Source organism: Camellia sinensis, chromosome 5 (assembly GCF_055761805.1).
Source record: "Camellia sinensis isolate YWXY chromosome 5, ASM5576180v1, whole genome shotgun sequence".
In the NCBI taxonomy this organism is placed as follows: Eukaryota; Viridiplantae; Streptophyta; class Magnoliopsida; order Ericales; family Theaceae; genus Camellia; species Camellia sinensis.
The window spans coordinates 55,297,236-55,369,324 of record NC_138965.1 but is presented as its reverse complement, the minus strand read 5'-3'; the positions used below and the strand labels follow the sequence as shown (position 1 = coordinate 55,369,324).

The following is a 72,089-nucleotide window of genomic DNA, read 5'->3' as shown; positions in this document are numbered from 1 at the left end:
TCAAAATAAGGCCACTTTCAGTTCTGATCATGGTCCAAAAATAGAAAAATGATAGGCTAGTGAAGCATGCAAGAATATTGACATATAAAGAGATATTGAAACAAGTGTGAGATAGGGTTCTCAAAGAGGGTTGAACCCTTCAACAAACATGTAGAATGGCTCAAAATAGACCTAGTTTCAGTTAAGGTTGGAGCCCAAAACAATAAGCAACATGGCTAAGAAATTGGCACAAAAAAGAGCTACAAAAGGGGGAAAGTCTACTTACCCTTGAAGACCAACACTTTTGTTGTTTCTTGGACCAGATTTGATGACTCTAAGCTGTTGGAATCCCTTCCTTTGCTGCTGGAATGGAGTGGTGATGGTAGAGCTAGGTAGTGATGAAGGAATGATGCAAGGGACTTGGATGCTTGAGCTTGAAAGAGAGAGATGGAGGAAAATATATGGTGGGATGTATATATCAATCCCAGATGGTTTTTCTTCTCACCTAGTATAAGGAAGAGGAGAGCTTCCTTTATAGGCAAAACAAAGTGTAAAGCTTCTTGAGGAAGCTAAACAAGGGTGCATATCCTCCATACACGTGTATGGAGGATCCATTCTGTGCCCTCCAGCTGGCACAACTAGCATACATTCAATCTGCAGAATGCTCCGGAAGGTCGTCGGCCAGCAAAATTTGCCGGTCAGCACAATAAAGTGCCGGTCGGCACAATAAATTGCCGGCCGGATAAATAGATTGCCGATAGATGCTTCCAAGGTCAAAAAATGGCCGGTTGGTGTCCAAATTGAAGCCCCGGAAGTTATCTTTCCAATGGCGCAAACCTTGCATTAACATTCGTTCTGTGCAAAAAGTTATGCCCTTTTTCGTGAAGCCGCGCAGATTCGATCCAACCGGGATGATGCCCGACTTCAACTGATCATATCTCCCCCACCCGGACTTGGCTCAAGGAGATTCTTGAGTGCAAAATGAAGCCCCGGAAGTAAGCTTTCCGACGGTGGTGGCCTCATAGCTAAACTCCAAGCGTACAGACAGATAAGCCCGATTCAGCGAGGGCTGCTCGACTCGCTTCTACCCGGATTCATGCCGAACTTCTCCCAAATTAGTTTTCTCCTCTCCTTTCCTCTCTTCTTCAACTCCAAACTCCTAAACAAAGTGTTTTGAAGGATTTGCCTCTCTCCTTGCCGAAGAAACTGAACATTTCCCCTGCACACCTGTCTCCACCAAGTAAACAATCAGTAACGCCCAAGTCTTAAGGGCGATCAAAAATGGGGTGTCTACAACTATTCAATTCAACATTCACAGATTGTTCAGATAGTACACAACACAAATAACCCCAACATCCCTTCCTGATCAATTTATATGCTTTCACTGCAGATATCAAATAAGGTGGAGGCACTACCCTGTTACCCACAAACACAATTTCTTCCTGCCCCGATGGTTTAAATATGACCCGTTTCGTTACACAATCAATGGTAGCATAGTATTTAGTTAGCCAATCCATGCCCAGAATTACGTCAAAATGTCTAAAGTCCAAGGGTAATAAATCTACATACAAGGTAGCGTTCCTAATACGCATATCACAAAATCGACATACAGACGTACACAGCTCAGATTTCCCAGATGGAGCAGATACACATAACAAATATGGCAATGATTCTAGTGGTCGACCCAATCTAGATGCAAATGCATATATTACGAAAGAGTGTGTTGATCCGGAGTCAATTAACACAAAAGCATCTTGATTGCATGTAGAGATAGTACCTGAGACAACAGCTTGTGTTCCATGTGCCACCCAGAACAAGCACAAAGACTCTTCCTTGTCTCATGGTGTCTCCGGTAGTAGTAGGCCTTGTAGTATTTCTCGGTTTTGGGATCGATGCAGTTGAGCTAGCAGCTAACTTCCCACAGTTCTGATTACAATCTCTAGCCGTATGTCCTAGCTTACTGCACTTAAAACAGGCCCCCGATATACAGTAACAAACCCCGCGATGTCATTTACCACACTGGTTGCACATTGGGGATGTGTCTCTGGAAGAATTTGAGGTACTTGAGGAGCCCGTGTTCTGCTTTTTCGAAAACTTTTTCTTTGAAAAGAAACCCTGTCTTTTACTACCTTTTCGGTCAGTTGTTGATTTGGCTTGTCTGGCTATGTTAGCTTATGATATTATGGCCCGGTCTAACACTTCGATGTAGGTTTCCAACTTAATTACATTCACTTTCTCTAAGATATCATCCTGAACTCCTCCTTCAAAATGTCTTGCTATTTTGCTTGAGTTCTATGAACTCCGATACTTTCCTATCACGAACACATTGCGGAAAGTACTTGTTGTAGAAAATTTCCAAAAATCGCGTTCAGCCTATATTTCTATTATCCTCACGAATTAACATCCACCACCTCCTTGCTTCGTCTTCTAGTGTGAAGGTGGCTAGCATCACTTTCTGTGTTTATAGACAAGGAAACACTTCAAACAATTTTTCTATGCCAAGGACCCATGCTTCAGCCTTTAACAGATCCAACCCCCCATGAAACTATGGCGATTTCATCTTCTTGAACTCTTTGGTGAGAGCTATTGTCCGGTCATCATTTTGCAAATCTGGTACAAGTGGTGCCAGAGGTGGAGTGTGTGGCTGTTGCCATTGTTGTTGCCACTGTTGTTGTTGTCTCAATGTTTCTGCCATTTCTTGAATCAATCTTTCCATCATATCCATTATGGTAGTAGAGGACTTCTCTATTTCATCACCTCTTGTTCTCACCATTATCTGATTAGACTTGCATTATTCTTTATACAAAAGATTCACAAGTATGCATATACCAAAGAGCACACATATTCAAATCATCCACAATGCAAGTAAATCACAAGCATATAGCACATAAGCATTCACTTTGAAGCATTTAAGCATGTTCTTGATGCTTCCAGATTCATACTTATCACATGAATGCATCCTAGATCTTTTCTGGATGCTTATTGCTCATTTGGACAAGTGTGTGAGTTATTAACTCGTGCTCTGATACCACTCTGTCATGACCTGAACCCGCCCCTATGGGTTATGGTCATAACCGGCCAATAATCAAGAGATTATCTATGATTTCAAACAATGCTTAAACATATATCAACAGAGTTAAGGGGCCAAAACGGAAGCAAACTTAGAAACTTTGTCCATAGAGCTGCTTACATGGTATAGCAAAATCATTCCCAAAGTATTTCATAATAACTCACACATACCAATAGAGTTAATCTATATCCAGGAACTTTCAGTTATGTAGTCAGCCAAATAAAACTTATACACAAAGATGATCCAACGTTTTCGCCAAAATAGCAAAAAAAAAAAATAACAAAAGAACAAAGGGGCAAAACGAGTCTCGTGCATGAGACATTTGGGCTGACTCCTCTAAAACTTGACTTCCTCTCATAGTCTTCACAGGGGCTGGGTTTGGACGCCTCTTTGCTCACCTACACACACATGAATGAGAATGAGCAAAAGCCCAGTGAATAATATGAAATAATTAAGTTACATGAACGAAAATTTGTCATCGAACATATCAAATGGCCCTACGCCCATCCACATTTCTATCTAATGCATCAAACGGCCTTAGGGCCAAATGTATCAGACAACCTTTGGCCCAATCATTCATGTCGTATGACCTTTGGCCCAATCATTCATATCAAACAGTCTTTGGCCCAATCATTCCTATCAATAGGCCTTTGGCCCAATCATTTATATCCAATGGCCTTCGGCCCAATCATTTCTGTCAAATGGCCATCGGCCCAATCATTTCTGTCAAATGGCCTTCGGCCCAATCATTTCTGTCAAATGGCCTTCGGCCCAATCATTTCTATCAAACGGCCTTCGGCCTAATCATTCATGTACTGCGAAATCGCACTTGGGATCATAATCAGATCATAATCATAATTGTAACCCAACGACCTTATTCAATCATATGGCATAACCAATACTTGTCCACAATTCAAATTAACAAACTCATGATACTCATATAGAAATAAGCATTTGGACAAGTAGCATACTTCAAACCATCTTTACTAAGATATTACTCACAGTGATCTGCCGGATGATTTGTCCTTGCACTTGACCCTACACATTTCATAAACATAATGGGTCACAAGCGATTCAATCTGTTCTTAAGTCATACATTCTTCTTAGGGCTGCTTCTTATTTTCTTAGTCCATTTACAATGCTCAATGTATGTCTAAGAGTGCTTCGAAATGAAAGAGAACGGAAATCAAAACATAAAATCATCTTTTCAAAATTTCTAAAACAGGGCTCTCCGCTCAAGCGGACCACTTTGGTCTGCAAAAGTATTGGTTGCCTCATTTTTGTGCTTGAACGTGACTTCGGACGCTCGAGCTGAGAGCCAAACCATGTGACTTGGTGCTCGAGCGTAACTCTCCCCACTAGAGCGAAAATCAATGTCTGCAAAAGTTTTGGGAGCAAGAATTTTATGCTTGAGTGGCGATTTCCCCGTTCGAGCGGACCTGACGAATTCTGGAATTTCCAGAATTGTTCTTGAAGCTCAAACTTGGTGCTCAAAGGCCCAAAACTCATGTTTTTGGTTCAAAAACATGGGAACACATTATATAACATGAGGACATAAGAAATATGAGACCAATTGTTGAAAATCATGGTCCATTTCCAAAAATCATTTTGAATTCTCTTCATAAGTTTCAAAACTCATGCATTCAACCTCACACAAGCTTCATGTCATCATCAATTATGCATGCATGTTAATTTTTGTTTCCAATTCTATTTCAATTGGTACAAATGATACTTATAATCATGAAACTCATGAAAATTATCTATGCATGTGAAATTTGGTACTCAATTCATCATGTTCAACATGTCTCATGCTTGATTATGCAAATTCATGGCAATTCATGACAATTCTATACATGCATGTGCATATAGACTTCAATTTCATCATCATCAACTCAATTCTTTCCCTCAATTACATATATTGCTTGAATTCACTTATTTATGAACATAGTTTCATGAAGTTGAACTCAATTACTCACCTAAAGGCTCCAACCCTCACAAATGTAGTTAAATCTTGAGTTAATCTTTAAAATCTTCAAGCTTCTCATTCAATTCTTCAATTGCCTTCACTCTCTCTCTCTAGAGTAATCTTAGCCAAAGGAGAGAAATGAGCTCAAAAATAATGCTCATAAGTGTAAATAGGCCATTATACATATTTGCCTAATCAATTTTTTATTAAAGCTAATTATTTTAATATGAATCAATTTCTAATCAAATTTCACCGTAGGCTCTAAAAATTACGCTAATCACAGAGACAGTCAATTTCAGTTTCTGACGACTCTACGGCCTTCAATTTAAATTCTAAAGCAGAAAATCCAACAGATTTTCCTACGATGAACATATAGAATTTCAAAAATACATATGATCATGTAATTATCATTCAAAATCATAACAAGCATATGATGACAATCATAATTAAGATCAATTATCATAACATGGGGTAGGGTTATCACAGTTGTCGATCTATAACCATAATCTCACAAGAGCGTCATACTCGACCCAATACCACCTTACCCTCAATAGGTTTCTCGACAAATAGAGGAGACTCCAACTCATCAAACTTCAAACACAAAGTAGATACGAAAGAAGACAATATGAAGCAGTGAGATGCATCAATATCTATCAACACATTGGCTATGGAATTGAATAATAGGAAGATACCTCTCATAACAGGAGGTACCAAGAACTGATCTGGCATTGTAACAACATGCACATGCCTAGGAGGTCTCTAATCTACTTGCTCACCCCTCAGAACATAGGCCTGGTGCACGGACTTAGCTAAAGTGGCTTCTTGATCGGCCCTTGAGGCTTGGACTGACTGAGCCGGCATATGACTTGGTGTCTGTCTCGAGCCAAACGCACTAGATGTGCCACATGACTGAGGGAAAAACCTCCTCAAATGCCCGGCCTGCCCACACTAATAAGAGGTAGGTGGTTGCCCTCTCCCTTGGCTTTGACTCTGAGAACGAATTAAAGACTGTGCTGGTCATTTCCTTCCTCCTTTCTATAGGCAAGTCAGGGACTTGTGGCCCAACTGACCACACTTGAAGCATGTGAATCCACCCTAGTTACCTCTTCTTGAAATAGAACTCGACATAAGAAAGATGGATCTAGACTGTTGAACCAGGGACTACTGCGGGGTAGAACCCCTCTGCCTCTTGCTATCCTTCGCATTGCTCTGAAACTCTTGCCTCCTTCCTCTAGAGCCTCTCATACGCTCCTCCTCTGTTTGTATAACCACTTCCAAATGGGCTGCCGATTCAACAAGACACCCGTAATCTCGAATCATAAAACAGGCAACCTTGAAAAGGAGTCCAGCCATCAATATCTTCTCAAACTTGGTGCAATGACATTCTTCTATCGCCACAAGTTCAGGCGCGAACCTCGAAAGGCTAGTAAATGCTGCCTCGAAATTGGTGTGCTCAATTACTTGAGCTTCATGAATTTCTTCATCAACTTCTCCATCACTATGGATGGTAGGAACTTGTCTTGGAAGGTGGTAACAAATGCCTTCAAAGTTACTCTGAAGGCATTTGGTTCGGCCTGCGTGCCATATCCATCATACATATTAAATTGTGGTGTAATTTTTGCATCCTGCATTAGGATCATGTTCTTTCGTTAGCGGATCATTCCCCACTTATGTCATTCCACCCAATTACTTGTTCTTGTGTCCGTCTATGTCACTCATAGTTTTGTGTGACCTTTGCTATGGTAGACGGACTTGTTACCTCCATCAATCTATTTGACATTTGTGTGGTTTTGAACCGCTCATGATCGGATCATGATCCAATTGCATTGCATTTTCATTTGCATTGTTTATACATAGTTTTGTATATATTACATATCATTTTGCATTCATTTTGCATGTTATGCATGTTGCTAACGATATCGTACCTGTTAAGTTGCTTTCTTTGCAGGCACGATATTGTATGTACGGTTTATTTGAGGCTGGTGCAACTAGACAAACCAAACAGGTATTGCATCCTCTGCGTGAGACATATTGAGAATTGCATAATTCTCTTACATCCTTTCTTCATTGTAGTGTAGTTCGGTGTATGCTAGCCTAAAATTGTTGGATTATTATGCTTCGTTACAGCTTTCTTTGCATGATCATAAGCTATGTTCGGCTTTGTGCATTGTCTTGCATTTTGCCCCTGCCTTCGGGCGCATATCTTGTTTGTCTTGCATGTTTGTCTAAGTCTTCAGCCTTGTCAAAAATGGGTCGTCTCTAGGCTTTAACATTCACTCCCGTCATTGTTATGACTTTCGAGTTTTGTCAAAGAGGGGCAACTGTAGACACCCCATTTTTGACCGTCCTCAAGACTTGGACGTCACCGATTCGTCTTGAGTTCCCGGAGGTCTTGGCTACGCGCCCCTCAGGATCTCTCGACTCGACTATTTTGTGCCTGGTTTTGCACCAAACACTTGTGCTTTGCCTTGGAGGGGCAGGGAATGGCTTGTGAGCCATCCCCACACTCCACCGGCCATGGCTTGAGGCCACCGGCCATGGCTTGAGGCCACCGGCTGTGTTTTGTTGCCACCGGCCAAATGTTTGGCTGGCCGGCACTATAGATGGCCGGCCGGCTATCTTTTTTTGGTCAATTGCATTTTTGGCCGGCCGACTACTGTGCATCTACTTTTGCAGATATTTTTGTGCAGCTGGCATACACTTTCACCCCCTCCATACACATGTATGGAGGGATTGCCCTCTTGTTAGCTTCCTTTGGAAGCTTTACAAGGCCATTTGTCTACAAAAGAGAACCTCCTCTCTCTTGTTCAGGGGTTAGACAATTTAGACAAGATTTTTTAGAGGGTTTTGAGTTTTAGGGTTAGGGTTCATATATCCTCCATCTCTATATCTCTCTCTCTCTTGTGTATTGTGTGTGTTTTGTCTTAGTTTTGCACACAAACACCCACCATCACACCTTTTCTTGGAGCTGAGGCCCTTGAGGGTTGTTTTTGGAGTTGTGGAGCTGGTTTGAGCTTTAAGAACCAGCTGGTTCACCATTGGTGAAGAGGGTCTACAAGGGTAAGAAACTTGTCCCTTTATTCCCCATTTTTGCATTGTATTTTTGCCTACCTTGCATCTATTTTTGAGCTTTGTGTACAACATATAAAAGTTCTGATTTTTAGTGCTCTAAATAGTTTGTTAAGGGTGTTTTAAGCTTTGGGGTTGTTTGACCCCTCTTAAGGCTTGTTTGGACCTTGTTTTGTGCCATTTTGGTTGAGCTCCGGGACCATTGTGTTTGGACCTCCTCACCACTGAAATCTTGAGGGATTTCAGAGGTGAGGATGGTGCCTTGAGGTCCTACGAAGGAGAGGGCCACCCCCTCTCCTTGTTGTCCTTGAAAAGGGCCATTTTTGCCTCTTTAATGAGCATCTAGTCTAAGTGTGTGTTGGCCATGCCTTAGCTGATTTTTATGCTTATTATGTCATAATATGCCTCTGTTTTTAGTTGGTTTTGGTACACCATGCTTGCTTAGCACACATGCCTTGTAATGCCATATTGTAGCCTTAACATGCATCTAGGTTTTAACCCTTGTTCAAGCATGCTTTTGGCCTAGCTTTGTGAAGCTTTTGTACTTGTTTTGCCATGTTTAAGGTCTGTTTTTGGTTGTTTTGGTCAACTATAACATGTATTGCATAGCTCCTTTGCATTGTTAGCTTGTAGGCTTTAAGTATGTGAAGTGTTGAGCATGCATTGTTTGATTTATTTCAGTGGTTTGGCACCACTTATAGCATCATTTCAGTACTCTTAGCATGCTTGTATGCTTGCATTTAATGCTCTTTTGATGCTTTAAGAGGTTGTGTTGTATGCTCCATGTTTGGTCATTGTGTATGCTTCCATGTGTAAGTCATTTAGATGCCATCTAAGTGGTCTTTTGGCTTTGTTTTAGCATGCTAAAACTCTGGTTTTGGTCACTTAATTCATGCCATGTGTGGTTGCATTAAGTGTAGTTCAATCCCCCTTGGGCTTGCCTTGAATCTTGGACCATTGTCGCATGCCATGCTTACCTTGTTTGCTTGTTTTGGAACCATCATTAACATGATTTTCAGAGCTTACATTGCATGCCATATGCCCATGTTGTTCCTCTTTTAAGTGTGCTTAAAATTTGTCTCTATGTGCCTAAGTGTTGGACCTTACATGCATGCCTATTTGTATGTGTTTTGGCTCCCATTCTTGAGCATGTTAGCCACTGTTTTGGGCCTAGTTGAGAGCTGTCTAATTCAGTTTAAGTTCATCTTTTGCATGCTATTCAAATGTTGTTGCATTAATCCACGTTTGCATGTCTTGGTTGCATGTATTGCATGCTTGAAATCACTTGCATTTGGTATGCATTCCCTTGGTCAAGTTGCTAGCATGTTCGCATGTCTTGCACACTTGCATGATTAGATCACATCTCGCATGCTTCATTAGCTTGCATAATTGTGACAGGCTTATTTGCATTGTTTGCTTAGGTTGCGTACCTAGTGTACATTGCATGTTTGCATGCTCCCCTCCATACCATATAGCATACTAGTTTGCATGCCTAGGTTGCATTCCATCTAGCATGCATGCCTTGTCACTTGATCTAGTGATAGGGATTGGGTCTTTGTTTGTGTGTGTGCATTGCATTTGAAATCAAAATGCATACTTGGTCCCTTGGGCCATCATGCATGGAAATGCGTGATTGGTGGCTTGAGAATCGAGGCCCATTCTCCTTTGAGTCATAAATATGATAAGGAGTGTGGTTGGTGCATACATTGCTTGAAACGCATTACCATGCCTTGCCTGCCCTCTGCTGCTGTCAAACAGGTTTCTGTAGGAAGTTTTGGCCAGCCGGCCATATATACTGCCGATCGACCAAATATATTTGGCCGAGAGCTCAACGGATGGTCGATGACCACTTCAAAATGGCCGGTGATGATCCCACTCAGCCGGTGGTGTTCCACAACACTCAGAGAAGCAACCTTGGGAGTTGTGTAATTTTCAGAGAACCAGAACAGTCAAAGCAGAGGCAACTTGTGCATGGCAGTGACTTTCTGAGTGGAACCGAGCGCGCATTGCATTGGGCCCTCTTCCCGGGGCTGTTTACTGCTTTTATTAGATTAGTCAATTTGTAATATTTAATTAGCTTGTAGGTTAATTAACTTGTATTATTCTTTCGGTCCCTCCGAGCGAGGGCAAATCTGTAATAAGTGTGGGTGCGTGTGTGCATGTTTTCCAACCCCCATTTCTTTCCCCCTTTTACTTACCTGCTTTTGATGGTTAGTATTAGGACATGTTTATTTTAGCATACCTTATGTTATGCATGCGTGCATCATTCATTAGTCTTGCATGCACCAGGCTCGGTACATTATACTAACTGCATAAGTATTTCAAATCTAACTTGAATACATGCTATTTGTGCATTTTCACATATCATTTATAGACTAGCCGAGCCTACTCTAGTAACATTCCGTATGCGTTGCGTTAGGCATTTAAACATGGACTTAAATCATGCATGATTGCTAACATGTTCTTGTTTTGGCACGGAGTACTAGGTGAGCTCTTTACGCTTTAGCATCTCACGTGAGTGTGAACGTTAACATGATAGCATGATTACCATGAGGCTAGATGCTTATGTGATATAAACTGCTTGAATGCCTGTGGGTGAAGGTTGGATTGTTTGAGTTGGAACAACTCGTTGAAATCCGTGCTTTAGCCTACTTGCGAGTAGCAAATTTCAAACTGTTTTTTTAAAACAAACGGATATGCAATGCTTCATTCCAATTCAGGCGATTTGGTCTATACTTGTTTGCTGTGCGCATAACGTAGTAATTCTAGGCTAATAATCGGAATAAGAACACATAACGTTTTCAAAATCGGATATCATGGTTAGTAGAGGCCGATCTTCGGATTGGGCGAGAGGGGGTGCTCATAGCAGACCTTCCCCAATCGTACCCAAGCTCCCGAGCCGAGGCAACTTTGGTGATGACGGACACGTGGCCTTTGGCACCGAGTCAGGGTTTCCTAAATTCCCCCATAAAAAATATTTAGGTGGCGACTCTGTATCTGGAAAAACAGTCCATGTTTGGCACTTCTTTTCAAAAATCTGTTTCTCAAAACGATTTGCCGGATTTGGATTCTTTGGTTCAGATTAAGAACCGTGACAATTTGAGAGTCCTGAATTGTAGTGAGCCCAAAACGAACAGAACCGGGGGGGGGGGAGGATTCCCTCCCGGGGCGTTCGGGGACGTCTACATAATGTCACCGCTGAGTTGGTATAACCATCCTCTATGTCTGGAATGGAATGTGCCCCTTGAGCCTTCTTGAACAGCTTTTCTAGCTTGCTCACTTTCAGCGCCGTTGGATCCACCTCGAACTCAAACGGTGAATCCACTAGATTGGTGGGCGCTTTGGATAGCTGGGGTAGGATTGGGGGCGGAGCTGGCCCCATTGGAATGTCTGTATTTTCCAGGACATTTGCAATCTCCCCGAGTATTGGAACTCTAGGTGAGGGAGGAGGTGGGTGTGAAGCAGATGCTCTGGCTTGCTGTGGTTGTTGCTGAAGTCTAGCAATCATTTATACCTGTTGGGCCATAACCTCGGCCTGACGTGCGGCAAACTCTGCTTGACGGACAGCATCCTGCTGCATGGCTTGCATACTCTCCTGGAGCTGACGCATCATATCCTCCACAGATGCCATATTGTGCTGATCTAACTGAACAACCGATATATCTCCCTGAGGTAAAAGTAGATATCTCAACCCCACTGCGCATAGGTGGGATGGATAATGATCACTGATCTGAGGACTGTTGAACTGGCGATCTACGCCCGACTGGCCTTTCTTTGCCTTACCACTGGTGAAAGAAAACACTGGCTGCTCTGAACTGAATCTCTGACCTAACAAAGTCTATTAGCACAAGTCCGGTGTACTTAGGGGATATTGGAACCTTCTGAAGCTACGATCCCCAAGACTACCTAGCAAAAGAGAAAACATGCAACATCTCAGCCCAATTTCACCAATACAGACATGAACATAGCTGAATAACTGTATTCTACCACTGATCCTTGTTCCCCACATTACTACCCCAAAACTGAATCTTATACCCGCAGATATAATTGATTCTCAAAATACTAATACTGATGCCCGAAGGCCTGATACCCAGACTTGCAAACTGATACGTGCATTCCTATAGAGGCACACTCTAAAAGCACGTAGCAAGCAAATGAGAGCCAAAAACACCCCTATGTTGGGGTAGGGCTTCCCTGTCCTATTTTGTCAGGAGCTAGAGTTTCACTACGCATACAGCGGTTTCAAACAACCTATAATAGGGTAAGCAACCTGTCCTAGTTTGGAATAGTCACTATGGATTCCAAATATGCACTAGGTCGAATGGTCAAAAGGGCGCCCCGGTAAAAATCGGGGTTTGTGTTCCCATCGTGGCAGAGCCCATAGTCGGTTAGCCTTATGGCACGCTTTTCCAAGCAAGCCTCTGGTAAACCGTTCAGGAATAGCAGACGAAAAACACGGTGTCCTAGGCGCACCAATGCAAATGCAATGCAAAGAAACACATAAGTGTAGTCAGAACAAGATATCATGAGTTCGAGTCAAGTTCTCTAATTCCCCAACAAAGTCGCCAGAAACTGTAGACGCGCCCTTGGACTTTGCATACTACAGTTCGGACTCAAATGTCACGGTTCTTAATCTGATCTCACAATGTGCGATGTGAGATTGATAAATCACCAAAGAGTCCAAATCTAGCAAATCGTTTTGGAAAACTGATTTTTGTAAAGAAGTGCCAAGCGTGGACTGCTTTGCCAGATATAGAGTCGCCACCTAAATGTTTTATTTTGGGAGAATTTAGGAAACCCTGACTCGTGCCGAAGGCCACGTGTCCGTCATCACCAAAGTTGCCTTGGTTCAGGAACTTGGGTACGATTTGGGAACTTTGGCTCGGTTTGCGGACCGAATCTTGTTTTCTCTTCTCGGAGGGAGGGAGAGGTCTCGTAGACCATCTCTTTGTGGTCGTAGACTACTTTTCGTGGTCGCAGGCCACTTTTCCCATTTGGAGACTAGTTTTCGGTTTTTGGAGCCTTCGGACACGCGCCTTGTCTTAGGACCGCTTAACGTTCTCCGTTTGGCGTGATTTTTGAACCACACCTTGTTGCCTCTGCCTAGACGGACACTGTGGTCCGGGAGACCACTTTTGTGGTTGCATACCACTTTTGATGCTCATCAGCCAGTTTTTGGGATTTTTAGCCGCGTGTTTTGCCTCCCGATTTCTCGTCTTGCATCCGCTTTGGTTTGTTTTTGGTACAAACCTTGTTTTCCTTGTTTGGAAGGTGGCACAACGGTGAGAGATCAGTATTTCTTCTGGCCGACCGCTTTTCCTTTTGCCAGCCAGTTTTCTTATCAGGTAACTGGCTTTCTTGGTCTTTGGGCCATCTTTTCTAGTCGACCACCACTCCACTTGCTTGTTTTTGTGCCCTGGACTCTCTCCCACCATGGCCGACCAGTTTTTGTCCCTGTGGACCACTTAAAGTGGTCGGCTGACCACTTTAAGTAGTAGGCCGACCACTTCAGGTGGTCGGCCGCCTTTTGACACATTTTTTGAGATATTTTGTGCTAGGTGGCACAGCTGGAGAGCATTTGAGCCATCCTCCATACACGTGTATGGAGGGATTGGCTTGTTGCTTAGCTTCTCCTACAAGCTTTTGTTTTCCTCTTCTATAAGAGGGAGGCCCCTCCTCCCTTCTCCAGGTTTAGAAAATCTGTGGGGAGGAGGATAGATATAGCATTGTCTCTATAACACTCTTGTTCTTCATTTTTGTGTTCAAAAGTGTAGATTTGTCTTACTTTAACACACAAACACACACTCAAACACCTTTCTTGGGTTGCTGAGGTGCTAGGAGGTTGTTTTTGGTGTTCTTGGACTGGTTTAAGTTCAAAAAGGTTGCTGGCGTTGCAGTTATAAAGAGGGTCTTCAAGGGTGAGCTTTTGAACTTTAGATCCCCTTTTCTTGCTTAAGCTTTTAGCCAATCTTTAATTCTGTTTTCAGCTTAGCTTATAACTGATAAAAGTTTGGTTTTTTCATGCTTAAAATAGTTGTTTCAGATCACTTTTGTGTTTGGGGTTGTTTACCCCCTCTTAGGCGTTCTTTGGCCTCATTTTGTTGCCTCTTTTGTGAGCTTCAAGACCACCTTGTATTTATGGATTTCAGTGGTGGGGATGGTGTTTTAAGGTCCCAACGAGGAGAGGGCCATCCCCTCTCCTTGCATCTTCTTTACATGCCTTAATATGCCTCATATTTGAGCATCTTTACCAAGCTTGTGTTAGCTTGTTCTTAGCTTGTATTGGTGGTTATTTCGCTGAGGCATACCACTATTTTTACTTGCCTTGGTCACTCCATGCATGGTTAATACACTTGTAGTGTAAATCACACAAACTACTCTTGTATGCCTCATGTTTGAGCATGTCTTTCTAGCTTGTTTTGGAGCCATCTCAGTAGGTTTTTGGTGTTGTTTTAACATGCCTTAGATCTGTTTTGGGTTGGTTTGGTTGGCTCTTGCATACCTAATACACTTGTAGTGTAAATCACACACACTAGCTTTGTATGCTCCATGAAGTAGCATGTCATTCTAGCTTATGTTGTGTTCATTTCAGCATGTTCTTGGGCTTATTTTACCATGCCATACCTCTGTTTAGGGTTGGGTTGGTTATCCTTTTCATGCTCCATGCACTTGTAGTGCATTTCCTTGAATTAGCCTAACATGCCTCATGTTGTAACATGTCCTTTTAGCATGCTTTTGGCTTAACTTCCTGAAGATTTTGTCCATGTTTTGACATGCTTTAGCTCTGATTTTGGTTGTTTTGGTCATGCATGACTTGCTTTGTATAACCTTGGTTCAATCTAGCTTGTAGGCTTTGTGCATTGAATCCTCTAGCATGCATTACTTGGCTCATTTCAATGATTTGGCATCATTAGTTATGTTATTTCAGTCCATGTAGTGTGGCCATACACTTGCATTTTCACTTATTCTATACTTTGGAGAGTTTGTGTTTTATGCCTTAACATGAGCCATTGCGTATGCCTTCATCTCTTTGCTTGTGAGCCATCATTTCAGTATGTTTTTGGGGTTATTTTTCCAAGATATAACTCTGATTTTTGTTGCTTAAGTCATCCCATGCTTGGTCTTAATAGGTGTAGTGTAATCCACCCTATTTGCCTTGTATGCAATGTGTCTTATGCCCTTCATGCTAGCTCATTTTGGCTTTCTTCCATGCATATTTTAGTATCATTTTGACATGTACTAGGACTATTTTGGGTTGCCTTAGTCATATGCTTCATGCACTGTATAGCTGTAGTGCAATTGGCCTTGCTAGCTTTGTGTTTAGATGCTTTATGCATGTTATCTTAGAGCTATTTAGATGATTTGGCATCATTTAATACTTCATTTTAGAGCTTATAGAATGCTTATTTTCCTACTTCATTCATGCTTTGAATGTCTTTAAATGTAGTGCATTGTTGCCTTACTTATGGCCTAGCTTGTATGCTTGCATGCCTAGGTATTTGGGCCCTCATCTCAGCATGTTTAGGTCTTTGTTTTGACCTATTTAAGCTTTGTCCATGCTTAGTTCATGCTTTAGTACCATGTATTGCATGCCTCCTTTGTGTTGCTCTTTGCTAGCTTTCATGCCTTAGGACCCTCGCATGTCATACTTGCCTTGTTTGAATGATTTGGCATCATTTCATGCTTCGTTTCAGTGCACTTAGTGTTGCTACACTTCTGCATTTTTTCACTCTTTGAGCACTCTTGAGAGTTGTGCTCTTTGGCCTACTTGATTGGCCAATGCATTGTGCATGCATGCTTTGTATTTTGTGCCTTCATTTCATCACCTATGGCCATGATTTGGGTATGGCTAAGGCCTATCCATTTTGGTTTAAGTCCATTGTTGCATTGTGTATGCCATGTTACAATGTGTTGTGCATGTTATGTTGTTGTTTGCATTGAGTATGCCATGATCATATTGCATTGAGTATGCCATATTGTCCATAGCATTGTGTATGCCATGTAGTTGCATTGCATGTTTGCCATGTTTGTGTTGCATCGTGTTTAGAATAGGTGTTAGTCCAAACATGGGAAACGAGGGATGTTTCATACTTCAAGTGATGAAACGTGCCTTAATTCCCGGTTGCCGACACTCTTGATCATCCAGGATAGAGTTTTAAGCTTAATATGTTTACTTGTGCATTCATTCCATATTGAATTGTGCAACTTTGTCTCTCGGCCATCATGCATGGAAATGCGCGATTGGTGGCCCGAGGGTCGAGAACCTACACTCCCTTGAGTTCATGACATAATAGGGAGGGTGGTTGTGCACACATACTGCAAATTCATTGCCATGCCTTTTCTTGCTCTCTGTTGCAGCAAAGTGCAGTCCAGCAGCAACAACTGGTCGGCCAGCCAGAAAAACTAGCTGGCCGACCACTTTTCTAGTTTTTCAACAACAAAAAAGTGGTCAGCAGGTATATGCAGGGACCAAAAGTGGTCAGCCACCCTCCCACAAGATTCCTTGGGTGGAATTTCATTTTTCTGGAGCTTTGTGCAAGTTCCTGAGAGCAGATTGCAAACAGAGGCGAATTGGGCATCGCATTGGATTTCCGAACAAGGCGACTGGAGGTGCATGCATCCTCCTTGCTTCGAGGCTCCTGATTTACTGCTTTCCTTAGCTGCCATGCTTAGATAGCTAGCTTTTGCTTTTGTTTGTAATTTAATAGTTAATGCCTTAGCTATTTCAATTTGTTGTGTAATAATTAGTTAACTAGGATTAGTTAATTAATTTGTTGTATAATAATTAGTTTAATTAGCTTAGATTAGCTAGTTAGCTCTTTATTCGGTCTCTCCCTCGAGAGAGCCAATTGTTGTAATAAACGTGCGTGTGTGTGATGCATGCCTTCCAATCCCTATTTCTTTCTCCCTTTCACTTAACTGCTTACGATGGTTAGTTTTAGGGCATATTTTAATTAGCATACCTTATGCTTGCATGTTTGTATCCATTCATCTGTATTACATGCACCGGGCTCGGCGCATCATACTAACTGCATTGTATTTCAATTCCTAATTGAATACATGTATCAAGTTGCACTTCACATGACATTTCTAGAATAGCCGAGCCTATTTTAGCTACATTTTCGCATGTGTTGCATTAGCCATATTGACATGAACTAGGATCACGCATGCTTTCTAACTAGTTCTCTTTTTTGGCTTGGAGTACACTATGAGTGTTTACGCTTTAGCATACTGCATGTGTGTTAATGTTGCCATGAAAGCATGCTTGCCATGAGGCTATCTGCTTATGTGATTAACTGCTTGAATGCCTGTGGGTGAAGGTTGGATTACTTTAATTGGAGATTGAAATCCGTATTTTGGCCTACTTGCAAGTAGCAAACTTCAAACCATTTTCCGAACAAACGGATATGCAATGCTTTGTTCCAAATTAGGCGATCTAGTCTATACTTATTTGTTGTACGCATAACATAGTAATTCTAGCTAATTGATCGGAATAAGAGCACATGTGTTTTCAAAAACGAGATATCATGCTTGGTAGTGGCCGATCTTTGATCGGGCGAGCGGGGGTGCTCATGAAATGACCTTCCCTAATCGTACCCAAGTTCCCGAACCAAGGCAACTTTGGTGATGACGGACACGTGGCCTTCGGCACGAGTCAGGGTTTCCCAAATTCTCCCAAAATAAAACATTTGGGTGGCTACTCTGTATCTAGCAAAGCAGTCCATGTTTGGCACTTCTTTACAAAAATCAGTTTTCCAAAACGATTTGCCGGATTTGTACTCTTTGGTGATTTATCAATCTCACATCGCACATTGTGAGATCAGATTAAGAACCGTGACATTTGTGTCTGAACTGTGACATACAAAGCCCTCGGGCTCGTCCACACCCATTACCTATTTAAATTGTGGTCAATTTTCCCCCTACCATCACATTTAAATGAAAAAAGTTCAAAAAAAAAAAAAAAAATTACGTTCAAATTATAGATCCAAATTCACCTATTATCTTCTCCTCTCTCACCCAAACTACCCTCTCTCCTTTATCAACCAAACAACCGTCCTGACTATCACTACCACTACCATTGTCACGTTAGTGTACCAACCCCATCACCATCAACCATCCTAAAAACTAAGAAAATCCATCAAAGAGAAGATATACTTTGATTCACAAGAAATCATACATAATAATGAAACCCACTAATTTACATTCAATAAATCCAAACAAACTTGTGACACACCAAAAATTGAGAACATCAAGGAATATATTAACAAATAAATACATGGTTTATTTAAGGTTACAAGTCTAGGAAACGTCACTAATGAGTTATTTGGTCTATAACTAAGTATGATCTCAGGAAGGTCAGAGGAGTCAATATAGACTCCCTTCAAAGTCCAACAACCTTAGATAGCGAAGCTACCTTTTTTTACATATCTTAACAAGGTATTAACACAAGGTCTACATAATTCTACGAGAAAATAATAGATAGTTCATACAAAAGATATGTATAGATATATAAGTAAAATAATAATGACAAAATTATGTCTTAAATACAATAGGAGATTTAACACTTACAATCCCAAAACACGTTTACAAAACTTGTTTCTAATTCTCCTAGGGTAGTCATACGTCTTCAAATGCTTCAATTTCGCTTTCGACCGACTAATAGTCCTCAATACTTGGCATGAAACTCCATGAGTTTCGAATGCCCAATAAATACACACACACCCCGTCCCTTCTTCCCAATCCAATACAGAATAATGGCATGATCATAATATATAGTGGAAGTAATAATCAAATAGAGGTTGTAATAAATTTCAGTGCTCAAGAATAATGGTCAATCAAGTTAGTTATAGGCAACTCCCCGTGGAATGTCGTTCCTACCTAACCACTAACAATGGCCACAAGCAATTCTGACTCGCCCTTGGTTAAAACAAATACCAATGCATCACTTACCACACGATTGCAAATGATGCACACGCACCTAGGTTATATACCAGAGTGGTGACATCCACTACAACAAAAAACGTCTTTGGTGACAAACTCATTTTGTCTCCAAACATCAAATTTTCGTCACCAAAGTGATCTGCAACAAAATAATTTTGTCACCACGTTCGTCGCCTATACGTTGTCGCCGAAAGTAGCTGGTGACGAAAAATCATTTCGTCACCTATTTTTCATTTTTGGCGATAAAATTTTTCATCTCTAAATGTTGCATTTTTTGTCCTTTATAACATCAATTTCGTCACTAGAATTAGATAATATTTTATTTTAACTGTTTTTGCCACAAAATATTTCCTCACCAAATATGAAGATAGAGGTTTTAGTGACGAAATTTATCTTAAGCAATGATATAGATTAAGGTGACAAAAACATTTGTCACTAAAATGAGCACAAAACAAAATTCTTCAATGAAAAGAAAAAGTTTGTCACCAAATATTTCAATTTAGCGACGAAATATTCAGCAAATGTGACGAAATTATTTGTTTGGAACTATATCATTTATGACAAAATTATTCGTCATGTTGTTTCAAAACTAATAGCAACGGTTTTTTATTTCGTCGCTAATAATAATTAAAATTTTTAAATGAGGGTATTATTTCCAATTTTTAATTTTTCCTTTCAGTAAAAATTCCTTGTGCATTTTATTAACCTGTTCAATAAAATATCTATTACAGATCAATACAAAAATCTGTTCATTTTTATAAACACCACAGTCAAAATGTCTCATAATATCCACAAAAATACAATATCAACTTTGGATTACCAAACACGTCTCCTAATATCCACAAAAAAAATGTCTCCTAATATCCATAAAAATATAATATCAAGTGTGGATTACCAAACATATCCCCTAATACCCACAAAAATATAAAATTTACATCGCAACCAAAATACATATAAGGTAATATTAACAAAAACACAAAATTAGCAAGCTTCTGCTCTGTAGATTACCAAACACATCCATATCTAATCTCCAATCTACAACAAAACAAAACAAAAAACAAAAAAAGAAAAAGAAAAGGAAGACAATTATTATTTTATCAATCAAATGTACAATTTAACATTTTTCAAACGTAAGTTTTGGAAAACTACATTTTTCAACTTAGTTTTCAAACCAGGAGTCTCTTTCTAGTTCCATAAATTTTCACAACTTACATTGGTCCTTTCTGAGGTGTTCAGGGTGTTCCTTGGGCCTTCTTGTGGTTGTTTCACAATTTTGGCCCCCAATGGCCTATTTTCAAGCCTAAGTGTTGGAAAAGTGCATTTTTCATACCGAGAGTCCCGTGCTAGTTCCGTAAGTTTCCATAACTTACATTGGTCCCCTCTGAGGTGTTCAGGTTGTTCCCTGGCCCTTCTCGTGGCTGTTACATGATTTTGGCCCCCGATGGCCTATTTTCAAGCCTAAGTGTTGGAAAAATGCAGTTTTTGACTTAGTTTTCAAACTGGGAGTCCCGTACTAGTTTTGTAAGTTTTCATAAGTTACAATGGTCCCTTTTGAGGTGTTAGGGATGTTCCCAAGGCCGTCTTGTGGTTGTTTCATGATTTTGGGCACTGATGACCTATTTTCAAGCCTAATTGTTGGAAAAATGCATTTTTCAACTTAGTTTTCAAACCGGGAGTCCTATGCTAGTTCTGTAAGTTTCCAAAACTTACATTGGTCCCTCTCGAGGTGTTCGGGGTGTTCCTTGCGCCTTCTCAAGGTTGTTTCACAATTTTAGCCCTCGATGGCCTATTTTCAAGTTTAAGTATTGGAAAAGTGAATTGTTAGACTTAGTTTTCAAACTGGGAGTCTCCTGCTAGTTCTGTAAGTTTTCAAAACTTACATTGGTCCCTTCTGAAGTGTTCAGGGTGTTCTCCAAGCCTTCTTGTGGCTATTTCACAATGTTGGCCCCCGATGACCTATTTTCAAGCCTAAGTGTTGGAAAGGTGCATTTTTCAAGCCTAGAGTCCCGTGCTAGTTTCATAAGTTTCCACAACTTACATTGGTTCCTCCCAAGGTGTTCGGGGTGTTCCCCGGGCCTTCTTCTGGTGGTTATACTATTTTGGCCCCCGATGGCCTATTTTCAAGCCTAAGTGTTAGAAAAGTCCATTTTTTGACTTAGTTTTCAAACCGGGAGTCCCGTGCTAGTTTCGTAAGTTTCTACAACTTACATTGGCCCCTCCCAAGGTGTTAGGGGTGTTCTCGGGCCATCTTAGGACTTTTTCAAGATTTTAGCCCCAAGTGGGCTATTTTCAAGCCTAAGCACTGGAAAAGTGCATTTTTTGACTTAGTTTGAAAAAAATGTATTTTTCTACATAGTTTTTGTAACGCCCCAACTTCCAGGCCATTAAATACATACAATAATACAACACAAGTAGGATAGATAACCAAAACATCTTAATACACATATATAACCAGAGTTAAAATCATAGATAATTTGTTTATGTTCCACTACAGGATTACCAAAACATTGCCAAACCAAAAGTCAAATGGAAATAAAACAACTAGTCTATGTCCTCAAATGAACCATAGCTCCAACACTTCATCTTATTTTCCTTCGAAATAACCTTCACCATTGTAAACTGCTTCATCACCTAGCATGACACGCCATGAGCTTGGAATGTCCAGTAAAAACACAGACACTCCCATATCTTCTATCAACCAATAAACCATACACAGAACAAATTGGGTAACATAGCATACAATAGTTCTATAAATTAGGAGTTAGACTAGACATCTAGAATCTCCCAAAGAGATCCTTCTACCCAACCACAAGGATTGAACACCAGACTATTCAGAACTCCCCATTTTGCTGCTTTGCAGACCTTACCACCTATGCCCACCTTCCGGTTGTTTACCGGTCAATGACATTGATGGACCTCAAAAGGGACGGCCAAACAAGTGGGCTTGCTTACACCCAAATCGTGCCTAGGGCTCGGTTACACCCTGCACATACCATACCAAATTGTGCCAAGGGCTCACTTACACCCTGCATATGCCATACCAAAGGGATCGCTTGCACCCAGAACATGCCACACCAAAGGGCTCGCTTACACCCTGAAACCACTGCATCGAGTCTTAATACATCCGTGTCAACTTAGGGGCTCGCTTAAACCGCTTGTGCATGACTTAACTCATTTTGTTTTAATATCATTCACATGTATATTACATAAATTATTCTAAAGCACAAGGGTGAACATTACCCATTACCAACCCCATTCCATTTCCCATTTTTTAGATCTTTTGCCAAGCAAGTTAGTCACATTTGGTAATTCGGTAATATAAAAGAGCATGAGACAAACATAAGAAAGGAAATCTATCTCATGATAGTCATACATAGGTATGGTAAGGCAAGCAAATAACATTAGGAATGTTTTGAAACACTTTGAGACAAATAACACAATAAAACACCATTTCCACCACTGTTCGATTCTGCAGGGCTAAAAAGAGTACTTTGGGAAAAATACTTCTAGGTCAAATTAGGGGCTGAAATTGAACATAAATAATAATTAACCTGTCTAGTTTCAACTCCAATTCTCAGAATTTTCACATCACCTCCAGAAATTCATCTACAAGCTATATTCGAAAACCTGTCCAGATTTGTCATCCTTTGGGAAAACTAGCTTTCCTCTCAATCTACCGATTGATTTTCACCCAAATAAATTCCATTGAAAAGAGGACTCAAAATAGTAAATTTTTATAAAAGAACCAACCTAAGATGATTTTTTCGGAATTTTATAAAATTGCAAGAAGTGGACTGTTTTTTAGAGATTCAGGACTAGATTTTCAACAAAATATCCAAGCCCTAAAAACATACAATTATGGGCTAATAAAATTATCACAAGCTCTAAACACACCAAATAGCCTACAATAAATTCAGATTTGAGAAATAAATAAATTTGATATTTATTTTAAATTTGAGAAGTTACAGCAGTGCCTAATTTGACAGATTTGCAAGACAATGTCACTAACTCAAACCCACACTTTTATATACATCAAATGCTCTATTTCCCATTAATATGGAACACAAGAGGGCATCTAAACAATAGGATGGGATGGTGAAAGAATTGGAGGAGACAAGAGAAAGAGGTGTTCTTACCTTCTTGAATCACTTTTCCTTCTTTTTCTTCTTATTTATTTTTTTCTCTACTTCCCTTGATCACCCTCTCCCTCTCTCACCTTCTCCTTGAGCTGCTAAAAACGTGAGAGAGGAGTTGAGACAATCAATGCTTCTCAATTTTATAGGCCACAAATTGGGTTGAAAAGACCATTTTACCCTTGTAACTTAATGCCTAAGCAACTTATAAATATCTAGATATTTTTTTCCACTAATTTGCTCAAATAAAGAATAAAATAAATAATAAAGATTCAAAAAATTAGTAAATATGCAACTAGGCTAAAATAAATAAATAAAATGTATTAATTAATTTAGAAACTAGGAGGTAAAATAAATAAAAGCCAAGTGTTAGGGTTTTTCCAATTATAAAGTGGTATTCTAGGATTTAATTATAATACAAAATAAAATACATAAAAATTATTCTTTATTGGACCATTTTGTACAATTTTATGAAATTTGAGACTAAAATGCAATTAACCTGAGGCTTAGGGTTTCAAGTGTAATTACCAAAAAATAGGGTCTCTACAACCTGTCCCCCTTAAATACATTTCGTCCTCGAAATTAAATCGTACCTCACGTCTCAAATAGTTGTGAATAATTTTCCCACATCGCGTCTTCAAATAGTAAATATGCACCTCACGTCTCATGGTGATGCTAGAGTATCTTAAGAGGTTGAATTGTCTGCCCATAATTGCTACTGGTCCTTCCTCGAAGGTAGCGTCTTCGTTGAGTTGAATTTCTTCCCAGCTGATGATGTGAGAATGGTGCATAATGTACTTTCGCAACATAGATATGTGGAAAACATCATGTACTCCAACCAATTGCAAGGGTAGAACCGATTTGTATGCAACCTCTCTAATTTTCTGAAGTATCTCGAAGGGTTCGATATATCGAGGTGATAATTTTTCTTTCTTTCCAAAACGAATGATACCTTGGCAGGGCTGAATTTTCAAGACAACATCACCGATAATGTAAGTTAGAGGTCTTCTTTATTTGCATAACTCTTCTAACGATCTTGAGTTTCCACTAATCTTTGTTGAATAAGTTTCACATTTTCTGTAGTTTCTTTATTCTGTTCCACCAATATTGGTGTTTTAAGTCTTGGTACACTTTCGTCCCTCCTGTGTGCACTACAAACAACAAATGATGGAACTTTTTCAAAACTTTTTCTCTAAGTGACTCATCTTATGGCACAAACACACTGCCTTGATGTCTCAAACTTCCATCCGAGTGAATTGTCCAATTAGGTATAGGATCGCCGGATGCTATTCGTGCTTTTATACATGCCGCCTCCTGATCATACTTCTGTGACTCTATTACCTCGTTCAGTAATTTGGGCGTAACGATTGGAGCACCAATGTATACCTTCTCGTCCTAGGCTTTCATCTATATTCCAAACTTATTAAGTGTTCCCACCATGTTCCATTCCTTGAGTGCCAGGCTAACAATAATCCCTTGGTTCTTGTAACTTAGGGCATCTGCCACCACATTAGCTTTGCTAGGATAATAAGATACAGTAAAATGGTAATGTTCGAGATATTCCATCCACCTTCTTTGTCTTATCTTCATGTTCTTCTGTGTGAACAAATACTTCAAGCTCTTATAATCCGTGAAAATCTCAAATTATTCACCATACAAATAATGACGCCATTGCTTTAACGCAAAAAGCATCACTGTCAACTCTAGATCATGTGTTAGATAATTCCTTTCATGCGGTTTTAGTTACCTGGAGCCGTAAGCCACCACCGTCCCTTTTTGCATTAACACACAGCCTAACCCATCCTTAGACACATCGCAATATACCGTATATCCTACGTCTCACTCCAATCTAATACTGCTTCTACCTTGGCGGGGTCTACTGTAATCCTGTGCTCAGACACAACGTGCCCCAAAAATTTGACTTCCTTCAACCAGAACTCGCAGCAAGTTGATTATACTACTGCATTGTCGTGCTCAGACTCTTCTCTCTATCCCCCCTTAAATTGGAAACACCTCCCATCAGGTGTGTAAGCCGTCACCCTCTTCTGGTAGCAATCAATCACCGCTCAGTGGGCAGATAGTCATTCCATACCTAAGATTATGTCAAAATCAAACGTGTCCCTGACCACAAGGTCGCAAATCAATGGTAAACCTGACACTTCTAATTCGCACTGACACTTCCTCCCAAAGGTGATGCAATACTTCAAGTAGTTTTTAAAGGTTTACATGTAAGACCTAACGATTTAACACATGATGTTTTTATTTAAAAAAAAAATGGTGCGCCATAATCGAACAGAGCGTGAACCCAAGAATTATAGAGTACTATGTTACCTCTAGTTACTAACGGGTCTTCATCCTCTTCCTTTGATCATTGGGTCTAGCTCCCATTCGAACTTTCTTTCATTTTCCCCCTCAATTGACCCAATTCGTCTAGAATCTCGTTTCCAATGCTACTCAAGATTTTAGGCACGGGTATTGGTCCATTCTCGGGATTTCAATTACATGATACTTCATTCTTATTGCTTTATTGCTTGCGAGCTCGTGTGTTATTGCTTGTCTAGGTGTAGCTGTTGGCTCGAGTGTGGTTCACTATTTTTTTTTTCTTTCTGCTCGTAGTACAGGGTGAGGCATAAGTTGGAGTCTAATTATGGAAGCAATTCTCAAGGGTAATCAACTAATCTTAAAGTTATGATTTAATTATCCTACGGTGTTTAAAATAATAAGATCAAGTAGTAAATAACAAATATAGGGGAGCACACAACACAACTTCACACACACACACACACACACATATATATATATATATATATATATATAGGCAAAACAACAACTACAAGAATGTGAAAATTGGATTAGTAAAAGGAATACGACGTTGAGATGAAAGAATATTATAGTAATTGCATCAATTAATGTAAGGATTATCTGAAATACGGATGGATTACGATTTACGACTTTTATGTGGTCAAGGTCATAGAGATAGTGACTAAGTTAGATATTTAACTTGAAACTGCGTTGGCCATCCGCGTTTCAAACTGAATATCCAAGATTCGTCATCGAATAAAGAAATTACAATTTTTATAAAAAATTCTCGAACAAGATGGCATAATCAAGGCTCAAGGTTGCAAATGGTATAATTGAAAAATATAAAGTAAGACCAGATGGTAATGGCTTAATCTTGAAGTGAACGACATCAAACAAGGTTACAAATATAAAATGAGGATATGACGATCAATAGAAGACTCGTAGACCCCTACTTCTATATTGTATCTAATGTTCAACACGTTTCCCTATTCAAAGTTAAAACTACCTCCCTTCGTAGGTGATCATCAAATCGCTTGAAGTCGAAATGCGTGGGTAAGGATTGAACCTAAGCTCTGATACCATTCTGTAACGCCCCAACTTCCAGGCCATTAAATACGTACAATAATACAACACAAGTAGGATAGATAACCAAAACATCTTAATATACATATATAACCAGAGTTAAAATCACAGATAATTTGTTTATGTTCCACTACAGGATTATCAAAACATTGCCAAACCAAAAGTCAAAAGGAAAAAAACAACTAGTCTATGTCTTCAAATGAACCACAGCTCCAACACTTCATCTTATTTGCGTTCGAAATAACCTTCACCATTGTAAACTGCTTCATCACCTAGCATGACACGCCATGAGCTTGGAATGCCCAGTAAAAACACACACACCCCCATACCTTCTATCAACCAATCAACCATACACAGAACAAATTGGGTAACATAACATACAATAGTTCTATAAATTAGTAGTTAGACCAAACATCTAGAATCTCCCAAAGAGATCCTTCTACCCAACCACAAGGATTGAACACTAGACTATTCAAAACTCCCCCTTTTGCTGCTTTGCAGACCTTACCACCTATGCCCATCTTCCGGTTGTTTACCGGTTAGTGACATTGATGGACCTCAAAAGGGACAGCCAAACAAGTGGGCTTGCTTACACCCAAATCATGCCTAGGGCTCACTTACACCCTGCACATGCCATACCAAAGGGATCGCTTACACCCTGCACATGCCACACCAAAGGGCTCGCTTACACCCTGCACATGCCATACCAAAGGGCTCGCTTACACCCTGAAACCACTGCATCGAGTCTTAACACTTCCGTGTCAACCTAGGGGCTCGCTTAGACCGCTTGTGCAAGACTTAACTCATTTGGTTTTAATATCATTCACATATATATTACATAAATCATTTTGAAGCACAAGGGTGAACGTCACCCATTACCAACCCCTTTCCATTTCCCATTTATTAGATCTTTTCCCAAGCAAGTTAGTCACATTTGGTAATTCGGTAATATAAAAGAGCATGAGACAAACATAAGAAAGGAAATCTAGCTCATGATAGTCATACATAGGTATGGTAAGGCAAGCAAATAACATCAGGAATGCTTTGAAACACTTAGAGACAAATAACACAATAAAACACCATTTCCAGCACTGTTCGATTCTGCAGGGCTAACAAGAGTACTTTGGGAAAAATACTTCTAGGTCAAATTAGGGGCTGAAATTGCACATAAATAATAATTAACCAGTCTAGTTTCAACTCCAATTCTCAGAATTCTCACATCACCTCCAGAAATTCATCTACAAGCTATATTCGAAAACCTGTCCAGATTTGTCATCCTTTGGGAAAACTAGCTTTCCTCTCAATCTACCCAATGACCCAAATAAATTCCATTGAAAAGAGGACTAAAAATCCTAAATTTTTATAAAAGAACCAACCTGAGATGATTTTTCTGAAATTTTATAAAATTACAAGAAGTGGACTGTTTTTCAGAGATTCAGGACTAGATTTTTAAACAAAATATCCAAGCCCTAAAAACATACAATTAGGGGCTAATAAAATTATCACAAGCTCTAAACACACCAAATAGCCTACACTAAATTCAGATTTGAGAAATAAATAAATTTGATATTTATTTTAAATTTGAGAAGTTACAGCAGTGCCTAATTTGACAAATTTGCAAGACAATGTCACTAACTCAAACCCACACTTTTATATACACCAAATGCTCTATTTCCCGTTAATATGGAACACAAGAGGGCATCTAAACAATAGGATGTGATGGTGAAAGAATTGGAGAAGACAAGAGGAAGAGGTGTTCTTACCTTCTTGAATCACTTTTCCTTCTTTTTCTTCTTCTTCTTTTTTTTTTTTTTTTTTTTTCTGTACTTCCCTTGATCACCCTCTCCCCCTCTTACCTTCTCCTTGAGCTGCTAAAAACGTGAGACAGGAGTTGAGACAATGCTTCTCAATTTTATAGGCCATGAATTGGGTTGAAAGGACCATTCTACCCTTCTGACTTAATGCCTAAGCAACTTATAAATATCTAGATATTTTTTTCCACTAATTTGCTCAAATAAAAAATAAAATAAATAATAAAAATATTTATTTAAAGATGTTTATGGCTATTTATTTTCTCAAATAAATAATAAAGATTCAAAGAATTAGTAAATATGCAACTAGGCTAAAATAAATAAATAAATAAAATGTATGAATTAATTTAGAAACTAGGAGGTAAAATAAATAAAAGCCAAGTGTTAGGGTTTTTTCAATTATAAAGTGGTGTCCTAGGATTTAATTATAATACAAAATAAAATACAGAATAATTATTCTTTATTGGACCATTTTGTACAATTTTATGAAATTTGAGACTAAAATGCAATTAACCTGAGGCTTAGTGTTTCAAGTGTAATTACCAAACATTAGGGTCTCCACAGTTTTCAAACCGAGCGTCCCGTCCTATATCCATGCATATATTGTTATGACTTATGAAGATGTATTAGATATTTAATTGGTTATGTTTCTTTTTCTTTTTTCTTCATGTTGCATTTCCATTTAACATATATGGGTTTTTGATAATGCTACAATAAATAAAACAACATACATGGGTTTTCAGTAGGTTCACCCGCAACCTCTACCAACAACCCATACAACAAATACAACATGTCTGAGTTTTTAGTAGGTTCACTCTCAACCTCGTACGACCAGTATGGGTTGTCGGTAGGCTCACCTTTAACCTCATCCACGTGTGTGATTGTGTACATGCGTGTATATATATATATATCAATGTGTAGAAGATACCTGCTCGTCAAATCCTGTCTAAGGCCTTTGAAGAGTCACCTTAACTCGATTACAAGATCCACAAAACTTGAGGCCAAAACATTCAAAGAAAAACACAGTATAACTAATAAGTGTTCAAAGAAAAACATTCACCTAAACTTAATTATATTTAACATGAAGATTACACAAAAGTTATAGCTATAACAGATCATACGCAAGCAGTAGAAGAAAAACTATCTTAATCTTGAATCACATAATTTGTTTGCCAGAATTAATGTGTTGTTGTCGGAGGATATCCATATGACTCCTACAAATGTTGCAAAAAAATTAATGCCCAAGACTGTTTCAATGGATATTGAAACTTGATTGACAATCTGATTGTAGCTCTTAAGATAGAAAAAATGGAAGCCAAAATGAAAACAAAGGAATAACCAAAAAAAAAAAAGAAAAAAGAATCATTAGGCAAAAAAGTGAAAGAGAAGATAAGGAAAAAATAGCTATAGCAAAAAGAAAACAAAGGAACTAGTAACTAAAGAAGCAAATGGAGATAGATCATCATTCAAGGAAGATTTGGTAGGGAATGAGAGCACACAGGTGAAAGTAAATAAGTACTGAGACTGTAAGAGCTTTATTAACCAAGATTACAATATTCAGGATGGAGAGGAATGGTTAAGCTTTTGCCTCTTTATACTAGCAATATTAATTATAGCAGTCCAATCCAATCTTTGAGAAAACTAAAATACCATAAAGAAAATGCCAAGCAAAAAATGGAGGTGCTCATCTCCTTGTCTTTTACAGTTCAAAAAATTGAAATAAAGTTGCAATATTTTCATATAATTAAAGGATACTCTCGAGCTTGTCTGATAGAATCTTGATTCTTGTAGCAGCTAAAGTGCTTGACATACTGTAGTGACTTTTCAAATACTCTGGAAAAGAAAGATAAAAACTCAAATTATATTTGAATTAGAGAAGAAGGAGAAGAAGAAGAAGAAGAAGAAGAAGAAGAAGAAGAAGGGGGAGGGGGGGGAAAGAAAAGAAATGACAAGAAGATGACGAGATACATTTTTTTTTAGCTGGAGAATAGAAAAGCATAGCATGATATGTCACATAAGCATGTTCATTAGTATGGTAAAACCCCATTGATTATTCAAGAAATAGGTGAATATTATTCAATTAGGCAAGAAGAAGCCAATTTGCAGTGTTTCTAATAATTTATAAAACCTCCATTTAACTATGCTAAATCTTGAAATCTAGCCCTCCAGCAGTAGCAACGCTCTAGCAACAAAACCTACACAAGGATAATAAAAATCAAAGAAAAAGATGAAGAAACATTAGTACTTTAAGCTTAAACCTGTTGACTAGGCACAAATATTCACTGTTTGGAATGTCAAATTGATGGTTGGTTTGGATTCTATGACCTGAAAACTGAAGACACATTGATTGTAGTTTAAAAAATATAAATCATTCTAGCTAAAAATTCTGCATACTTGGATCAATCAACACATATTCCTCTTAAAAATTCTATGACCATATTTGATTACAAAAAATGAAACAACATGCAAATTGACTTCAATCAACATCTATTCCTCTTAAAAACTGAGCATAACTATGAAGAAATGAAAACAAACACAAACTAACAAAATTTGATAATAGACTAAAGTTGAGGCTGTTGGGCAAAGCTAGACAAAGTACAGAAAATCAACACCTATTCATTGTTTGTTCACTGAGCTTCTATTTCTTTCTTTGTTTCTAGTTAATTTATACAATAACACTTGGATTTCAAACACCATAGAATAGAATTGACCCAAAACCTGCCTTGAGATTTCAAATTCTATTTTGCTTCTAATTTTATCATTAAGCAATCAAATATTTGTCATTCATCTCGTGATATTTTCAATGCTTGAAAATCCTGGAGAACATAAAGCCATAATTTACTAACAACATGAAAGAAAGTAATGGTCAGGCTTAACAGACATCTACAACCTCAACTTGCAAAACAAAATACTCTGTGGTCCTTCCACATTGGCCTATTCTCGTTGAAACACCCATGCATAATATTATTGAAAATTCAAATAAACTCAACCAAAATTCTATAAAATTAGAATGTCCCTTTCAGTCATGACAGATATATAGCACTAAATCAATTGAATGAGCTAATCTTCAAACCGTAAATTATTCAAAAAGATTTGAAAACATCAATTGAGTACTTACAGCTGTTTATGGGGTAGATCAAAATTACTGTTGAATGAGCTAATCTTTGGCTCCTCATTGCACCAAAACTCCAGATCAACACCACCCACCAATTATAGTTAGGCATGTATGTCCCCAACAAATCAATACATGAATTTGGAAACTTAGGCCACAATAATAAATAAGACATACCAAAAGTTTGATTAAGACCAACAAGTATAAAATAATACAATTAATTATAATTCACAAACAAGATTTGCAAAGACCCCACACCATAAAACCAGCTTCAAATCTAGCATGAGTCGCACAACACAAATAACCAATATGACACTATAATATTTAAACTTGGTGATAATTATTTAAACAACTTCAGGTCATGCTCTAAAAAATTAATGTTGATTTCTTCATAATTATTTGTTTTGAATTTCAGAGGCAAGATCATGCTCGTGAACCAAAAGTGTGAATAGTCTACATTGACCCGTAATTAAAATAAGCAAAAAAGATATCAAAAAAAAAAAAAAAAACTAATCAATCTTGATGTCATTAGCATGGCCCTTGAATTAATCGTGTGCCTATTTAATTAGAAGTAAGGTGTCTAACTCAATATGGTGTGAAACTAGTGTTTTATCCACAATGAAAATATGAGAAAGAGGAAAGATTCTTTTTTGTTCACAAGTCTCATAAAATCTATTATTGGTCTAATTTAATGATCTAAAGTGCTTAGTTTATTTGTAGTTCAGTCATAAAAAAATCAACTTGATAATGATATTTTCACATCCAAATTCTAGTTTACTGCAACTTTTTATCTCTTTCAAACAAACACACAAACACATGGTGGGTGTGCAAAAACCACTTACAAAATGCACACAATTGCAAATTCTCAACAAAAATACTAGTTATTGTATTGATTTCACTACTTCTTACCTACGGACTTAAAACCAAATAAAACCCATTAAAGTTATTGGCAAAAAAAAAAAAAAAAGTGAAAATAGCAACAAACTAGCCCTGAACCAAGAATCAACATAACCCAATAGGCACCAAGCAAAATGAGTTGAAATAGTAGAAGAAAAGTGGAGTACCAAGTTGGGGAAGAACTTTTGATGCAACAGAGAGGGTTCAAAAACGAAAGTTCTTCTCTTTCTCTGCAGAAATTTTCAATTCTGAAACCGCTAAAAGGTGTGGGACTTGGGTTGATTCTTGAAAGAGTGAGAAGAGGCTAAATTTATGGAATCTGGTGTATCTAAAGGAACTAAAAAGGATTCAAAAAAATCTACTAAACAAGCCCAAATGGACAGCACTGTTGTTTCTCGAGAATTTTGTAAACACATACAAAACAAGAGAGAACGAGAGAGAAAAAGAGAATGAGAGAACGAGACAGGGAAACTCACTACGCCGAAAAACCATCGTGGTAACGTTGACGGAGATCGCAAGAGAGAAAGAGACTGAGTGAGCGTGCGTGAGAGAAAGAGAGAGACATCGTTGAGAGAGAAATGAGCGACTGAGAGAGATGCTGCCGCTATTGGACGCCATTGCATGCCACCGTCATTGCTGCCCTACGCTGTTGAGAGAGAGATGAGCGCGACTGAGAGACAGAGAGATAGATGAGCGACTGTGAGAAAGGGAAGATGAAGAAAATGGGGAGGGGGAATTTTTGGAATAATTTGTTAGTTTTTTTTTTTATTTTGCAAATGTGGCAAACGATCAAGTTTGAACGAGTCAAAATAGGTTTTGTATTAAAAATTTGTTTCAATTTTTGAAAATTATTTTTTGAGTTTTTAATTAGTATTTTTTTATTTTTAGTGAAAATTTTCAATATTTTAATCAATTAAAAATGATTAAAATATTTAAAAAGTTCACTAAAATTTACAAAAATAAGGATTGAGGCTTGAAAAATAGTTTTCGAAAATCAAAACCAAACGAAATCGATTCAAAATCACCTATTTAATAAAGGGATTTAAATGGGTTCGGTGGTGGTGGAGTGCTAGTGGTGGTGGCAGTGGAGCGGCGGCGCTGGAAATGGAGTAGCGACAACGGTAGTGGTAAAGTAAGGCAGTGGTGGTAAAAGAAAAATGGTAGCGTCAGCGGTAGTAATGGCAATGGTGGGGCAATGGTTGTGGTGGTGGTGATAGAAGTAGTAGAGAGGTGATGGTGGTAATGGTGGTGTTGCAGTGGCGAGGGTGGCAGTGGTGGAGTAGCGGTAGTGATGGTAATGGTGGTGGTGAAGTAGTAGCGGTGGTGGTGTAAAGGTGATGATTGTGGTGGTAAAGTGGCAGCGGTGGCAGTGGTGGTAGTGGTGGTGGAAGAGAGTTAGTGGTGGCAGTGGTAGAGTGGTGATGACGGTGGTGGAAGATTGGTGGTGGTAGTAGTGACAGTAGTGATAGTAGTGGTGAGGTGACAATGGTAGTGAAGTAGTAACGAAAGTGGTTGTGTAGTAGTGGCGGTTGTGGCGATAGAAGTGGAGAAGAGGTGGTGGTGGAGTGGTGGCAGCAGTAGCGGCGATAGTAATGGATTTGTGGTGGCAAAGATGGTTGTAGACACCCCATTTTTTACCGTCCTCAAGATTTGGATGTTCTTGCAGGTACATCCAGTGACAAGTTTGGCGGCTCGTCAAGTACTCGAATTTCGCGGTGAAACGTCATAGGTTTGAGCTTTCCAAACCCTGTATCCTTTCTGCCCCATTTTTGGACCATGCTTCAGTCCCTCCAGAATGCTCCTCTTGGTGCACTGCCGGCCATGAAATGGGACCGTCGGCCATTGATGTGGCCTGTCGGCCATCAATAAGCCACTGCCGGCCATCACTGATGGCCAGCCGGCCACCAATGTTTCAACAGATATTTTTCGGATATTTTTGAGCCAGCTGTTTGCAGGATGGACCATCTGCACCCACGTGGATGGCTGGATCTCTTCAAGAGGATTTTGCATCCTCTATATATAGAGGCCTCCCTCTTGCATGGAGGGGGTTACAAAAATTTGTGAGCAAATTTTTCTCTCTCTCTTTCTAGAATTCTCTCTCTCTAAATATATTGCCTTGAAGCTTGAATTCTCTACACTTTTGCTTGTGTGTTCTTGATCAAACTTGATCATCTTGGTGTGAAGGTTGCTTGAGATCTTTTTTGAGTCTTAGAAGAAGGTTTTAGCTTGGTTTTGGCTTGTCTTTGTTCCTGATTTGCTGCTATGCTTCAAGGGTGAGGAGTTTCCCCTTTTAAACTTATTTTTATACATTGCTGCTGCATGCTATTTTTGGCCTAGTTGTCGACTACAAAAACCTCTATTTTTAAGTGTTAAAAATGGTAGTTTGAGGCCCTTTTGGGGCTAGGGGTGTTCCCCCCTCTTTTGAGGCTTATTTGCTAAGCTTTGTGCCATCTTTTAAAGCCTTTAAAACAATTCTCTTTTGGCCCTTTAACCACTGAATTCCAGAGGAATTTCAGTGGTAGAAACTTGGTTTTGAGGTCCAAAATAGGAGGAGGTGGCCTCCCCTCCTTGTGTTTTGTTTGCATGTGTTGATGGCCTAACATATGAGCATGTGTTTCTACCTTTTAGTGGCTTAGTTCAAGCATGTTTTTGGCCTTATTTCAACATGTTATAACTCTGTTTTTGGCTGGTTGAGTCACTTCTTGCTTGCTTCTTACACTTGTGGTGTAATTATGCTTACTAGCTTAACATACTTGATGTTTTAACCTATTGTTCTAGCATGTGTTGGCTCCACTCTAGGATGTTTTTGGCCTTGCTTTGATATGATTAAACTCTGTTTTGAATGGTCTAGATCCTTTGAGACTTGCTTTGCATAGCTATAGTGTAGTTAGCTTCACTAGCTTTGTGTTTTGAGGCCCTTAGCATGCTTTGCTTGTGATGTTTGCATGTTTTGGCATCATTTAGCATGTGATTTCAGTGCTTATAACTCTATCACACTCTCACATATTTCACTCTTTCATCTCTTTTGAGAGTTGTGTTTTATGCCTTGTTTGTGGGCCAATACATGAGCATGTTTTTCTTGCTTTTCATGCTACCCTCTCAGCTCATTTTAGCCACTGTTTTGGCATCTTTAAGCTCTGTCCAGAGCTAGTTTAGCCATTTGAGTTTGATATTGCATGGACCTAGTGTAAAGCTCTTCACTAGTTTTGATGCTTAAGTCTCCTAATATGTTGTACATGAGTTGTTTGCATGTTAGAGTTTTGTGATTCATGCCATATCAGCACTGAAATTCTGCCACCTCCCTCATTTCTTCATTTTTCTATTTGTTTTGAGGGTTGGTTAGTCTTAAAGTTGTGTTTAAGCTTGGGATTGAGGCTTGTGCTTAAATGGCTTTAACTCTCTTTTGGGGTTCCTCCTAGTCAAAGGCATAGTTTCTCTCATGTCTTCAGTCATCTTTTGATTGACCTCTCTCCCATTAGAGGACTTTCACATTTGGACAAATCAATTAATGAATGGTTTGGTAACTTAAAATGTGTAAACAAGAATTGAATCAAGTAAAACATGCTAAGATAAGCATTGTTGTGTTGCATTGCATTGTGTTCAATCAGACGTTATATTGAACACAAGGTGGATTGGTCCATTTCATACTCAAAGTGGTGAAATGAGCCAATCTCCTTTGTCTCCATTGCCTTTGATCACCCATGATAAGGTAGTGGTCCTAGAATCTTGTTTGTGTGCATTTATTAAATGTGTACAAGTTGGATCTTTGGCCATCATGCATTGAAAGTGGTTGATTAATGATTTTGGATCCAATGGTGCCTCTCCTTTGATGTTTTGAGATGATAAGGAGTGGCACAGTACATACATACCCTTGGGAGACCCTCCATTTTTCTCTGGTTTGAGCTTTGTTGCAGAATGGTAGTGCAGCACACCAGTGGCCGACAGTGCCTCACTAGTGGCCGACACTGCTTCATCCTTGGCCAGCAGTACACACCCTTGGCCAGCAGGTGGCCGGCAGCAGTTTCCCATGGCCGGCAGGCCACTGGTGCATTCCTCAGCATGGAATTGGTAAGGCAGAGCAAAAAGTTCTTGGAGACACCCTGCAAACAGAGCCTCTCAAGAGCAAACCGGAAGACATTTCGGGGCAGCAACCGAGAACATGCATTCTTCATTACTCAAGGCAGAGCTGAGGCAGCTTAGTTTACATGTTTTGCATGCTTAGTTGGTTTTGTAATTTAATTAATTAGTGTGCTAATTAGTTAAGTGTTGTAATAATTAGTAATTAGTTTGCTAGTTATTCATTTGATTTGTTTTGTAATAATTAGTCTAATTAGTTTAATTAGATTAGTTAGCTTAGCTTAGCTTAGTGTAGCTTAGCTTATTCATTCGGACCCTCCTTCGAGAGGGCATAATGTTGTAATAAGCGTGCGTGTGTGTGTGCATATCTTCCAATCCCACGTCTTTCTCCCTTTTACTTAACCGCTTTCGATGGTTAGTTTAGGGCACGTTTTGATTAGCATACCTTATGCTTTGCATGTTTGCATTCATTCATTTGTTTTGCATGCACCGGGCTCGGCGCATCATTCAAACTGCATCGTATTTCAATTCTTATTTGAATACGTGTATCAAATTGTTGCATTCATATTCCATCTTAGATAGCCGAGCCTATTTAGTTGCATTTTGCATGTGTTGCATTAGGCATTTTGTATAGTGAGGATCATGCATTGTTTTCTAACTAGCTTTTGTTTTGGCTCGGAGTACACTATAAGTTTTACGCTTTAGCATACTTGCATGAGTGTGAGTGTTGCCATGATAGCATGCTTGCCATGAGGCTATTTTCTTATTTGCTTAACGGCATGAATGCCTGTGGGTGAAGGCTTGATTGCCTGAATTGGAACAACTCGATGATTGTGAGTTTTAAACCCACTTTGCGAAGTAGTAAAATCATGTTTTTTAATGGTGGCAAATCCGCGCTTTAGCCTACTTGCGAGTAGCACTTTCAAACCATTTTCGAAAACAAACATGAGTTGTTTTGTTCCAATTCTCGTGATTGAGTCTATACTTGTATGCTGTGTGCATCACATTGTAAAGTTAGCTAATAATCAGAACAAAAACACATGGTTTATAAAACAACCTATCATGCTTAATAGAGGCCGATCCTTTGATCGGGCGAGCGGGGGTGCTCATTTCAGGACCTTCCCCTCTCGTACCCAAGTTCTCGAGTTGAGGCAACTTTGGTGACGACGGACATGTGGCCTTTGGCACGAGTCAGGGTTTCCTAAATTTCTCAAAAATAAAATATTTAGGTGGCGACTCTGTAACCTGGCAAAGCAGTTCAGTTTTGGCATTATTTGATTCAAAATCTGATTTTCCAAAATGATTTGCCGGATTGGACTCTTTGGTGTTTATCAGTTTCACATTGCACTTTGTGAGATTAGATTCAGAATCGTGACAGGAGTCCTAACTGTAGTAAGACCAATTCTCACCTCTCTGAAAGAGGGGCGCACGAAGAAAGTCGGGTCTAGAATGGTGGTGGTGTTGGAGTGATGGCAATGGTGGTAGACAAATCTATTTAAACAGGTACTCATGTCTAACCCAAAGAAGGCTTTGCAAAATAGGAACTGATTTGGGCAAACAAAGTGGGTTTCTCACTCATAGCATGAAACGACGTCGTTTTGCATAATAAAACTATAGGAGACGAAATTATTTCCTCGAGGAAAATTTTGTGTGACCAAACTTTTCGTCTCCACAATGGCGCCCAAATATTCCTCAAAATTTTCCAAAGGCGGGAATATTTTTTTGCGATGAAAAATAAAATATAGAGATGAATAAAATTTTCGTCACCTATTGTTTTATTGATTTTAAGCATTTGGTGATGAAATTTGGTTTCTCTCTCTAAAAAGACTACAATTGGAGACGAAATCTTACTTTTATCTCTAGAACATGTACATGTACATTTGGAGACAAATTTTTTTTTTTCATCATGCGTTTTCGTTACCAAAGACCTTTTTTGTTGTAGTGATCACAGTTTCTCCCAAGGGAACAGGCTTCTAGGGATACTCTTCTTGTGTAAGACCCTCACTGCCACCTTTATACCTCCTAATTCCGTTAATCTGCCAGAATACCTCTCATGCCACGTTAAGATTTGAAAGCACACTTGCGCAATACTTAACCCACCGAATAGGGAACACATTCAATCAATCAATACTTGAAATCAACATGTCATTATCTCATAAAATTTACCTTAGTGATCAAAACCCAATACCACCTATTAAGTTTCCAGTTATTATGTTAAGGTTAGAACAACAATCAAAATAACATGTACTACACAATGGAGCGACTATTAACTTTTGTGACATATCTGGCTCAAGGTTCTACACCACTATCCGCACTTGGTCCCTCTCAGAAGGTCGATCTGTCATTTGTGCTTCATTTGCTCTCTACTTTGCAACAAATTCCACAAAAGGTTCTTTAAGATTCTGGTGGGTTGCTTCTAGCTCTTGGGTGGTCATTTCAATTTGGGTATTGTAAGAATACTGATTGACAAATGCCTCAGCCAACTCTTCCCAGTTCTACTTCACTTTATCCTCCAACTTTGCGTACCAAGTGGCTGCTATACCTGACAAGGTTCTTCCATACAGAGAGTTTTTGAGGCTTAGTCAGACCGATCGGTTTCAGGATGTCCAAAAAAAGTTGGATATGTACCATGGGATCTCTAAACCCGTCGAAACAGTGTCACAACCCAAACCTGCCCCTAAAAGTTTGGTCCATGACCGGCCTGTACATCGGCCTCAAAACAAAATTTCATGAATATTTATTCAAATATGGGGCCTTAAGCGGAAACAAATGTCAACATAAAGATAATGCCCATTGAGCTTGTGCATACATGAAGACTTAGATTAATTCAAGCATTTAAATACACTTTCCATATATACATATAATCACAGACCTTATATAGATCTCACACACAAATACATAAGACTCAATAAAATACATAATTCTCCAATGCAAAGTTAAAGCCTCGACACAGAGGCATAACCCGAGTGGCTTGACAAAGAGACGGACCTCAATACAACTCGAGTGTGGTCTCTGATGGCTCGCCAACATATATATATATATAAAATAAAGGGGTGAGCTAACGCCCCGTGAGTAATATTGAAGTAAAGAGGTTAATGAATGGCGTCCTTAACATTAGGAAAACATATTTCACAATTTAGGAACATATCATAAATCTTTTCAAAACAAACATTTATCGTATCATAATCCATACATTTTCGAATGAAATATATAATTAAATTATTACAAAATATTTTACCTAATACATGGTACACCCACTTATACAGAAGGTTAGAAGCACATTTCAAATAGGATAGCCATTCATGCATATAAAATAACACATCATAGCATGAGGCTTATAGCGATGTCAAAACCTTTCTATTCATATCATATGCTCTAAACGACCACGGGTCCATGTCTAACAAAACGGCCTCAGGCCCAATCATATATCAAAACGACCTTCGGTCCAAACGTATCATTATATCTGATCATGGATTCGATGGAACATCAACATGTCTCCACCTCTCCTTGGGCCCAATTCATGTATGTATGGACTCAAGAGGTGTCTCGTAGAGACCCTAGAGTTGACTCACACTGTAGCACTTAGCTCCATACAACACTTTGTTCCGTAAGAAAATGATTAGGTCTTCAAGACCGAACAATTCATATCATCCCATAGCATAAGCGGAGCAGATAAACACAGCGGCCTTCGGCCCACCATATCATATTATAAATAATTCACCTTTCTTGTTCATAATTCATTTCGCATTTCTTCTTGGAAACTTGTGCATTTGGATAAAATCTAACATTTGGAGAATCATGTCATACATAAATTAAGAGAGATAATGAAAAACATAACTTTACTATACTATTACGCATAGTGATGGGCTCCTGGTAGCAGTGGGACGATGTCCTCTTCTTGACCTGCAAACACAATGCACATAGCGCAATATATGAATATAACCGATCCCTTACTTTGCTCTTTAACCAATTAGTTATGTTGGTTCTAAACTCATAGGTCTTCAATGGGTCATAATTCATATCAAGGAAAATAGGAAGAAATGAAAGTAAACTGGGTTAGGAGAGAAAATGGCATGAAACGGTTGGACAGAAAGTGAACAACCCCCACTAATTCGGGAATATCAATTTCTGTAGTTTGAATTTGGTAGTGAGATCACCACCATTAGAAACTAGACTTTCGGGGCTTGAATTTAGGGTCACGAATCACTTAAAACAGAGTTCGGATGAGAGAGATATGCTTATTTGAACTTGAGCTGAAACAGGGAAGTGCCGCACTTGCGGGACCAGATCCGCACGTGCGGGAAATCCAGGGCACGTGCAAGAGCACCTACTTTTATTTCAGAATGTAACTATTTGGGGGACAGTATTGGCCGCACGTCCGGGAAATCCCAGGGCACGTGCGGGACTGGGTAAAAATCATTCTAAAAATGGCTTCTTGACTTGGAACCCCTCATTTTCAAAATTAAACTTCAATTTCATGTAAATCAAAGCCCAAAACTCTTTAACACATATTAAATTTCAAATCCTTAGCTTCCATCAAAAATCATAACTCCAAAACAATACTCAATTTCCCATTTACAAGAACAAGGTTGAGATTCAAAACACAAAATCATGAAGTATACATGGTTGGGAGTTCCAAGCTCACTTACATGGTGAAATCCTCTTTACCCTCTTTAAGAACCATAAAACTCCTACAAGAAATCAAGTTGTGAACATAAATTCATGCTATGTACAAAGATTCAACATCTTCTTGCTTGATGAAACAAAACACATACATATAATCATATATAACCCATGAAACTCACTCTTTAGCTTATGATCTTCAAGTATTGAGAGGGGAAATCTTACCTGAAGCCTTTAATGCCACTTGTTCTTGCATAATCATGGTGAATTCAAGCTAAATCTTGGATTTCCTCTTCATTCCTACACTTTCTCCCTTCTTCTCTTTGAGTTCTCTCTCTCCTTCATGTCTCTCCCTCTCCTTCAGATATTTTTGGGCCCAAAAGTGCTGAGTTCAACTCATATATCATATATATACAAATATATAGCGATCCCGGTTGTCCCTTTACTGTTCTGTTGTATTCCGGACTCGGTTCTGTGAAGTTGGTAGTGGTATCTATCTTGTTGCCATCCTTTAATTCCACTTGATTGAGTTTTAGGATGTTTTGAGCAGGGTCGTTACAGGTTGGTTAGGCCTTGGTTTCAATTCCTTGTTGTCCAGTTTTTAGGCGACCCGCTCGAGCGGGTGTTCTTGCGCTCGAGCGGGGATTGCACACCTCTAGTATTTCGTGTTCCTGCAAACTTCTGCAGATATGATTTTCACGCTCGAGCAGGTTTGTTTACGCTCGAGTGGTAGCACTCGAGCGGGCTTGCTGGCGCTCGAGCGGGTAGTACTTTCTGGGTATCAGTTCTGGGAAGGAGAAATCTACGCTTGAGCGGATTGGTTTTCGTGCTCGAGCGGAAGTGCTCTATTCTTGTGTCTTGGCGCTCGAGCGGGCCTTATTGCGCTCGAGCGTGTCCAGATTTTTGTTCTTGGCGCTCGAGCGTTGTGTTCTCCGCTCGAGCGGGTCATGCGTATATGAGTTATCTGCTGAGTGGTTTTAAATCACTTTTTACTTTCCTTTCTCTCTCCTACTTTTTCTAAAACCCATTTTGAGAGCTCCTCTCTCTAAAACCTTGACTTCTCTCTAGGTATTGATCTAGTAGGAGTGATTTCCTCACCTTTGGCCTTTACAAAAAAGTTGTTGATCGTCGAGGGCTATCTTTTGATCCGAGAAATTCGTGGGTTGGAGCATTTTCGTCTTCTTCACCTTCTTGGTTGGGAGTCATCTTTTGAGGTAGGGATATCCTACTCCTCTCTATGAGTTTTGTCTTTAAATTTTGGCATTTCTATATATTGGGGGGTTGTTGGGTAATTTTGAGAGAGTTTGGGCCTTTGCGTAATTTTCACCCGTTTCAAAACCTTTCAAATCAACCGCCAAAACCGCCTTTTTCAAAACCCTAACTTTTGTAAAATTACGCAAAGGCCCAAACTCTCTCAAAATTACCCAACAACCCTGAACTTGCTTGCAGGTCATCTGACGGAGCCAGCCTTCCTGAGCCGGAGTCTGGAGAACCTGGGCCGGTCCGACCCATCCACCCGGGAATCGATACATCATCAGTTGGCGCCGTCTGTGGGAAGTTACTGGTTTATTCGCGCGGTAGTTGTGTTCACTACCGCCGGAGCCCTCCCTTCTCACTATCACCTCTCCTTTTTGCCCATCTAGGTGCATGGTCACGACTAGGTCCATGGCTTCTCACCACAATGCCTCCGGCCATCAAACAGACCCCTCCCACCCAATCAATCCACCACAATACATCATCGAGCTCACCAACAGCATTAACCGCATGGCCGAGCAAAACCAGGCCCTGATCAATGCGTTACTCCAAAGAAACCCCCCCGTTCCACCTCCAAACGTTCCCCCCAACCAAGGAACAGCCCCAGACCATCCCGCTCCACAGCCCCCTCCACCTAACCCAGAAGGTTCGCAGCACCTTCCTCCCCAACATGAAAACATACCACCTCCACGCCCGCCGGTTGCAGTACTGACCCCTGAGGGGGAAGCTAGCAGCGTCCAGCCTCCATTGGCCGACCATGGCGACACCACCCCCCTCTGGGACGCTGAAATCCGAGCTATGAAACTCCAACTACAAGGGGTCATGCAGAACATCCAGCACAAGCCCTCGGCCACCGCCAACTCACCTTTTGTTGCCTCCATCCGCGACAAACCATTGCCTGCCAAATTCAAGATGCCTACCATTGACTCCTTCGATGGCACGACGGACCCAGTCGACCATCTGGAAACCTACCGCACCCTCATGGTCCTCCATGCCTTTCCTGATGAGATCATGTGCCGAGCTTTTCCAGTGACACTAAAGGGATCAGCTCGGCTGTGGTTTAGCCAGCTACCGGCGGAGTCCGTCTCCGCCTTTCAACACCTCAGTGACTCCTTCCTGAGCCATTTTATTGGAGCCCAGCGTCAGAGGCGCCCGGCCACCCAGCTCCTTAACATTCGTCAGACAGAGGGGGAGTCGCTCCGCAGCTTTGTCACCCGTTTCAATACCGAAGCCCTTCAAGTAGCAGAAAATGACGACAAGGTCATCCTCACCGCCTTTATGGCCGGCCTGCGGTCGTCTGACTTCCTCTTCTCCCTCTCCAAAAACCCCCCAACCACCATGGCAACCCTACTATCCAAAGCTCAGAAATACATGAATGCTGAAGACTCCCTGGCCGCTCGACAAGAGCCAACCCCTAAAAATCCGACTCCCAGAGAGAAGAGGAAAGACTCCGAGCCCAGAACCGCCCAGTATAATGACCACCCCCCCCGAACTGACCGATCGATTCCGACCCGACCGCCCGGTCGGTTCGAGCGGTACACCCCTCTCAACTCCCCTATGGATCACGTCCTAAACCAGATCCAGCGGGATTACCCCCTCAAATGGCCCCTACCGTCCCGAAGCCCTTCCACCCGGAAAGATCAGTCCAAATACTGCCGTTTCCACCAAGACCATGGCCATACCACCGACGAGTGCATTAACCTCAAAGACCAGATCGAGACCTTCATCCGCCAGGGCCGTCTCAGCCGATTCACAGACCCCCGACCCCCACAGCGACAAAGAACTGACCATCCCAGGAACAATCGCCGACGCACACCGCCCCGCAATCCAGACCCACCAAACGAAGGCCGCGATCGCCCCCCACCACGGCCTCGACCTCCGGGCAATCCCCCCCCACCAGTCGGCGAAATTAGAGTCATTTCAGGAGGCCTTGCTTGCGGGGGGCCATCCCGCTCCGCCCAGAAGGCAGAACTCAGAAAAATCAGACAAGGCTCAGACAAAGCAGTAATGACGGTGGACCGACCTCCCAAACAGTCAAAACAATGGATCGAACCCATCACCTTCACTGATACCGACTGTGCCGGAGTCCGTTACCCACACGATGACCCCCTTGTCATTTCCGCCATCCTCTCCAACTACAAAGTCAGACGAGTCCTCATAGACAACGGCAGCTCTTCGGACATCATCTTCCTCAATTGCTTCCGCCAACTCAAGGTTGGGGAAGAGAGCCTGTCCCCTCTCCAAACCCCTCTGGTCGGCTTCACCGGAGACCGAGTGACCTCCATCGGCTCCATCGATCTGCCTATCACCATCGGTGAGCACCCGCGGCAGACCACTAAGCTGCTCACCTTCCTCGTGGTCGACTGCCCCTCCGCTTACAACATCATCCTTGGCCGCACAGCCCTAAATACCTTCCAAGCCATCACTTCCACATACCATCTGGCCATGAAATTTCCCACCGACCTCGGCGTCGGAACCGTCAAAGGCGAACAAACCACAGCCAGGGAGTGTTATGTCGCCTCACTCAAAGAAGTCAAGCTAAAAGAGGCCATGATCATCGAAGGGCTTGACGTCCGAGACGAGGACGAGCTGGTCAGAGGTGAACCTGTAGAGGAACTTGTTGAAGTCAACATTGATCCCACCAATTCAATCAGAACTGCCAAGATCGGCAGCCAATTACCCGCTCAAGCCAAGGCCGACCTTACTGCCCTCTTAACCGAGCACAGAGATGTATTCGCCTGGACTCATTCTGACATGCCAGGCATCGACCCCTCCTTCATAACCCATCGCCTTAGCATCGAACCCCATTTTCGACCCCACCGCCAGAAACAGCGCATCTTCCATCCGGAGCGCAACACCCTTATAGCCGCCGAAGTTAACAAGCTCCTCGAGGCCCAATTCATCAGAAATGTGGACTATCCTAGATGGTTGTCCAATGTGGTCCTCGTCCGAAAACACAATGGCAAATGGCGGCTTTGTGTCGACTACTCGGACTTGAACCGAGCATGTCCTAAAGACAGTTACCCCCTCCCTCGCATAGATCTGTTGGTCGACGCCACCGCCGGTCATCAAATGCTCAGCTTCATGGATGCCTTCTCTGGGTACAACCAAATCCTAATGCACACATCCGACCAGGAGCACACATCATTTATTACCGACCGCGGTACTTACCATTATCGGGTAATGCCGTTCGGATTGAAGAATGCTGGGGCCACTTATCAGCGGCTGGTTAACACCATCTTCCATCACCAAATAGGCCGGAATATGGAAGTCTACGTCGACGACATGCTAGTCAAAAGCAAATACTCCTCCGACCACCTCACTGATTTACGAGAAACCTTCACCACCCTGCGTAAGTACCAGATGAAGCTCAACCCAGAGAAGTGCGCGTTCGGTGTAGGATCTGGCAAATTTTTGGGCTTTATGGTCAGCCAACGCGGCATCGAAGCTAACCCTGAGAAGATCAAAGCCTTGGTCGAGATGCAGTCACCTCGGACGGTCAAAGAAGTTCAGAGGCTCACCGGCCGAGTGGCAGCCCTTAACCGCTTCATATCCCGCGCGACAGATAAGTGCTTGCCCTTCTTCAAAGTCCTTCGGCAGACCTTTGAATGGACAACTGAGTCCGAAGAGGCCTTCCAACAGTTAAAGCAATGCATGGCTAACCCCCCCCTTCTCTCTCAAGCAATCACGGGAGAGCCTCTCTTTCTCTACCTAGCAGTATCAGAAACCGCAGTCAGTGCGGCTCTCCTCCGAGAAGATGGCTCAGTCCAACGACCGGTCTATTACATTAGCCGAGCTCTCAGGGGCGCGGAACAGAACTACCCCTTGCTGGAAAAACTATCCCTGGCCTTGGTCATTGCCTCTAGACGACTCCGCCCATACTTCCAAGCCCACTCCATAGTGGTCCTCACCGACCAGCCCCTGAAGAAGGTCATGCAGCAACCGGAACTCTCAGGCAGATTGATGCAGTGGTCAGTAGAACTCAGCCAGTTTGACATCTCTTACCGACCTCGGACAGCAATCAAAGGGCAAGCTATAGCTGATTTCATCATGGAATTCACTAAACCGACCCCGACCACCACACCCCCGCCCTTACCAACTCTAACAGAGCCAGAAGACCCTCATTCCTGGACCCTCAATGTCGATGGGTCGTCCCGAAGAGAAGGAAGCGGTGCCGGCATCATCCTCACCTCTCCTGAAGGCGGTCACTTCAAATGTGCCCTCCGTTTCCTGTTTGAAGCAAGCAACAATGAAGCCGAATATGAGGCATTATTAGCAGGACTCCGCCTCGCCAAGGACATAGGGGTCAGCCACCTCCGAGTCTTCAGCGACTCCCAACTCGTCGTCGGTCAAATGACGGGGGATTTTGACGCCAAGGACGATACGATGCGAGCCTACAGAGACCTGGCACTCCCTCTTGCTCGCCTCTTCAATACCTTCCACATCAAACATATTCCTCGGGCAGACAACTCCAAAGCAGACGAAATGGCTCAGCTGGCTTCAGCTGACCATCCTACTCTCAGCCATGACGTCCGCATAGAATACCTACACCACCCGGCCGTTTCACCGAGTCTACAAGCTATACAACACATTCAAAATGAACCTATCCCATGGGCATCCGACATCCTCCTATTCCTGACTACAGGAGCACTCCCAGAGGACCAGCAGCAGGCTTCCAAAGTCCGATCCCGAGCGTCCAATTACGTCATCATCGACGACATATTGTACAAACGCGGTTTCTCCCGGCCATACCTACGCTGCCTCAATCCAGCGCAAGCAACTTACGTAATGCAGGAAATCCATGAGGGGATTTGTGGCAATCACTCAGGAGGCAGGTCCCTTGCCCAGAAGGTACTCCGTACTGGGTATTTTTGGCCAACGCTCAGTCAGGATACGACTGATTTCGTGCTCAAATGCGACAAATGCCAACGCTTCGCCAACATCCCTCATGCTCCTCCTACAGAGTTAATCACACTCTGCAGTCCTTACCCGTTTGCCAAATGGGGGATTGACCTGGTCGGTCCCTTTCCCACCGGTCGAGGTCAGACCAAATTCGCAATCGTTGCCATCGATTACTTCACCAAGTGGGTCGAAGCTGAACCCCTTGCCACAATCACCGAGCGGAACACAACCAGGTTTATCTGGCAATCGATCATTTGCCGATTTGGCATCCCTCAAGCCATCATCTCTGACAATGGCAAACAATTCGATAACGCGAAGTACAGAAAATTTTGTGCAGATCTCCAGATCCAACCGTGCTTCTCCTCCCCCGGTCACCCCCAGGCAAACGGCCAAGTTGAAGTCACCAACCGTTCCCTTCTCAAAATCATCAAAACCAAGCTCGAAGCTGCTAAAGGCCTTTGGGCCGAGGAACTGCCCAATGTACTCTGGGCTTACCGAACCACTGCTCGCACCCCCACCGGCGAAACCCCTTTTCGTTTAACATATGGCGCTGAGGCGGTTATCCCGGTAGAGGTCGGCCTCCCCACTCCTAGGGTTTTACACCCGGATCTGGCCTCAGCCGAAGAGCTCCATCGAACACACCTCGATCTAATCGAAGAACTCAGAGAAACCGCTGCTGTCAGATTGGCTTCTTACCAGCAGAAAATGAGAACACACTACAACCGCCGAGTCCGACCTCGGGAATTCTCCGTCGGGGATCTTGTCTTACGAGAAGTGACTCTCGCCACAAAGAATCCAGCCGAGGGCAAACTGGCAGCCAAATGGGAGGGCCCCTACATCGTCAAAGCCCGACCACGACCAGGCACTTACCGACTCCAAGACATGGAAGGCCGAGACCTGCCCCATCCCTGGAATGCAGAACATCTGAAGCGTTACTATCAATAAGTTCATATTTTTATATTACCAATATTGTTGTATTCCCCTTTTTTTTATATATAAAGCAAATTCCGATTGCAGATCTACACTGTCATAATTCAAATGTTTGTATGACGATCCCAGCAACTCAAAACTTCACAACCTCGGCCAACCTCAGCACTTCAAAGCCTCGGCCAGACCGAGCACTTCAAAGCCTCGGCCAGACCGAGCACTCAAAGCCTCGGCCAGACCGAGCACTCAAAGCCTCGGCCAGTCCGAGCACTTCAAAGCCTCGGCCAGTCCGAGCACCTCAAAGCCTCGACCAGTCCGAGCACTTCAAAGCCTCGGCCAGTCCGACCACTTCAAAGCCTCGGTCCTCGGCCAGACCGAGCATTCAAAGCCTCGGCCAGACCGAGCACGTCAGAGCCTCGGCCAGACCAAGCACTTCAAAGCCCCAGCTAGACTGAACACTCGACCAAGCACTCCAAAACCAAACAAGGCTACATCTTTTCACACTTGGTCACATTTTTAAACTTCCCCACAACACTTACTTACTCTTACCTTCATGTTTACACTCTCACTCGTCCGTTTTGAAACCTCCTCATAACACTTACCTTTTTCACATTCACTTTCAAATTTACACTTAACTGTCTAGCTACTACTTGTAACTTACCCTTTACCCTCATTTGTGGACTTTTACTGCACAAAATTTCTTACTCATTTTTACCGCACAAGGTTTTTATTCACTTTTGCTGCACAAATAGTCAGCTGCCAACAGACACAAAATAACATTCGTACACAAATTCATCTTAACCAAACTCTTCACGTATTTATTCATTCACTCATAGAATTACAATGTAAAAAAAAAAAAAAAAAAAAAAAAAAAAAACAATGCACAAAAATTACAATGTATACACTTAACCAAACCCCACAGAACACGCCCAGCTCTTCTTCTTCTTGGCTACTCTTCCTCGCTGGATGCTAAATCCTCTTCTTCAACGCCTTCGTCCAGGGGGGTCTGGGCCACATCATCTTCGCCGATTGTCACGCTACTCAGGTCCAAGTCTGGAAACAGCTCCTCAGCTCTACGCTTGAACATTTTCCAACCACTGTCCCAGTACTCGGCCATTTCATGCTTATAGCAGTCGGACTGCTGGAAGCTTTCAATCACCTCTGATTCTGTCCTACCTCCAGCAGTCTTCCTTGACAGGCCCAACCCCCCAGGCTCTTGACCAGCCAGACTCCTGGCGACAGCAGCATCCACCTCCATTTGAAATTCGGAGGACCCTTTATACTGCTCCACTGCTGCGACGCATAGATCAGGGTAGGCCGCCTTTTCAGACGCCGCCTTCGCCCTCTCCTCGTCCAGCTCCCTTTGCAGAGCCACCCTTCCAGCGGCTGCCGTCATCCTCTCCTCTTCCATCCCCTTCCTCAGACCCTCTAGCTCCGCCGCCATCTTCACCTTCTCCATCTCCCATTCCCTCAGAAGCCTCCCCTTGTCCTCCTCTGCTCTGGTGCGCTCCTCCCCCAGCTCCTTCAGCAGGTCTCCAATTCTGGAGTCCGCTTCATCCTTCTGCCTGACCAGCTCTTCATTGTTGGTCATAGCCTCCTCATGCCTCTCGACCGCCACCGCGCAGGCCTTCTCGGACTCTTCCAATTTTTTGTGCTCACCAGCCAGTTGGAACTCCAGTGACACAACCTTACGGCGTGTGTCCTCCAGTTCCAACTTGACTGCTGGCAGGTCGGCATAGGCAGTCTCCCAGTCGGCACTATCCTCCCTCAACTTGGCCAGCTGGACCCTGACCTCCTCAGCCTTCAACTTGGCGGCCCCAGCTTTCCTGAGAAGAGCCCCCGCTAAGGTAGTCACCTCCATTTGGGCGGAGCATAACCCCCTCAGCAGGTCGGCCTCACTATACCCAGATGCCGCGCGCAGAGCTCCTTCGTCCACAATCCTCACCAGGCGGTCGGCTCCCGCCCTGGCTGGGCCTTCTTCTCCCTCCATCCTCCCAGCTACCGCGCGCGCATGATAAATAGCCGTGGCCACACGAACCCCCCCTTCCTGGGGGTCGGGCCTCCCCTGAACCTGTTCCCTCCCGCTCGGCGCCGCCTCCCCCACCCCAGCCTCCGCTTGTACTGGTGGACCCACCTCCACAACCTCCACCGTTGGGATGATCTCCACTTCCTCTGGGGCGTCCTTTGCCGCAGACTCCTCTGCATCCGTTGGGGCCACCTTCGCCCTCTTGGCCCCAGACTCCTCTGCAGCCTCCTCTGGAGCCCCCCTCTTCTTCTTCTTCTCCTTCTTTTTCTTCATGACCGTCACAACCCCTCTGGCCTTTTCCTTTATAGGGTCTACAGGCGGCGGAAGCGGCTCAAAGCTACCCAAGTCTTTTTCCCCCAAAGGCCTAGGGCGCGGTCGGATCCTCTCCCGCGAGAGCGGTTCAGCCGGTCGACCCCTCTGCGCCTCTATCAACTTCGCGGCCTTGGCCATAATGGCTCGATCCTCCATCTCCTGTGCTCTTCTCCTCTCTTCCAACTCCCCCCGGTCGAGGTCTCCACCTTTCGGCTGCGGTCCCAACCCCGCCTCAAACAGTGCTGACGGCTGGACAAGATCGTCCCATCTGGCTTTCTCTCTCTCTCTCCACTCCCTCACTTTCTTCACCCTCTCTTCCGCCACCACCCCTAGCCTAGACTCCATCGACCGATTTGGCACCTTCCACATGGTGCGCACCCCCATCCCCCCATTAACTGACACGAAAAACCACCGTGGCCGCCACCCCTTGATCGACGTAGGCAGCCCCGCCACCAACCCCCTGCCCATCACTGCTTGTAGGGTGACCCACGTTTCTTGCTGCCCCGACGCTTTGTAACATGAGAAGAACTCGTCGATCGTCATGGCCTCTCCTCCATTCGCCTTAGGCCACGCACTCGCACAAGCCATCAGAATCTTCCACGCATTGGGCATCAACTGCCCCGGCGCTACCTCCAGGCGATTTAGCACATCAACCACCACTTGAGGCAATGGCAGCCTCAGCCCCCCTTTCAGCGCCTCCTCGTACAGGGAAAACTCCCCTGGCTTCACCATAGACGGCCTTTCCTCTGACGTCGGCAACCGTAAATCTACCTCCGCCGGAATCTGGTATCGCCCCCTAATCGCCTCCAAATCCGCCACCGTGAGCGTGGATCTGTCCGCCTTAGTGTGCCACTGCCCCGACTCCACCTGGTTTAATGGCTTTGGGGCCAATATCAAGTCCGATGCCTCTGCCCTGTACTGCGCTGCTAACTCCTCCCCATCATCGTCCCCCAACGGGTCTACCCTCACGTTAACTACTCCTTCTTGTGCCATTTCTAGGGCTTGCTCACAAAACACTTCTGACGCAACCACAAGAAAGTTGAGAGAATGCTACACAGATATGTCGCACACCGTGCAAGAGTTGGATATTTTGAGTTCTTGTCCCACGGTAGGTAAAACGCATTATACCTAAAACCTACGGTTTTGCCCGTATTCCACGGATCCACATTAATTTTCACCCGTTTCAAAACCTTTCAAATCAACCGCCAAAACCGCCTTTTTCAAAACCCCCCCTGACCTATCGCTTCATTTCCTGCCCCAACGCTTCATCTTCCCCCACGACACTGCCACGTGTATGGCCACGATGCACTGTCCCCTACCCTTACCCTGTCTTTTCCATTTTCACATCAGCACATTTTAGAACCCCACGCCCCCCTGGTCGGCACACCTCACGGCCGACCCCTCCCGCTCGGCTACCCTCATGATCGGCACGTCTCACGGTCGACCCCTGCCGCTCGGCCACCCTCGTGGTCGGCCCACCTCACGGCCGACCCCTCCCGCGCGGCTACCCTCATGATCGGCACGTCTCACGGTCGACCCCTGCCGCTCGGCCACCCTCGTGGTCGCCCCGCCTCACGGCCGACCTCTCCCGCTCGGCCACCTTCCAGTCGGCCTCTCCACCCGTTTCACACTTCTCTCCCTTCTCACTATTCCCTTCGTTGGTCTAAAGCTGCACTCGGAAATGGGGGACTACTGACATGGATAGGCCCACAAGGCACACGGCCCACGGTAAACCACCCCGAACCCAGTGCTTGGGGCCAATGGCACAACCCGGTTGCTTGGATGACAAGGCCCAGAACAGCTGGAGGCCACCTAGACATGAAGGGCCAACGGCATTTAGGCACACGGCAGGTGGGACACGGGCCACATCAGCAGACAAAGATCTGCAGAGTTATTATCACAACACATCACCATTAATGCAACCCATCACAGCATTTATTACAACAGCACTCCCCGCCGGAACAGAGCCTCCATCACCCTAAACAAGATGAGCTATGGCACAGGCTTTCGGCGGAAAAAGAACGTCACAAGAGACAGGAAAAATGATGACCAAAGGATATAAGCAAGGATAAGAGGAAAAAAAGAAGGTTAGGTTGCTCTCTCTCTTGATCTCTCGATATACAGTCTTTTCATACTCTGCTCTTCTAATTCTTGCACCGGAGGGTTCACTGGGGGACTACCCCGTTCCCCCCTGAACTTGCTTGCAGGTCATCTGACGGAGCCAGCCTTCCTGAGCCGGAGTCTGGAGAACCTGGGCCGGTCCGACCCATCCACCCGGGAATCGATACATCATCAAAACCTGAATGCATGTTTGGCATGAATGAATGAAGTAAATGTTGACACATTGATGAAAATGAAACCGTGTAGGGTTGAAATGTTAATTATGGAAAATGCCCTAATTACATTGATTGATTAATTTGTACAATTAATTGTTGGAAATTGGAAAGGGAAGGGATTAAAGGGTGTAGTTGGATCATTTATCGCTCACCTAATTGAAATGTTGATTTAATATCCATTTTGTGCATTTACTTTCTATTTAGAAATAACTGCTTTGGGCTATCGGTGAAGGATAGTCTTGATTGTTGTAGACAATGCATGATGATTAGGCAAACTAAAACTAATCGATTGAATGTGTCATAGAGTATGACGGTGGATTGAATACATTAATTTTATGTATTGATTGATTGTGTATAGAACCTTTGTGTTTATATGCATTGTGTGTAAAGGAGGAGATGGGGGATGTACTCCGCGGTTTAGGGGAAGATGGGGGATGTACCTCTAAACTGGATAGTGTCGGGAGGAGATGGGGGATGAACTCCGTAGATACAGCTCATATGCTTGTCTAGAGAAGTGAAGATACAACTCATAGGCTTGTCTTTGAGAAGTGTAGATACAGCTCATATGCTTGTCTAGTGAAGTGTGGATACAGCTAATATGCTTATCTGTTGATATGTAATATGCTTATCTATTAAATAAAGATGGAAAATGGGAAGTGACATAGACTCGTATGTTATGAAATTGTGTCGTGACGTAAGTGGATGTGTCAGTGTTGGCCATCTATCAATTGCTAATCTTTTAGTCATTGTTCATAGTTGGTTTAGTATATCTCTGCTGGGCTGTGGCTCACCCTATATGGGAACATTATTTTCAGGTACAGGTAGCATGCCACCTCCAAGGACATAGCTTGGGAGGCTAGAGGCGGACACACTTTTGTTGTCATATTTCTTTTGATGTATTACATGTAAATTCAAGCCAAGGGCTTAATATGTAATTGAGTTAGAACTCTCTTTTGTAACCAAGTGTTAACTTGGAAAGCTGTAAGCCTGTAGGGCATTTGCTTTTGTTGTTAACATGTAATACTTTTGTAATGAAGTACTCTGATGAATTGAAGAATGTGGATCTTTCGTATATAAATGTATGTCTATATTGAGGGGTTTAATGTTATTATTTTGAGGGCGTTACAAAATATAATATCTATATATAAGCTTATCACAATTAGGGAGAGCCAAACGTAGCCTTACGAATCGAACGAAATCAATTTTCAATTAAACTTCCCAAATGGCTCTAAAAATCATACTGATCATAATTATGTACTCCGTTCTGGTTTCTGAAGCCTCTAAGTCCTTCAATTTGCAATACTAAGTTAACCACCAAAACATACCTTAACGAATCAGAGAAAATAAATTTTCAATTAATTTTCCCAAATAGCTCTAAAAATTCCCATCAGCATAACCATGTACTCAATTGCGGTTTCTGAACTCTTAAAAGTCAGCAATTTCAGTCCCAAGGTCGTAACTTAATAGATAATTCTTTAATTCAAACAGATGTAATTAAATTAAGGCACAGTAACCCATAATTATATGAAGATAATTTCTAATACACATTTTAGGGTCATTACATTCTCCCCACCTTAAGAAGTCCTCCAAACTTGATTTACCCTGTCACGAGTCCAGTTTCATCTTGGATATACAATATCCCTCAATCATTTATCAATTCATAATCTTATGCAGTCAATCTCAAAGAAGTTGTTCCAAGAATCACAATTAATTCGTCATTTACTAGCTATATAGTAACCCCATTGTTAATAATACTCAATAACATCAGAACATCATCTTATTATTCACAACCCTCGTACATTTCAATTTATTGATCCACAAGTCATATACCCCAAATGGTAAAACCATAATGCCAAGGATGTTCATGAGCTAACTCTTGCCCTTTAAGTTTGAAATCGGTCTAATGTGGATTGTCATTTGAAATCCTTAAATTAGCTTAGTCCATAAATCTATAGTATTATGCAACTCTCCATTGATTCCACAATATTCCTAAATATATAGTTCTTTAAAGATGATGAAATGTTCACTTCCCAATTATGTTTCCAATGATATTTTCATTTTACACCCATGGAACCAAATAAACACATGAATCCTGGATCCATTACTTCATAGATCTTTGCTCACTAATGATTTAAATGCTAACAATAGTGGTCTTAATAAATGAGGCCTAAATTTTTAAATAACCAAATTTAGACTCAAGTCCTCAACTTCAATGGAGGCCCAAGTAATCAATATTAAACTTATTAGTTCGAATCAGATTTCTCACACACTCCAAAGAGCAAACCCAAATCCCATAACAAGAAATTACCTGTTCCGATTGGACACCATGATTTCTCTTTCCAACATAAATTATTAGTAAAATCAAATACGGATCGAACCCCAATTGTCATAACTCCCAAATTACATTAAAATAACAACCACTTAAAATCAACGCCTTCTTAGAGGGTCTTAAAGTCATCTTCATGACATCAAGCATAAAACGCATTGTCCATAAAACTCCTATGTTCTTGTTCCAATAACTTCAAAGTAGACTGAGCATCGCATCTAATCCGAATATTGGTTTCATTCATTGTAAGTCACAACTAACTTGCTTAGGCATGTTAACAATATTGACTTACCATATATTCTAATACTTTATACGAAGAACATTAAATCAGACTCATAGAAATTCTTAATACATAATATTAGCTTAAAAAAAAAAATCAATTCCTCGTAGACCTAAACAATTCAAACAAAAGGATAAGGCCCAAATTAATCATATAAACAGTTTGCTTACATTTAGTTTAAGCACTTAAAATAATGGTTTTAATACATCGAAATTTTCTCAACCTAAATATCTCAGCATTTCAGCTCAAGTTTATCATATCCACACGGAAGAATTCTAAACTCTCCAATAGTTGAGTCACAAATCATATCAACCACAATGTACTACTTTCATTTATCACATTACTTAGATATTTTATTGAATTAATCACATATCACCTAGTACCTCACACATACCATAAACAATATTCATGTTTTTTTTTTTTTTTTGGTCACCTTTCATATGAAACCTTTCACGTCAATAAGTGTTGATACATCCTCAATAACAAAGTCAATTTTGGTCTACCAATTCCCATATAGTAGTTATCCAGACATTCATGTACGAGTCATAAATTATGAATAACAGACTCTAAGGTGGGTATCTACGCCATTAGTTCCATACAAAGAGCACGTAATTTTGGAGGTCGTAAACATCCATCACACGCAAGATCACATATTAATCACCCTTGTGGGAAGCAGCGAATTTAATTGATGGTATGACATCTCTAAATAACATAGACCACATAAGTTTTATTCCAATGATCACTCATTTTTAGATCGCAATAAAGGAACAAGCCTTGAATTAATCCTCATATAAACATTTCATCCTTAATTAGTAAAGGTACGTTTATGATAGCAATATGTTAAGTTCAGAACAAAAACATATCAGGGCAAAATGATGTCTTTCAGACAAGTGGTAGTCTACAAAAAGGAGTACAATTTTCCTTTTATTCACATCCATTCACAAGAGTATATGTCCTAATTGAAAGGAGGAACAAAACTTCACTTATCACCCCATTTCTAATCATCGTCTAAGTCACTGTTTACTCCTTACCTATTCTTTTTTTTCTTTTTCTTTTCACAACCTGTTGAGTTAAAAGGAACATTCACATCAAAACATTCACTATCATAAGTCTATCATCTTATAAAACATATCGCTCAATTCCTTAGTCATTCCTCCATAGGAAGATTCAAAAAATGACTTCGTCTTCACCAATGACCCATGTAATTTGATTAACAAGCATATCCTCTCACTGCGATAACAATATCCATTCATATCCTTACACATGGTAGGACAACATAAGCAACATCTCATTCTTACTTTTTACCATTCTCATCACCCTTCCCTCAAGACATTAAATAAAAATTAGCTTAGTACATAATATCATACAAAATCATTTAAGCTCTATGGTTCAAGATTTCATATTATATTTTCCTCCGTCTGCAGACATACCTCAATTCCATCAACATACACTATATCTCTACAAATCAATAGACTCAAAACCACTAACGTTCTAGTCAAAGATTCTGATTCCCTTGTACCACTAAACTTCCATAAAATTCCACCTAATACTATATGATCACAAATCATGATACTTGTACCCATTAACATTTCAGGTAGCAATTCTAATGTCCTAACTCTTAATTACTATAGTTCCATACTTGTTATCGATCACCAAATATCTCAATCACAATAGTTCCATAATTTGTCAGCCACCATAATTCTAATGTCTCTCTCTCTCTCAAATATTCTTTCCATGGCTTCAAGCGAAGATCTAAATCTCTTATCATTTCATGTTTCCACAACTCAACATGTTTGCACTCCCTATTATTCTAGTCAAAACACCACAATTTCATAAACCTTAGCCTTCTATTTCCTTACACATATTGTTAGGAAAATGGCTTTCTTAGGCTCAAGACTTACGCTATGAACCAAACGGATCTTGATCTCTTCTTATGATTAAAATTTCATGATACTTTCAAGCTTCCATACATTCCTCAGAATACATAACATATCACTTTATTACCGAATGCAAACAACTTAGATCGATTCTAGACACTCTAAAGCTCAATGGACACGTGTGTGAGACCATAACTCGTGCTCTGATACCAACTGTCATGACCCAAACCTGCCCCTAAAAGTTTGGTCCATGATTGACCTGTACATTGGCCTCAAAACAAAATTTCATGAATATTTATTCAAATACAGGGCCTTAAGCGGAAGCAAATGTCAACATAAAGATAATACCCACTGAGCTTGTGCATACATGAAGATTGAGATTAATTTAAGCATTTAAATACACTTTCCATATATACATATAATCACAGAACTTATATAGATCTCACACACAAATACATAAGACTCAATAAAATACATAATTCTCCAATACAAAATTAAAGCCTCGACACAGAGGTGTAACTCGGGCGGCTTGACAAAGAGACGAACCTCGATACAACTCTAGTGTGGTCCCTGATGGCTCACCTACATATATATAAAATAAAGGGGTGAGCTAACGCCAGTGAGTAATATTAAAGTAAAGAGGTTAATGAATGGTGTCCTTAACATTAGGAAAACATATTTCACAATTTAGAAACGTATCATAAATCTTTTCAAAACAAACATTTATCGTATCATAATCCATACATTTTCGAATGAAATATATAATTGAACCATTACAAAACATTTCACCTGGCACGTGGTACGCCCATTTATACAAAAGGTTAGAAGCACATTTGAAATAGGACATCCATTCATGCATATAAAATAACACATCATAACATGAGTCTTATAGTGATGTCAAAACCTTTGTATTCGTATCATATGTTCTAAACGACCTCGGGTCCATGTATGATAAAATAGCCTCGGGCCCAATCATATATCAAAATGACCTTCGGTCCAAACGTATCATTATATCTGATCATGGAGTAGATGGAACATCGACATGTCTCCACCTCTCGGGCCCTATTCATGTATGTATGGACTCAAGCGGTGTCTCGTATGGACCCTAGAGGTCACCCACACTGTAGGACTTAGTTCTGCACAACACTTTGTTCCGTACAGCACTTTGTTCCATAACGAAATGATTAGGTCTTAAAGACCAAACACTTCATATCATGCCATAGCATAAGCGGAATAGATAAACAGAATGGCCTTGGGCCCACCATATCATATTATAAATAATTCACCTTTCTTGTTCATAATTCATTTCGCATTTCTTCTTGCAAACTTGTGCATTTGGATAAAATCTAACATTTAGAGAATCATGTCGTACATAAATTAAGAGAGATAATGAAAAACATATCTTTACTATACTATTACTCATAGTGATGGGCTCCTGGTAGCAGTGGGATGATGTCCTCATCTTGACCTACAAACACAATGCACATAGTGCAATATAGGAATATAACCGATCCCTTACTTTGCTCTTTAACCAATTAGTTATGTTGGTTCTAAACTCATAGGTCTTCAATGGGTCATAATTCATATCAAGGAAAATAGGAAGAAATGAAAGGAAACTGGGTTAGGAGAGAAAATGGCATGAAACGGTTGGATAGAACCCTCACTAATTCGGGATATCTATTTGTGTACTTCGAACTTGAGAGTGATATTGCCACCATTAGAAACTAGACTTCCGAGGCTTGAATTTAGACTAGAGAATCACTTAAAACGGAGTCCGGATGAGAGAGATATGCTTATTTGAACTTGAGCTGAAACAGGGAAGTGCCGCATGTGCGGGAAATCCAGGGCATGTGTAGGAGCACCTGCTTTTATTTCAGAATGTAACTTTTTGGGGGACACTCTTGGCCGCACGTGCGGGAAATCCCAAGGCACATGCGAAACTGGGTAAAATTAGTCCAAAAATGGCTTCTTGACTTGGAACCCCTCATTTTCAAAATTAAACTTCAATTTCATGTAAATCAAAGCCCAAAACTCTTTAACACATGTTAAATTTCAAATCCTTAGCTTCCATCAAAAATCATAACTCCAAAACAATACTCAATTTCCCATTTACAAGAACAAGGTTGAGATTCAAAACACAAAATCATGAAGTATACATGGTTGGGAGTTCCAAGCTCACTTACATAGTGAAATCCTCTTTATCCTCTTTAAGAACCATAAAACTCCTACAAGAAATCAAGTTGTGAACATAAATTCATGCTATGTACAAAGATTCAACATCTTCTTGCTTGATGAAACAAAACACATACATATAATCTTATATAACCCATGAAACTCACTCTTTAGCTTATGATCTTCAAGTATTGAGAGGGGAAATCTTACCTGAAGCCTTTAATGCCACTTGTTCTTGCATAATCATGGTGAATTCAAGCTAAATCTTGGATTTCCTCTTCATTCCTACACTTTCTCCCTTCTTCTCTTTGAGTTCTCTCTCTCCTTCGTGTCTCTCCGTCTCCCTCAGATATTTTTGGGCTCAAAAGTGATGAGTTCAACTCATATATCATATATATACCAATATAATATCTATATATAAGCTTATCACAATTAGGGAGAGCCAAATGCACCCTTACGAATCGAAATCAATTTTCAATTAAACTTCCCAAATGGCTCTAAAAATCATACTGATCATAATTATGTGCTTCGTTCTAGTTTCTGAAGCCTCTAGGGCCTTCAATTTGCAATACTAAGTTAACCATCCAAACATACCTTAACGAATCAGACAAAATAAAATTTCAATTAATTTTCCCAAATAGCTCTAAAAATTCCCATTAGCATAACCATGTACTCAATTGCCATTTCTGAACTCTTAGAAGTCAGCAATTTCAGTTCCAAGGTCGTAACTTAATAGATAATTCTTCAATTCAAACAGATGTAAGTAAATTGAGGCACATTAACCCATAATTATATAAAGATAATTTATAATACGCATTTTGGGGTTGTTACAAACAGTCAATGTGTGGCATTTTGAATCTGTCTGGGAACCTTAAGACAGCCTAGGTGTGCCCATCCTCAATGTCGGGAATGAAGTTAGTTCCCCATGTGTTTTTGAATTGCTTCTCAAGGTCAACAATTTTTAACAAGGTCGAGCCAAGATCATTAATATCAAGGGGAAAAAGCCCCTCATTAGACTCCACCAGGGGTATGAAAACTCGAGCTTGACCCAACCCTTCTCGAGGATCTGGACCTTGCAAATCTTCAGCTGGCGGAGGTGGGTCAAAGTTCAGTTGGGACCCGGGCCTGGATGTGTGGTAGATGCCCCAAATGGACGTTGCATTCCAAGATTGGTCTCATTTTGCATGGCAATTCCCTAATTTAGGGCTGTTATCATGGCCACAATTTCTACTAGACTCTGAACCATCATGAGTTTGCTGAGTTGGCAATCGGGGAAATAGATGGGTGTAAGCTGAGAGCGGACTAACAAGGATTTTGACTCGGTTACACTTTGATGTATTTGAACTGGATTAGTCTCAACGGGTTCGACTTGATTGGGCTTTTTAGAATAGGTCTTTTGGCATTGGATGGATCTTTTCTGAGTTGGTCTTTAGGGATCAGATGGACTGGACCTTTGCTGAGTGGGATTTTTTTTTTCTTTTTTTTCTGGGATTGGACAGACTATGATAGGTTAAGGCTTTCCGGGTCGGATTGGGCCTGGCCTTTGCTGAGTTGGGTACTGCTCCTTCTTTGGCCTGACAAACCTAGCATTTAAAAACAAATGCCCTATCAGATAGGGATATCAGGTATGCTGATTAACAAAGAGCAAGATACAATTTTTGGCCCTGGTTCTAGTGTTGCTGACAATTCACCCATATCAAACACAAATCCCTAGATTTTAACCCTCATTTTGATTCTAATATGACCCTCAAGTTTGAAAAGAATCTCCTTAAGATTAAGACTCTTCCAGGATTGCATCACACATTTCCAACGATTTCACATTTTGCACAAAAGCATTGAAAACACCCCTATGGGAGGTTAGGGTTTCCCTGTCTTGGTTTTGGCACGGTCTACAATTTTGCTATTCTAATTAATGGCATCACAACATCCTAAAAAATGGGAGAGCATCCTGCCCTAGTTTGAATGATTGCTACAGCTCACTATATACACTAGGCTAATCGGTTCAAAAGGGTACCTCAGTAAGATTAGCTAACACCGAGAAGTGAAAGGAGGATGAAGCGGTAAGGCGATAATCTAGATCCAAGGGTTGTGTTTCCAACATGGCAAAGCCCGTGACCGGCCATCTTTTTGGCAAGCTTTTTAGGCAAGCCTCCAGCAAGCCGTCCAGGAATAACAGATGGAAAACACAGTGACTTAAGAGTGCCAATGCAAATGCAATGCAAAAAACATATATATGTAAATAAAATTTCACATCATGAAGTTCAAGTCAACTTCTCTAAATCCCTAGCAGAGTCGCAGGAAACTATAGTGGTTTAGTCTTTTCGTGCTCTTCAGAGGGGTTTAGTCTCTTTGGATACGATAGCCCTACAGTTCGGACTTCCGTGGTTCTGAATCTAATTTCACAAATGCAATGTGAAACAACAAAAATACAAAATAGTCCAAATCTGGCAAATCTTAGAAAAATCCATTTAATCATAAAAGGTGCAAAAAATGGACTGCATTACAATATTTTAGAGTCGCCACCTAAATAGTTTTAGGAAATTTAGGAAACCCATGACTCGTGCCTAAGGCCACTTGTCTGTCATAACTAAAGTGTCTCAGCTCGGGAACTTAGGTATGAGTCGGAAATGTCATGAATTGAGCACCCCACTTACCCGAAAATCTGAAATATGTAACCATCAAAAGCAAGTAAATAAGAGGGAGAAAGAATGGGGGTTGGAAGACATACACAATATTAGAAGTGTTTTCTCATACAAGAGGGTCCAAATCAATGTCCTATTTTGCTAAATATTACAACACCGAATAAATGAATTAACTAAGTATTACAAATCGGAATTAAGCTAACTACTTAATTACAACACACTAGTATTAAAGTACTAAATAATGGGATGAGAGGCAAGGAGCCACAAGTGTGTAACCGAGAATATCCTCCGGAAAACCTCTCTATTTTGCTACCAGAAATTGTTCTATTTGCAGTCAGAAAATTACTCTATTTTTTCCCTAGCTTCTGCTCTATTCTGCCATGAAAAGGAACTGCCTGTGTAAAATAGGGTGGTTGGCTGGCCTTGGAAAGTGGTCAGTCAGGCAGAATGGTGGCCGATCGGCTATTGTTTTTGGGTACTGCCCTGCTGCTATAAAATTAAAACAAAGTAAAAACAGAGTGTTTCCAAGGAATGTTTATCCTTTCTGCCTCTCCCTATCATGAAACTGATCAAGGAAGGAGTAGACTCGATTCACAAACCATCAATTATTGCAAAGTTGTTGCATGATGATCTATGAACCGATAGGACAAAGTCTCAATAAATGGACTCAAAAGACTAACAAAACCTTCTCCCTATTATGGAGTTACCTCAAGGGAAGTGGTAGACATTATTTCTCGAATCATTAACATCACTAAAGAGTATGTAATGACTCGAGATGCAATAGGTTTAATATAACGTCCGATTGAACCTAAACCAATTTTATTACTCTTGTTACCACTTTTAGTCCAATTTTAACCTCTTTTACATTACCTTGCCATTCTTTATTCATTTTGTCCAAAAGTGATAATTACGTCCACTAATGAAGAGAAGTGTCAAACAAGAAGTTGCACTTACCATGAGAGAGATGTAATGCCCCTAGTAATGAACCTCCAAAGAGATTAAACCATTAAACATGGAAGGTCTCTTTCTCATGCCTTGAACAACAATCAATTGTTTGAAATAACTCTTAAAAAATATAAAGAAAACCAAGAAAGGAGGGAGGTTGCAGAGATGATTAGTTAAAGATGATTATTACAAGTGAGACTCTTTACAAGAAAAATATGTAATGAAAAGCTATTAACTCAAATAGATTAGTGTCTAAGGCCTAAACCTGAAATCTATGAGGACTAACAACATCACAAGCATAGTATTCAAAGCATAAACTAAATAAACACATTAAAACTGCCCCAAAACTAATAAAAATAGTGCTGAAAATAGTTTTAAAAGCTAGAAAAAGTAAGCAAAAATTAAAGAGAACAAAACTAGTAAGCAAGCCTAAGGAAGGGTGGCTAAACCCTCCACTTTTTACAACTTCAAATCACATATTTTAGCCTCTGAAAATTGTCCAAAAATAGCCCAAAAACAGTGGCTAACATCAGAGAAATAAGTGGGAAATATAAGGATACAAGTTTGGAATGAGGTTCAAGGAATGGTGGTTAACCCCTCCACCCTTGGTAGCTTTTAAATCACAAGTTTCAGCCCACAAAAAATAGTCCAAAGACAGTGTAAAAATAGCAAGAAATGAGAAGGAAGATGTTGTGTAAAGATGGCAAAAGTTATACCTCTTGAAGAGGAGTTACTCTTTTGTTCACAAACCACAAAGTATTCACTCTCAAGGGTTGAAATTTTAGCTCAATAATCTCAGCAAGAAGACTCAAAATATTAGTTTCGGGAGTGTATGTATAGTGTATGTATATTGTAAGATAGAGAGGGAGAGTGTTTGGCAAGCTTTGGGCTCTTAACAAATTTTTCCAACCTAAAATCAAGAGGGATGGTCAAGTATATATAGAAAAACTCCTTCTCCTGTCAAAAATATCTATATAGAGACAGCTAGTGCAAGTGATGGACATAGGGGGGACAGTTGGCTGTAAATATCTTCCTTTCAAGACACATGGCCAACCAGCCACTCTAAATGGCTGGATTTCTCATCAATTGTATAGCGTTTTTGGTTTTTGACCCGACCCATTTAGTATTCTGGACTCAGGTTCCATAGCTTGGTATTTTTGTTCGTGTCTTTCCCCCTTATTTTTAGTTGTTGGGTGGTCGTAGTCGTGTTTGGAATAGGTTGGTTACTTAGTTATCAAACTCTTGTTGTCTAGGTTTTAGGTCTTCCGCTCGACCGGCACTCCTTGCGCTTGAGCGGGATTTGCAAACTCTCAGTATTTTTGCAATTTGCAAAACTGCTGGGAGAATGTTTGCTACGCTTGAGCTGCGTTTCCTGCGCTCGAGCAGTGTTCTTCTATCTGCAAAACTTTTGGATGTGTGTATTCTGCACTCAAGTGTCACTTTTTGCTGTAGACTCGGCTTCCTTCGCGCGCCCCCCTTTTGGAGAGGTGCGAATTGGTCCTACAGTTTGGACTCCTGTCACGGTTCTGAATCTAGTCTCACAAAGTGCAATGTAAAAACTAATAAATCACCAAAGAGTCCAAATCCGGCAAACGTTTTGGAAAATCGATTTTCAATCAAATAATGCCAAAAATGGACTGCGTTGCCAGATTACAGAATCGCCATCTAAATATTTTATTTTTGAAAAATTTAGGAAACCCTGACTTGTGTCAAAAGCCACGCGTCCGTCATCACCAAAGTTGCCTCGGCTCGGGAACTTGGGTACGAGAGGGGAAGATCTGAAATGAGCACCCACGCTTGCCCGATCAAAGATCGGCCTCTACTAATCATGATATTTTGTTTTATAAACAAATGTATTCTTATCCGGTTATTTAGCTAACTTTACTATGTGATGCGCACAACATAACAAGTACAGACTAAATCACAAGAATTGGAACAAAATAACTCATGTTTGTTTTTCAAAATGGTTTGAAAGTGCCACCATCAGGTGGGCTAAAACGCGGATTTGCCACCTTCAAGTGGGCTTAAAACATGATGATTTTCCACTTTGCAAAGTGGGCTTAAAACTCACATTTGTCAAATTGTTTCAATTCAAGTAACAAAGCCTTCATCCACAGGCATTCATGCAGTTAAGCATTTAAGCAAATAGCCTCATGGCAAGCATGCTATCATGGCAACACTCACACTCATGCAAGCATGCTAAAGCATAAAACTTATCGAGTACTCCAAGCCAAAAAAAAAAACTAGTTAGAAAGAATACATGATCCTAACTATACAAAATGCCTAATGCAACACATGCAATAATACGACTAAATAGGCTCGGCTATCTAAGATAGCATATGAATGCAACAATTCGATACATGTATTCAAAGAAGTATTGAAGTACGATGCAGTTTGAATGATGGGCCGAGCCCCGGTGCATGCAAGACAAATGAATGAATGCAAACATGAGAGCATAAGGTATGCTAATTGAAAATGTCCCTAAACTAACTATCGAAAGCGGTTAAATAAAAGGCAGAAAGACGTGGGGTTAGAAGACATGCACACACACACGCACGCTTATTACAACATTGCGCCCTCTCAAAGGAGGGTCCGAATAAATAAGCTAAGCTAATCTAAGTTAAGCCAAATATTACAAACCAACTAATTAACTATTCTAGTTAATTAATTATTACAGCACAATTGAATAACTAGCTATGCTAAGCTAATTAAAATATTACACGATAGATTAAACTAATTGATTACAACACATGTATTAATTGGCTACAACTAGCTAATAAAGTGATAAAATGGCCTCGCGGGCGAGGGAGACATGCATGCTCAGTTGGTTTCTTCCCGAAAATCCACCACCTTGCCTTTAGATGCCTCTGTTTGCACATCTTTGAACCTCTGAAAATTATGCCAACTTCCAGAATACCTCTACTCCATCACAGGAATACACTGATGCAAAATTCACTGATGGCCGATCGGGTAGAAATGATGGCTATCGGCCACTGCTCTCCTGAACTTCTTCCTTTTGCTATAACAGGGAGCAAATAGAGGCAAGGCAGTGTATTTTTCAAGGAATGTGTGTACTGCCACCCTCCTTATCATTCCTCAAGCTCAAAGGAGTTTGGCACTTGGCTCTCAAGCTACCAATAAAGCATTTTCAATGCATGATGGCCAAAGAATCAAGCTTGTACAAGATTAATGAATGCACACATAAGACTCGAAGGGTCACCACCCTATCATGCGTGACAAAGGGTGGTGGCAACCAAGAAACGTGACACGTTTCATCACTTTGAGTATGAAACGTCCCATATTTCTTGTGTTTGGGTTAACGTCTGATCCAAACACATGCAATGCAACACGAACGCTTATCTTGCACAAGTTTTACTTGGTTCAATTCTTGTTTACACATTTTAGCTTACCAATTAGTCCTTTAACCAGTTAAGTCCAATGTGAAAGTCCTCTAATTGGAAGGATGGCCTAAGCCACAAGTGCCTTGAGCATGAAAGAGGTCTCACGTTGTTGGTTAGTAGAAACCCTCAATAGAGGATTAAAACCATTAGGCATGAGTGCCTCAATTTCATACTCAAGCCAACAAGGGGCTCGAGACCACTTTCAAAGCAAATTAAAAAGTGAAGAATAGAGGGAGGTTGTAGGCTTTCAGTGCTAATATGGCACGCAAAAGACACTAAATCATGCAAGCAACACATGCACAACATTTTCAAAAGCCAAAGGCATCAAACTAGTGAAGAGCATTACACAAGATGCAGGCAATATCAAGCTCAAATGACTAAACCAGCTCTAGACAGAGCTAAAACATGCCAAAACAGTGGGTAAATCATACTGGAATTGAAGCATAAAAGGCAAGAAAAACATGCTCATTTGTTAGCTTGCAAGCAAGATTCAAAGCATGACTCTCAAAAGCAATGACAGAGTGAAATACATGTGCACATGACAGAAGTTATGATGCTGAAATCACATGTAAAATGATCCTATAACATGCAACCATCTCATGCAAGACATGTTAGAGGCCTTAAAACACTAAGCTAGTGAAGGCATTTGAACTATAGCTATACAAAACATGGCTCATATGACCAAAACCACTCAAAACAGAGTTAAAGCATGTCAAAACATTAGCAAAAATGTGTTGGAGTCAAGCTAACACAAGCTAGAATGATAGGCTAACTCATTAGGCATGCTAGGCTAGTAAGCAAAATTACACTACAAGTGCAAGAAACAAGCAACAAGTGCTCCAACCAACCCAAAATAGAGTTGAAACATGTCAAGTTAGGGCCTAAAACATGCTTGAATTAAGCTACAAAAAGGTAGAAATACATGCTCACATGTTAGGCCATCAACACTTGCAAACAAGACATAAGGAGGGAAGGTCACCCTCTCCGATTTTGGACCTCAAAACCAAGTTTTTGCCACTGAAATTCCCCTGGAATTCAGTGGTTAAAAGGCCCAAAAAAATTTGTTTCAAAAGGCTTTGAAAGATAGCACAAAACTTAGCAAACAAGCTACAAAAGAGGGTGGACCACCCCTAACTCAAAAAAGGTCTTAAACCACCATTTTTATACTTTAAAAACAGCAGTTTTTATAGTTGAAAACTAGGCCAAAAACAGCATGCGAAGGTGGCCAAACTAGTGTGCAAAAATAAGTTTAAAAGGGGTAAGTGTTTACCTTTGAAGGACAGCAGCAAAACAGCCACAACTCTAAGCTAAAACCAGCTTTGAGAGCTCAAACAAGGCCTCCAAGAACCTCAGGTCCAAGATGAAGGTGTTTGGCTAAGGGTTTTAGTGCAAATGTGTAAAGAAATCTGACTTTCAAGCACAAAACAGGAAGAGAGAGAGAGGCAGCAATTTTGCTCACAAAATTTTGTAACCCTCAAAATGGGGAGACACCTCCCCTTATATAGAAAAACAAGCTACAGGCTTGTATTCATCCCTCTATACATGTGTATGGAGATGAGCATCAGTGATCAACATCTGGCACAGCTGGCAAACAAATATCTAAAAAAAAGAGAAAAATGGCCGCCGGCCATCAGTGTAGCTGACTAGCCACCACTGATGGCCGGCAGGCACAAGCCATGGCTGACGGACACTGAGGATGGCTGACAAGCCACCCTCTCCTCTAGATGCAAAGCAACAAGCTCTTAGCCCACAACTAAGCACAAAATAGACAAGTTGAGAGGCCCGAACGGAAGGCACTCCGCCAAGAACTTCAGGCGCTCAAAACGAACACGAGCATGTGAAATCGTCGGGTGTTCAAACGATGACATCCAAGTCTTGAGGACGGTAAAAAATGAGGTGTCTACAGTTGCCCCTCTTTGACAGAACTAGGAAGTCATGAAATGACGGGAGTGAATGTCAAAGCCCAGAGAGGACCCATTTTTGATAAGGCCGAAGACTTAGACAAACATTCAAAATAACAAGACATAGATGTGCCCGCAGGCTGGGACAAAATGCAAATGATATGCATGATGTAAGACCATAACTTATGATCATGCAAAGAGGGCTGTAATGAAGCATTTAAATGCAAGCATTATGCAAAGTAAATACGACATTTTAAGCAAATTGACAAGTACAAAAATCTCACTCATGAGAAGAAGTAAGCAAATAAACACGCCACGTGTGAGAATCACAAGTCAAACCGCATTTCACACAGAAAGGATGTAAGAAAATTATGCAATCTTAACTACGCATCATGCAGAAATAGCCAAAAACGACCATTGGAAGCACCCAAGACGGCGAACAAGATCCCAACGCGTGGCACACACGAGGAAAGAAGCAATGGTAAGAAGTGAAACACATCCAACTGTTATGCAGTCCAAAACAAAGAGCGGTATAAGCATTGGAAACCATCCAGATGCATCTAACCAAAGCAGTCCCAACACGCCACGCGCGAGAGGGAAAAGGGAGCGGTGCAAACACCGGAGGGTGGTATCAACATCGGAGGACGTCCCAATATTTCTACCCAAAGCAAGGGAGGTATAAACATCCGGCACCCAACCCAAGTGTTTCTAACCAAGGCAAGGTATAAGCATTGGAATACTTTCCAAACACTTCTAACCAGAAGGGTGATATAAACCTCGGGCACACGACCCAAGTGTTTCTAACCAAAGTAAGGTATAAGCGTCATGCACACGGTCCAAACGGTTCTAATCGGAAGGGTGGCGTAAACATCGGGCACACGACCCAACGCTTCTAACCAACAAGAGAGGTATAAGCGTCAGGCACACGGTCCAAACGCTTCTAACCAGCAAGGTGGTATAAGCATCGGGCACACGGTCTAAATGCTTCTAACCAAAGCAAGGGATAAGTGTCGGGCACATGGTCCAAACGCTTGTAACTAAAGGGTGGTATAAACCTCGGGCACACGACCCAAGTGTTTCTAACCAAAGCAAGGGAGGTATAAGCATCGGGCACATGGTCCAAACGCTTCTAACCAAAGAGGTGATATAAACCTCGGGCACACGACCCAAGTGTTTCTAACCAAAGCAAGGTATAAGCGTTGGGCTCACGGTCCAAACACTTCTAACCGAAAGGCGATGTGGTGTAAACACCGGGCATACCTGAATGTTTCTAACCAAAACAAGGGTGTGGTGTAAACACCAGGCGTACCCGAATGTTTCTAACCAAAACAAGGTATTCAAAGGACAGGAATGATCTTACCTGGAAATCCTCTGAATGAACCGTACATACAATATCGTCTGGTTGCATCAGCTTTCAATGAACCATACATACAATATCGTGCCTACATAAGAAAGAGACTTAACAGATACAGCAAGATAGGAATGCATGTTCTATGCAAGATTAACAGCATGCCCTATACTAATGTGAGAAGTGCGTATTCTATGCAAAAATGACAAATGCATGCTCCATGCAACATTGAGATACATATTCTATGCAAGAGTAATGAGTGCATGTCCAATGCGGGAGTAACAAATGCATGTTCCATGCGCGACATCAAAGTGCATACTCAATGCAAGTGTGAGAATATACAATGCAAGCATTTTCTATGCAAAAGTACAAGATGCATGCTCTATGTGAATAATAGGCGATGCAAGACCTTACGTGAAAGGTCCAATCAATGCAAACATGACAAAATGTACGTTCTACGCAATGAAAAAAGCATACTTGGTAAAAATGGCTTGATCACAACCTCCGACTTACCTCCCGGAGGAGTTATAAGAAGTCAAAAGGATACACCTCGTTTGTGTTTGAGCCTCACACATTGAAAACACAATTCAGAGCTTCCGCAGAGGCCATTTGACCTTGAAGGTGCACCTTTCTTGCACTTTCTTGAGGGATCAAGGCACAAAACAATAAAACAACACCCAAGGAGAGTACTGGAGGCACGCCGGCCACTCAGGAAGGCCACCGGCCACCCATTGGTCACAAAATAATTCCATCAGCCACAAATGTGGCCGGTCGGCCAACACTGGTGGCCAGTCGGCCACCGATGACAGATTTGGGGCAAATTGGAGATTTCACCTCAGGTCTTTAAGTGTAGGGTTCCAATCCTTATTTCTTCACTTCTCCCGTGCCGAAAAACACTTCCCCTCTTGGTCTAGACACTTTTCTCCTTCCGATCCACGCTTCGAATGCATTTTTGAACGTCCCATAAACATCCAAATCATTAAACCCTCATAGAGTACAACACTTTGAACCGATTAAAAAGTGATTTCGGTGCTCTTTTCTTGATTTCCATCACTTGGGGTTTGTTTTCCCTGAGTTATCCTTGATCTCCATGCTTTTCTTTCATTTTTCACCCCTCGGAGTTGACTTTTTGTTGAATTTTGGCATTCTTGCCCATTTTCCACATTTTCGACCATTTTCTCATCCTTTCTTGAGATGGCGGACAACATCCCACATGACGGAGCTCCTCCGGAGATGGAGATGGATCAAAAGTTCAAGCCATTGCCGCTCAGCATTCGACCATTCAACCCAGCGACGTACCATCCCGAGGTACATGCGCTACCTCCCGATAGCATCCGCCAGTTCAGGGGGTTTGCGCGTGGTGCACCGGAAGACCTCTTGCTTCGCAAGCCGTAGTTACATCTATCCAATGGCGCCTCTGAGGTATGCACTTTCTCTTTATTTTCTGCAATGTAGATCACATTTCTTGTATAGCTTACATTGCTCTTCCTCTGATTATCCAAAACACACTTGTGCACTGCATTTCTTGTATTGCCTTGCATTTGCTTGTACATAGCCTTGCACTGTATTTCTTACACTGCCCTGCATCCGTTTATCCTGCTCACAGGGGGATTCGCATGCCATTCGTGGATACGGGACCACCTCCGCTAGGTAGTGGTACATGGAGCTTCCTGACGCCGTCTGTCACATCATCGACGAGGCTGGCTTCAGCGCATTTTTCATGGGACTCTCACGTCTCACTACGAGCCAGCCTCTACTGGGGATTCGCATGCCATTCGTGGATACGGGACCACCTCCGCTAGGTAGTGGTACATGGAGCTTCCTGACGCCGTCTGTCACATCATCGACGAGGCTGGCTTCAGCGCATTTTTCATGGGACTCTCACGTCTCACTACGAGCCAGCCTCTACTGGGTGCTTTAGTGAAGAGGTGGTGGGATACCACTGATTCCCTCAATTTCTCTACAACAGGGGAGATGATGATGACTCCCTTTGGCTTCTCTATGCTCACCGGCATAGCAGTAGGGGTTCATCCGATTCCTTACGATACAGACATGGGCGAGTGGGAGGTCGCTCAGATCTACTTGCTGGGGATTCACCCACCCATCTCCCGATCAGGGATGGTGCGGTACACATGGTTCATTGATCACTTCAGAGGGACGACGTCAACGACCCGCAAGGAGACTGAGTACTACGCTCGAGGTTTCCTCATGTTTCTGTTTTGGCACTACTTTATTTGCCGACCGGGCGAACACCGTCGGGCTCTACTTCATGAGCGCTAAGGCAGTGTAATTTGTAGTTTAATGCTTTACTTGTTAGTTAGCATGGTTTTGTAATTTAATTAATTAAGTTTGCTAATTGATTAAGTGTTGTAAATAAT

The 72,089-nt window shown here is 41.3% G+C and overlaps 1 protein-coding gene and 1 long non-coding RNA gene across 2 annotated transcripts; one reads left to right on the top strand and one right to left on the bottom strand.

The window, feature by feature from the left end:
- Nucleotides 1–29,857: 29,857 nt before the first annotated feature.
- On the bottom strand, nt 29,858–32,554 carry LOC114264053 (uncharacterized). The gene is made up of 3 exons (XR_014329512.1): nt 31,472–32,554; nt 30,482–30,548; nt 29,858–30,186 (listed from the first exon to the last, which is right to left on the bottom strand). It is a non-coding gene; the product is annotated as an uncharacterized LOC114264053 (long non-coding RNA).
- A 14,115-nt stretch (nt 32,555–46,669) lies between these two features.
- Nucleotides 46,670–48,268, top strand: LOC145791415 (uncharacterized). The gene is made up of 2 exons (XM_082871772.1): nt 46,670–47,167; nt 48,236–48,268. Exons 1-2 carry the CDS (start codon nt 46,670–46,672, stop codon nt 48,266–48,268), a joined length of 531 nt encoding a protein of 176 aa, XP_082727898.1.
- Nucleotides 48,269–72,089: the final 23,821 nt, after the last annotated feature.

Coding starts and splice junctions, on each gene's coding strand:
- LOC145791415 (XM_082871772.1), top strand. CDS start 46,670: ATGACGGGGGATTTTGACGCCAAGGACGATACGATGCGAGCCTACAGA. Junction 47,168..48,235: donor GCAGGTCCCTTGCCCAGAAG/GTACTCCGTACT, acceptor TTCCGATTGCAG/ATCTACACTGTCATAATTCA.